This window comes from Punica granatum, chromosome 4, assembly GCF_007655135.1.
Source record: "Punica granatum isolate Tunisia-2019 chromosome 4, ASM765513v2, whole genome shotgun sequence".
Taxonomy (NCBI): domain Eukaryota; kingdom Viridiplantae; phylum Streptophyta; class Magnoliopsida; order Myrtales; family Lythraceae; genus Punica; species Punica granatum.
Genome location: NC_045130.1, coordinates 34,412 through 93,741, shown reverse-complemented (window position 1 = coordinate 93,741; position 59,330 = coordinate 34,412). Strand labels below are relative to the sequence as shown.

General features: G+C 38.6%; 3 protein-coding genes across 7 annotated transcripts; 2 read left to right on the top strand and 1 right to left on the bottom strand.

The window, feature by feature from the left end:
* Window positions 1-5,384: 5,384 nt before the first annotated feature.
* On the top strand, window positions 5,385-7,406 carry LOC116204514 (cytochrome b5-like). Its single transcript, XM_031536642.1, has 3 exons — window positions 5,385-5,768; window positions 6,729-6,795; window positions 6,917-7,406. Exons 1-3 carry the CDS (start codon window positions 5,679-5,681, stop codon window positions 7,168-7,170), a joined length of 411 nt encoding a protein of 136 aa, XP_031392502.1. The 5' UTR covers window positions 5,385-5,678; the 3' UTR covers window positions 7,171-7,406.
* Window positions 7,407-7,949: 543 nt separating this feature from the next.
* On the bottom strand, window positions 7,950-14,844 carry LOC116204513 (CDPK-related kinase 3). Of its 4 annotated transcripts, XM_031536640.1 has the most exons (12): window positions 13,800-13,936; window positions 13,075-13,306; window positions 12,132-12,262; window positions 11,552-11,593; window positions 11,354-11,462; window positions 11,118-11,196; window positions 10,572-10,868; window positions 10,236-10,345; window positions 9,430-9,537; window positions 9,229-9,291; window positions 8,699-8,866; window positions 7,950-8,588 (listed from the first exon to the last, which is right to left on the bottom strand). In XM_031536640.1, exons 2-12 carry the CDS (start codon window positions 13,087-13,089, stop codon window positions 8,451-8,453), a joined length of 1,260 nt encoding a protein of 419 aa, XP_031392500.1. In that variant the 5' UTR covers window positions 13,090-13,306; window positions 13,800-13,936; the 3' UTR covers window positions 7,950-8,450. The 4 variants fall into 4 exon arrangements, with proteins under 4 accessions (XP_031392500.1, XP_031392498.1, XP_031392501.1 ...); XM_031536638.1 differs by lacking the exon at window positions 13,075-13,306 and having other exon boundaries at window positions 13,800-14,844; XM_031536641.1 differs by lacking the exons at window positions 13,075-13,306; window positions 13,800-13,936 and adding an exon at window positions 12,778-13,055.
* Window positions 14,845-30,667: 15,823 nt separating this feature from the next.
* LOC116204897 (probable protein S-acyltransferase 12) lies at window positions 30,668-34,699 on the top strand. 2 transcript variants are annotated; one of them, XM_031537258.1, is made up of 7 exons: window positions 30,668-31,059; window positions 31,393-31,636; window positions 31,976-32,034; window positions 32,874-33,000; window positions 33,135-33,220; window positions 33,517-33,582; window positions 34,264-34,699. In XM_031537258.1, exons 1-7 carry the CDS (start codon window positions 30,739-30,741, stop codon window positions 34,378-34,380), a joined length of 1,020 nt encoding a protein of 339 aa, XP_031393118.1. In that variant the 5' UTR covers window positions 30,668-30,738; the 3' UTR covers window positions 34,381-34,699. The 2 variants fall into 2 exon arrangements, with proteins under 2 accessions (XP_031393118.1, XP_031393117.1); XM_031537257.1 differs by having other exon boundaries at window positions 30,669-31,059; window positions 31,976-32,067.
* Window positions 34,700-59,330: the final 24,631 nt, after the last annotated feature.

Below are 59,330 nucleotides of genomic sequence, written 5' to 3'. Positions count from 1 at the left end.
AAAAAATAAAAAATATTTTAAAATTTTGAATATTTTGAATATTTTAAAATTATTTTTAAAAATTTAAAATTTTTTAATTTTTTAAAAAAGAAAAAAGACAAAAAAGAGAAAAATTTAGAAAAAAAAAAAAGGATTTTTTTTGAAAAGGAGGGGGAGGAAAGGGGGAAAGATTTTTTTTTTTTTTTTTCTTTCCTCTTTTTTTCTTTAAAATTTAATTTACCCTTTTTAAAAAAAAAAAATTATTTAAAAATTTTAAAAAATTAAATTTTTTAAAATAATTTTTTATTATTTTTTTCTAAAATTTTACTCTTTTTTGTATTATTTATATTTTTTAAAAAAATTTAAAAAATTTAAATTTTAAAAAATAATTTTAAAATTTTCAATATTTTAAAATATTTTTTATTTTTTCTAAAATAAACCGTCAAACGGACTCAGCCGGGCCATTATGGGGCTAGTGGATTGAGTGGGGCTGGAGTCGCTAGCAGGGCGACAGCACGAGTAGTGTTGATAGCAGTAGGCAGAGACTGGAGCGGCTGGGATAAAGATGAATTTTATGGAAAATTACCACGAATTAGAACACACTTGCACGTACCCGTGAATGTAAAATCAACTGTAAATCCGCCCTTTGCTCCAACGAATCAGCGGTTTCTCGGGCATGCATTGATCTTGCTTTAGTAAGCAAAGTTGGACATAATAGCCATTTGTGCCAGGCATTTCCTCGAGCACCTTGGAGATGTAGAGCACATCAACGGCGGGAAAGGAGAGGAAGGGGAAAGAGGATATTCCATGTGTGCAGGTCCGTAAAAAAGGGATGTTTCGGAATCAGAAGGAAAGAGGCGCGATGGGGTTTGGCGAAAAGGCATGAACAGTTGAACAAGATCGTGGCCATTTGGAAGGCAGGGTCAGGCAACTCGACAATGTGGCGCTCTGGTTGAGCGCGGCTGGAGCAACAAGAGCCCGCAGGGAGAGGCCGGTGGTAGGGGCGTCTGCGAGGAGGCAGTTCTAGCGGTCGTACCAGGTGAAATCCGTCAGCGGAAGGGGTGTGGGGAAGGCAAGGCATGGGCAAAACGGGATTCCGAAAACATCGGACTGATCCGTTCCTTTTCAGTAGTAGAGTGAAAGGCACAACTGGTGTCTCCTAAGCGTGAAAACACACAAAATGAGCTTCATATTTTTTATATAGAGAAATAGATTTGTAAGTATTGGTACTCGCATTAATTAATCAACATTTACAAGAGTTTACAACACTCACTCAAAAGTGAAAACACAGAAAATGAGCTTCACATTTTTTATATAGAGAAATAGATTTGTAAGTATTGGGACTCGCATTGATTAATCAACATTTACAAGAGTTTACAACACTCACTCAAGAGAATAAAGCTTCTTTTAGGAGCGTAGTGAAGGTTGAATAACAGCTTTTTTATTGATGATTCTTAAGCAGAAGCAGCATTTGATGAATTAATTTAAAATCATGATTTAGTTGATTTCAGCGGTTGGAAACGTGATCTTCTCCAACAAGTTGATATGTGGATATAAAAACGACTTTTGTTTATTCTCTAATTTAATCATTAATTTTAATTTCAGTAGTGTCAAATTGTTATCTTCCAAACACTTTTACTTATTTTGGAATCAACGTTAATTTTTCAGCAATTTTGTTTGAGCACTTCCAAACCAAGCTTAATCCTCAAAACACTGCAAAACCTCTCTCAGTCAGCATACGAGCTAAATCTTAAGAGTAAAAACAGACGTTATTACTTCACATTTAGATTTTGGCAATATAAGTCATTTCTTCTTTTAACCCTATCCATAATCTGTTTGCCTAAGCAAGAAACAGGAACAACAACCTTCCCGAATATCTTCTCATTACTGTCATGCCCAGAGTAATTTCAGAAAGATAGTGTCCAACCTTTTTTCCCTTTAGAGATGCAATCCACTTAGATTCTACTAAGTGCCATCAACCACGGGCTTATTCAGGGACGAAGCTCCATATAACTCAGGGGGCACTCGTCCCCTCATTAATTAATTTCCAATTATCAAGGTTAAATTTGATCTAATCTACAAGAATGAGTTCTTCTTACTTATTATTATTTTATATTTTAATATTAGTTTATTCAAGAGTTGTCTAATGAATCCTGCAATTCCAAATCACACACGGAAGAATAGTGGTGGACGAAGCGGAAGCTAGAATGTCGGCTTGAGTATCACCAAGGGCCTTCAACTCTTAGATAAAGTTCTTGCTTTGGCAATTCAAAAGTGGGAGAAGGTTTTCTACTAATGAATCGAAACAAAATTGGTATCTATTTTACAATAAAGATAAAGTTTTACCCTCAAAGTAAATTTACAAAAAAAACCTCTAAAAAAATTTCAAAGGAACCAAAATACAATAAATTATTAAAGTTTATGCTTAAAAAAGAAGAAGAAGAAGAAGTGAACTCCAGCTCCACAAGAGTCAACAGCAGACCCCAGAGGCCCAACTCACCGAAGTTGTAGCCCGCGGTTTGGGCCGAATATTCAACAACAACTAGTCACGGAGTGGAAGGGAGAAGAATGCCAAACGAGAGGGATGGGCAACCAATTTCATCCAGACCGCTTTTGCCAGAGAGCAATGACGTAAGACATGAAGGTCTGATTCGCAGGCTACATGACAAAGAGAAGTTGCAAGATTGCATTTTATCGTGCACAAGTTCTGTTATAATGGTTTTTTTGACATGAGTATTATCATTACAGTGTAATATGTCTAAGTTCTTATATTACTTTATATGATAGCAGATATGAATATTTTTTTTATTTGCAAATGACAAACTCGTAACTGTTCTAATACTTTTTTCTGTTAAATATTTTTTTAATATTAACATACATATATAAGTCTATAATTCAAACTTATAATCGTTCAAAGAAGTCATATTTTGGTAGATATGATTTTTGAAAGAAGCCATTTTTTGATAGATGATGGAACATAAACGAACTATATGATTTTTTTAATTATTGATATTTTGATAGATGAGGGAAAAAAAGAAAATTATGTGATTTTTTAAGTTAAAAAGTTCATGACATGCCATCCACATAGGCAACCATCTGCCACATTAACGCCGTTAATGGCCACATTAGCATTTTTGACGGCCCAATTAACGGATTAATAGATCAAGAAAACAGAGATAAACATTGTGATTTCATGTCAAAATTTTTAAAAAAATGGTGGATCGGGGAATTCATTTTCAGCCTATTAACTGTAAAAGTAACTAAGAAATCAAATAATTTTCAGATGACTCTATATTTATATGAAATTAGATTTACATAAGTTATTGAGAAACTATTTTAAAGAAAGAGCAAAATAATTATTCAACCATGAAAGAGGTAAATGTTGATGCCTTTATAAATTTTCAATAGTATGGAGCAAAGGAGTAAAAGGAAGGGAAAAAAAACTCTGAAATTAGAAATAAACGTTGGAATAAGGGGGAAAAGAGAGTTGAGAGAAAATGGGGATGTGAAAGAGAAGGGGAAGAGAGAGATAGCGTTAGGTGGTTGTTATTATATGAAAATTTACCCTTATATGTTCAATTTAGTGGTCCTATTTAATTAAATTATAACCGAAAAGATCATATATTAAATGAGCAATCTATATCTATATCAGTATATATATTATGTAATTTAGACTCATCCCACAAGAACTCACAAAAACTCTACATTCGATTGATGAGGAGTTTCTATTTGTAAGTCTCAGCTCTTACAGTTCTTCACATCTCTTGTAAATTAATATATATTTCTAAGTTTTTTCACATTTCATAATTAGTTTTTTTCAAATTTTCACAATGTATTTATATATTAGATATTTTCAAAAAAAAATTATTTCAAATTTTTTGTTATTATAAAATTCATAAATACAACAATATCAATATAAAATAAAAACTGCAAAAAAGTCTGCCCAACGCGCTTGTTTGATGACTATTTTGTTAAGAATTGTGAGATGAAATAAATTCTTTGGCCTTTATAGTAGTGAGAGATATAAGTGAAACCCATTTTAAGGATTTTGGGAATTTATGAAAAGACGGGACTAATTAGTCGAAATAAAATTCTAGCTGAGGAAGGAAGGGGGCATTAATGATATACTGGCGAAGCGCGTACACAATTGCTTTCATACTTTTATCTAATCTCGATTTTGTTTTTTATGATAAAATTGTTAGATTTATGGCAGTTATGATTTATTTTTGTGGATATTTGATAATAGTAACTAATTAAGTAAATGTGGATAGCATTTTTTTAAGTGGAAAGAAAGTAGCTGAATTTTTAGAATTATTTTTTGTTCCATAAAAATAGGAAAATAAGTAGGAGTGGGGTTTCACAATAAGATCAAACCATAGAAAAGATAGGAGTGATTTTAGTATGAAGCTCTTGCTTAATTAATAGTATATGATGATGATAAAATTATATATACGTTTTTCTCTGCTTGTCCTTTAAAAAAAAGGCCAATTCATCACTAAACAAAATTACTGACCGACCAAATGGGCCGTTACAAAGGGAGTATAAGTCTAGGGGTAGGAATCCTCATAAATCATAATGTCGGACATAAAAATAAATAAATAAATAAATTAGCCACCTCTGACGGAGGATGGTCAAAGAGCATAGAGCGAAAGAGTACTAATAAGCTTCTTCTTCTTTTCCCTGTAGGCAGTAGTAGTGGCGATCTTGTCGCATTATTTTAAGCAATATTCGGACTCTTATATTTAACAGCGAACATATCATACTAATTGAATAATCAGTGTAAATATTGGCTTTGTCAGTGGAGCACCACAAAAAACCTAGTATAGTTTACATAAACTAATGTCTCCAAGTTCAAGTGAAGAACACACTTCTAGCAAATATTTTAACACAAAAGTGTGGAAAAAATTCGAGCCCAAAACTTTGGTATTATCAAATCACATGGAGTAAAATTAAGACTATTAGACCGTCGCTTTAGATGGTGGGTATTAGCAACCTTTGTGAGTTTCCCAAAGCCTATGCATTTACACGAAACTCTCGACTGATCGGCCTGCAATCAGAAACAAATTAATAAAGTGAAAAACACAATTCCTTTTGCAGAACCCCAAATCAAGTCCACTCCAACTTATAGGTGAAATCAAATGCGAGACGGAAGCCCAAAGTTCACTATGACTTTGGCGTCCAATACAAGGAACGAAATTTTGAAATGTTAAGATCTATTCTTGGGCCATAATCAAGCCATTCTGAACAGCCCTTTGTGCTTGTCCTTCTGTTAGAGTGAAGTGATGACTGAAGACCCAGTTGCGAAATGGAACTGAAACTGAAACTGAAACTACGGAAATGTAAACATATATAAACAGAAAATAGATATATGTCATTATCGAAAAAAATAGATATATGTATATATAGAGAGAGAGTGTGTGTGTGTGAGAAGAGAGACAAAGGAGAGAGATAAAGGAGTCAATGCAGACGCAGGCTCTCTGTTCCGCTCTCTCCCGGTCTCCATCCATCTCGATTGAAATGAAAGAGAAAAGGAGAAGAGATTGAATCTTCTCTAAAATTTATTAACTAACTTGACGCTGTTGTTGCTATTGTTGGATGTGCTGAACCTGGGACCTGATCGTGATTTTGTGAAAGAAATTGATTATTAAAGGTTATTAAAATTTCGTGTTGTCTGGGTGGGTGAGATATCATCAATTCAAATGGCCTCTCCACATCTTAATGTTCATACCTTTGAAGAGGTTGCCAAGCACGATAACAAGAGCGATTGCTGGCTTATCATCTCCGGCAAGGTCTTTCAGTTTTCCAGCTTTATTTTTACTGAGTTAATTAATTAATTATTGCTCATTTCTGCTTCTTGTTATTGCTTGCTTGCTTATAGAATTGTGTATTGTGCCGACTGGTTGACTCTGAATGAAGGCAGGGTACAGTGCTCAAATCATTTGATGCTTCTACGCGTAAATTTTATCAATTTATTAATTGCTCTGCGATTTTATCTTTTCTTGTTTTGGGGGTTAGGTGGTGTTGATACTTGTTGTAGCTTAAATTTTTCACCCTGTTATTTGGGGTCATCCAGTGACCACTAGAACGTTGAAGATTGGGCAGGGAGCGGGGAGGGAGGGGTTTGGGTGAGATCATGTTATGGGGATCCATCGTATATTCTTTGAAATCTCTCTGGAAGTAAAAAGGACTTTGCTTGCGTCCCGAACAGCAGGAAAAGAAAAAATCCCCATGTTTCTTGCTGAATGTCTTGTGTGAAGTAGTCTTGCATAAATATATGCACCAGATGGATACTCGCACGATGGACAGATTTCACTTCCCTGTGGTTGTTGCTCATTGCTTTTGTTTTGCTTATAGATATTTTAAGAAATAATGATCTTGATGTTAAGGAACCATGCGAGTAAATAAGATAGTTCTCTCTCGCTTCAAAGAGAGAGAGTAATTGCACCCTTCAATCATGAAATAATGTCTTGACATTATAAAAGAGAATGAAAAAATATGTAGAAAAATAAAATAAAATAAAATAAAATAAAAAGAGGATGCAGTGGTTCACAAATGAGGGGAAAACACAAGTGGAATAGTAAAAAAATTTTACAAATGCAATTTACAAATGTACCCCGTGAAATGATTACTATCGATTGAGAGACAGAGAACCATTGAGAGGCCTTCCATATCTGGCATGGCATGAGAGTTCACCAAGTCATGTGCTTGCCGAGAGTTTTCAGTGACAATGCGACCAACCCTGGTTTCAGGTGTACGATGTTACTCCTTTTCTGGATGATCACCCTGGAGGAGATGAGGTCTTGATAACTTCTACTGGTATGCTCTTCATAGTCATCATCATCATCATCCAAGGAAAAGGAAAAAAAAAAAAACGCTGGTAAGTTGATGGAAAGGAACAAGTGCTATTAAAATTTAAATGTAAGTGGGTTTTCTGCAGGAAAAGATGCAACTGTTGATTTTGAAGATGTGGGCCACAGTGACTCTGCAAGAGAAATGATGGAGAAGTATTACATTGGTGAAGTCGATCCCTCCACTCTACCAGCGAAAACTAAGTCCAGTCCACCGGTGCAGGCCCCTCCTACAGCGACAGACCAATCTTCTGGGATTAGTATCAAAATCTTGCAATTTCTAGTTCCGCTATTGATTTTGGGTCTTGCATTTGCTCTGAGATACCATGGTAAAAATGATTAGGATTAAAGATGGATGACTATGCTGCGAAGGTATAGCATTGAGACCGAGCTTTACTCTGACATGATGGCTGATTCTCTATTGTACTGGGTGGTTTTAAAACATTCCCGACCGTGTAAGGGGTCTGGGGTTGCGCCCATTTTCATGTATTTGTTGAAACTTTACTTTCGTTACCTTATTTGTATCGCTTTTGTAGATTGTCCTAATAAATGATTGTTGGTATTGCCAAGTCTAATATATGTGCCGTCCGTCTAAGTTTCCCTTTTTCTGTGATTCCTCCTGCGATGAGAAAGGAAAGTTCCCAAGTCAAGTGTGGACACACATAACCAAAGCTTCCCCCGTTTTTCAGGGAAGCATCAGTTCCGGACTTGCCGTCTGCTTTGCATCCTCATTATGAATAACATTATTCGATTTCACATGGAATTATCTAATCTGGCTCATGAGGATAGAATGAGGGATGGAAGAGATTCTTATGTAGTAGTAACAAGAACAATTTCAATTTGGTGCCTCTCCAATTTCACTTGTGAAAGGGAAAATTGGAGCCATCTTATTCTTCTTCTTGTTTATGCTTGTTGTTTGGTGCGTGCGTGCGTGCGTGTGGGGGGGGGGGGGGGGGGCGGGGGATTTTTGATATTGTGCCTGGGTCGGGAAATGCATTACCGCCAGCCAAGAATCCAAGATTTCATTAACTGAATTGAAAACGCTTCCTTCGCCATTTCAAATCTCTCCTCTACCAACCGGTCGATCACGAGCAAATGTTCATGGTCCTGCCGGCAAAGCAATGACTGAAACTGTCTTATATGAGATATTATATCATATCATATATGCTGTAATTTATTTATCTTTTAATATGAAAACGACTCGATCAGGTTGAGGAGCTGTAAAACCCAATAACTCCATTGCGTCCACAGTGCTTCCCCTCCATAAAATTCATTCAGCAATTTAAAGTTGCTGAGCAGAGCCTCATTCTACTAACTGACGCCCCAGCCCCAAACATAGCTCATTAGGGAATGAAAAAGCAGCAGCACATCTTCATCCTTCATTCAGCCAGCCAAAGCTCAATCATCTCATAGGCTCGGCTGTCCCACCATACATAATCTGTCTCTTCACCAGCCAAGATCCCCTCCCCCCCCCCCCCCCCCCCCCCAACCAAAAAAAAAAAAGGGTAAAGAGAGAAAGGGGGAAAAAGAAAATCTCTACAGCAACCGCCCTTTGAAAATAAAAAATAAAAAATAAAATATTAATGGGAGTAGGGAGCTCGTATGTCAACAAGGCAGAAGATATTAACGATGCCTTGTATGTGAACTGCGGAGGGTCACACCGTGTAAGAATTTTGTATATCCCAGTAAGCTAAGCTTTCCATCAGTATTCCTAATCCAATCTCTGAGGTTCAGCTGAGCTGATGGATGGATGTTCAGCTCCTGCAATTATTATATCAAGAAAACATATATATGAATATGTAAGTGAAGATCATTCAGGAGCCAATAATTTTTCCTCTGAGTCAACACCCAGAATTGCACACTCCCCTTACCCGTGACAGTTCTTCCACTGAGATGACTCTGTTACTCTCTCGTTCAAAATGCTCAAAAGCATTGCTCGCAACTTGCTCCCATCCTTCAAGAGCCTCCAACTGATAGGTGCTGATTGCTGCCGCGCAGAACTCTTCAAAATCCATACTTCTGTAGGAAAGTGTCTCCATCTGGAAATAGATAGTGCATGGAGATCGTGTTGATTAGTGATTGAGTTAACAGACTGAAGACCACAGAACACGACAATGACAAAAGAGTGCAACTCTCAACAACAATCGTGACACTATTGACCCCATCACAGCGGATACATTACAAGATTTCTTCACCTCGGGCAATAAGTTTCCACTCACCAAGGAGCTTAAAAGCTTTAAAGGAAAATCGTTGAGTCACTTTGCGCATCAAGGAAAAAAGCTTGGGCTAACATAAGCATGATATTCAGAAGCAGCATATTCTTGAACAACGTGAGGCCATTCCATATGTCAGCTGTGTCACATGAATTGCTTCAAAACTCTCACAGCAAACTAGACCTTACCGCCTTTAAAATCTCGGGGACCCTTGACTCCTTCATAGCATCAGTGCCATTACTTTCAAGAGCCTGCAAAATTTCTCATCAATAAAATTTTGTGTTTTCAGTTTTTGAAATAGAGACTATCCCAGAGTCGCAACATTACTAGCAGATCCCCTAGTGAATCAGAAACACCTGCAAATCAGAAAACAAGAGAGACACACTTACCCTTTTGAAATTATCAAGACAAATACGTCCATCTTTATTGGGCTCCAACAATCTGAACTGAGCTCTAAGATATACCAGCTCATCCTCAGTCAAGGCCTTTGAAAGAGCCTGCACTCGTCCACAATGAGTAATAGTCTCAAGTGAAAAAGTAATATCCAGGCAGTAAATTTACTATGCGGTATGCTCACCATTTCTATTATTTGTCTAGTTATGCTATAGATAGATGAGATTATCCTCCAATAGTAAACCTTTTGTTTGACAAAAATTGAAAACCACAGTCATCATAAATGAAATAAACAGTGAAGCTGTTAATTGTGATAAAAGAGAGGTATTCAATTCCTAGATTTACAGATTTTTTTCCAGTTACAAGGGAGGGCCATGAGCCTAGTATTGTGAAATAGAAATCTTAATAATTAATAAAAGGGCACAAGTAGTCCCAATGATCGAACCTAGAACCTCTTGGTTACCAGGCGAGAGCATGCACCACTGTGTTACACCCTCTTTGATCCAGATTTAAAGATTTTCCTAAGGGCTTACGTATTACAAGGGTTACTTGACAAGAGACGAGTTTTACATGTCTTATATGACACTGTCAGGTACATACTTGACATTTCCAAACTCGCCCCTGTACTAGCTGAAGAGTGTCTCTTTGTTAGACATTAAGTTGCAGCTATGAATAAAACCATAACACAGTTGAACTCAATTCTCCAATGTATTTAGATGGATATTAAAATATAACCTAGACTATATGAGAAATTTAAAATAGAAAACAACGTATACATAGTAACCCAAAAATGGGTAACTACCTTTAAAGCTGCACGCTTGAAAGGAGTTGCATGGAGGTAAGACTTGACTAACTTGAAGACCAATATATCTAATGGCAAAGGTTGATTTTCATTCCGCAACCATGGATGAGCTGCACATAGGAGGATATGCTTGACATTAGAAATTACATGGAATGCAAGTATAAATCTCTCATTAATTGAGCAGAAAAGCAGTGGGAGCACTGGAAGTTGGACTTCTCATATCAGAGGCTCTCAACCATGACATAACTCCCCAATTGAGACAACCATGTGATGGCTCTGAGTCTCAGATAGCAGCAGTAAAGGATGTGCAAATTATTACGATAATAAGGGACTTACTAAGAGCTTGAACTGCAGTCATTCTTTTTCTGTAATCCTTATTTAAGAGCCTCCTTGCAAAGTCTTTGGCCTCTTGTGAAACAGAAGGCCATGGTAAGTCCTCAAAATTAGGATCAGCTCTAAGCACAGCACGAAAAATTCCCGATTCAGTCCTTGCCCAAAATGGCCGACTTCCACATAGCAAGATATAGGTAATCACCCCAATGCTCCACATATCAGCTTCAAGGCTGTAAGATCTATGAAGCACTTCCGGAGCCACATAATATGCACTTCCTACAATATCATTTAGCCTTTCATCTGCAGATATATCAACAGTAAAATGGTAATTTGATTAGTAGAAACAAAAAGTGCATATAAGAAAATTGTGCAACTTGTATTTTTATGGTTCAGAAAATTCCTTTCAATATCCCATGGATTTGAAGAAGTGTGCTAGTCATGCACTAGATGCATTATCTAAAAATCCGATGTCATCTGTGGTGCCACTTTATTATTACACAAAGAGATTTGCTCATAGCACAAACTAATAAAATAACGCAGCATATATACCTGGTCTAATAAAGTCAGAAAGACCAAAATCAATAAGCTTCATATCAGCATCCTCACTTCTAGTTGTGAATAAGAAATTCTGTTAAGCAAGATCACATTTGTAAGTGGCAAATCACAAAACAACAAGAACATGCGATCAAACCCATAGGACAGTATAGTAAATTCACAAAATCTGTGATACTATTAGGCACAGTTTTATAACCTAAAGCAAAGCACAAAGTTTATCAAGCAAAAACCTCTGGCTTCAAGTCGCGGTGTACAACGCCTTGAAGATGACAAAATGCAGCGACACTTAAAATTTGCACAACAATAACTTTTGCATCTTCCTCTTCATACCTTCCTCCCCTGCATCAATGAAGACAGGGTAGCCAAATTAGTGGGCTACCATAATCAGTAACAAGCCAAATGCTGACAACAGAGATTAAATCCTTAACCTTGATAATATCCTGTCAAGAAGTTCACCACCTTCACACAATCTGATAAAGAGGAAAGGTCGAAACACTCAGACCCGATCATTGTTCAGCAATTAAGAAGAAAACAAAGTAAATAAAGATTTCCCCGATAGATAAACCAGATGTGGAGCAAGTTAAATTGATATCCGACAAGCAACACTGTTGAAATTTTCTCGCTTTCAGATGCCTAGGAAAATTTGCTATTCGAATTCTTTATTTTCTACATCAGCCAATGTACTAGGACCTTAGAAATGGTCCGATGAATACATTACATTTTATTGGTCCTAGAAAGTTTCACATAGTTGTTCGATTTTGTCAGATTTGTCCACTAAAACTGGAATTTCAATTGTACTTAAACAGAAAGAATTATCTTGTTGTGCATTTTGTCCATCTGCATTGCTAATTACTAATGCCAGAAGATTTGGAAGCTTGAAGTTCATTGTGAAAAAAAAAAAGTACATGGACAAGGAAAATAAAGCCAAATTGACATTGCTTTCATGAAAGATATGCAAAGATGCAGCTTTAGCACTTGATATTAAAACAGAAACAAGAAAAGACATACTCCATGACTATGTATACGTTATTGGCATCCTCACATGCATCATAAAATTTGACTAGATGCTTATGTCCGGATAGAGCCTTTAATATTTTCACCTCTCTACGAACATCTTCAATTGATATTGCAGTTGTCATCTGTCAAACAAATTTGAACAAGTTATAAATTGTTCAATATATGTTAATAAAAGTGTTATAGACATACATGAGGCATTATAGTGTTATAGGGACCGTTTTCAATATAAATGGCAAAACTAGTGCCTCTACAGTTGATGAGATAAAGTGGAGCCAATGCCCACTCCCTGCCTCCCTGCCTCCCCTTCTTTCTGTGACAACTTTAGCTGGAACTTCTACTATATGCACCAAGAGGAGCATGTCCATGTGAAAATAAATGGATTATTAGATCAGCCTGTTGAGCCATTGATCAAGCTCAGAAAAGGAAAGATCGTCTAAATTGATTCCAGCCCATATAGCAAACATTAGATAACAAATCTAGGAACGAAAAAACACTACCAAAGTGAACTGACTATTCCAAAAGTTCTGGATCCAATCTCACTTAGGAAGTGGTAAGATGAATCCCAGGAAATGTTATGCAAGCAAGATCTCTTGCCAATTCTGCAGCTTTTTTTCCGAGGTGATGATCAACTAATTACCTCCCATCAGCACATGGGCCAGTGACTGAAAGGTGCTTGGCCACAAGCACGGCCCTTCTAAATAAAGAGTGCAGCGACCCCTCCAATCCTCATGCATGTCCAAGAAAACTTAGGTATCTGTCAGGATTGCATGTTATGTTAGGGAAGCAACCATGCATCTCTTACTAAATCATCCAGCCGCATCTTTATGACCTGAATATTTCCAAAAATCTTTCCTTCATCATTCCTAGTGGATAAACTTCACTACTTCCTAAGTGTACTCCACCGGTCCCCAGGTACCAATTCGTCCCCCTTTACCTTAAAGAACTGCATATTCTGCTCATGCACAGAAGAACAACCGGCAAGCCCGGTGAATTCAAACTGGATGGCCAGGTGAGCCGCTTTTAGGCATGATTGAGGCTCCAACCTCTTCCATTCATTCTGTCTCCTCAATTAACCGGAATATGTCCTCACACTACCCATCTCCTCTATCAGGGGGGCTAGTTATCGATATGCAAGCTCCTCATAAAACGTTAAGAACATACTCCTCCTGCCCATAAAAAGATAGGTAGCAATCACAATGTGCTTCACAAGCCAAGCCTCCATTTCCTTTTTCTAAACAATCTAAAGACGTGAGACACATTCTACCACATATATTTATGCCAAATGAAAGTGTCTTCCGCTTCTGTTGCATCTCTCGATAAAATGCCTCAAACAACCAGGTAAAGTGTTTTCCAAGCACGGTCTCCATCCGCCTTGAAGAATACATCTTTCCCTCACAAGTGTTCCCAGGGCAGCTTTTGGGAGAAGTTACCAGTCCGCGCTCTCTTCCTAATGTGATCGCATAATAGCACTAACTATAACGGAATCCCATCACAGTACAATAGGTCGACGAAGTAAGTCAAAGCAGATCCCCAGCACATATGAACTCTACTCTGATGTTTATGGAGAGGGGATGAATGACTACTCGAACGAGATAAAGAAAAGGGTCACTGCACTGGATAATAAAGAAGAAGTAAAGAAAAGATGGGTAGTGTATGCACCTTAGCTTTGGAGATAATCTTGACAGCAAGGACCTGATCCTTGAGCTCCCCCTTCTTACCCTTAGCGAAGCAAGTATGGCCAAAATGGCCTCGTCCAACCTCTTTCCCCAACTCATACTTGGCTCCGAAGTTCTTGTTGTAACCGAAGCTCTTGTCCAGCTGCTGCCTGGCCTCAGGCTCCTCCGCTGCAGCTCCTCCACCTCCGGCAGCTCCACCTTCTCCACAGCAGCCTTCCTCGGGGATCGTTCCCCGTTTAGGGGACAGGTAGCCGAAGCGCTTGACGAGAGAGGCCTTGATGTGCTTGGCGGGGGAAGGAGGAGGGAAGGGGCGGCGGAAGAACTTCCTCCGCGGAGTAGCCCTGGCAGGCGAAGGGGAGACCCCTGGGGGGTAGGGGGAGGTGCCGACAGCGGGGTAAGGGCTGGCCCAAGGGCTAGTGCTGGAGGGCCTGGCAGGGGTGGCGGGGACGGGGTTGGGGATGGAGGTGGGAGGAAGGGTCTGATCCTGATCGCCGGAAACGGTAATAGAGGTGACGGCGATGGCGGCGTTGTCGTTATCGGCAGTGGGGATGGTCTTGCCGTAGCATTGGCCCATATCGGAGGGGAGAATAGATTATTGTATGTATTTTAAGTATGTATGTACGTACGTATTCAAAGATTTGAAGGGAGGGAGGGAGCAGAGAGCGTCAGGACAAGGAGAGGAGCTCCATGATCAGACGGGTGTGGAAAATTCTCTTACAGTGCAGTGCGGGTTGGCTTTGATCAAGATCAGATCTGACAGTAACGATCAGAATCAGTGAGTAGATCCAAATGGAAATAGGGCAGGAAAAAAAAAACCTTAAAAATAGAAGAAAAGGGGCATATTATATATATATATATATATATGGAGTGAAGGGATCAAAGGCTAATGAGACAAATCAATCTCCCGTCTGGCTCTCTCTCTGTCACTCGTTTGACCTCTCCATCCACCAAGCTACTCTTCTCAGAGACACCACGCTACAAACCATAGACGAGAAGAGGCCGGGGAGAGAGAGAGAGAGAGAGAGAGAGAGAGAGAGAGAGCTATTACGTACGGATGGATTTTGATGGAGAGACAAAATGGCGTAAGCCAATCTGCGCTGCCATCTATTTAGATTTTTCTATTTTTGGGATTGGGAATTGGAATGCTGATTGAATATAGACGGCCGCGCGCGCTCACATATATATGTGAAATGGAAGTTTAGATCGTCCTGTGTATGTGCGTCTGAAGTCTCAAAAGTCACTGGCGAAGGCATGGCAGTTCTCAGCCGGTGAAGAACAGGATGGGAAGAAATTCCATTAGTTAGGAGACAAGTTTTGATTTGACAGACTGATCCCCTGCCCTCCCCTCTCACCTCACCCCAGCAGCACCACAGGGACGCCCCACCCCAGCCACACTCGCGGTAACGTAATCAATGGCAGGTTACAAACACAGACGCCGATGCCAGCAGAAATAGAATTATAGGGGTGTGATTGGAATTGGATTGGATCAATCCACTGAAATTTAAAGTGGGCCGCGGTCTTCCCCTCCCTTGGGCTCTATATTAAAGAATGGAAATATTTTGAAAAGGGTTTATCATAAAAAAGCTGGAATGCATCTGCCATGCCCGTCGTCTGTCAAAATTGGAAATGTACACACAAATCATCCTTAAGCCCCCCGTTCCATTTCCACTTCAGTGCTCTGCATCTGCTTGCTGATGGAATAGAATGGACTGGATTGGATTCTATTGCTTGCTGTGTCTGCACGCGGAAGGTGGAACGGAACTGAAACTAGTGGAAGGGGAAAATCCACTTGTCTCTTTTCCCGCCATCGCCTATTTTGCGGGGATTGTCATATGTAAATGTCGTCTTTTGAGTTGTCACTTTGTTTTTTTTTTTTTCCTTTTTTTCCTTTTACGTTTTGCAGCCGTTCTGCAGCCGTTCTATGACGTCTCTTGAATTTCTTTTTATATAGTTTTTATTTGTAATAGTTGCTATTATTATTATTATAATAAATGCCATAAGCCTATATAAGACTTTTGAGTTCGACTGAGATAATTATTACAAAATTGCAATTTACCATCTCCATCTCCTCCTCCTAATCTTATATCTATATCTATATATATATATAAATAAAGTTGTATCCCAATAATAAATATGGTTAGAAAATTAATTTTGTATGTAATACAAGGTCATAAAGATAATATATATATATATATATATAAATGTTGTTACTAGACCCGTGCATTGCACGAATTTTGTACAAAAAGTTTATAACAATATGCTAAAATTTGAAAACAATATATAATTGACATGAATTCAATAGTTTATATTAATATAAAATTTTGTTTTATATGTTAATATATTATATTTATAATTTAATGAACTTCAAACCATAATGAATAATTATATGATAGCTCATAAGTTTATTCATGTAATATGTTAAGACATAGACACTTTCAATTATCAATGGAATTTCTAATAAATAACTTTTAAAGTTTTGAAAAGTCAAAATATTTAGCTTTACTTAGGGAAATAATAGTAATCATAAAATCTTTGAATTTTTAAACTTTCAGCCTTTATTTATACGTTAATCTCAGTCATCTTTTTTTTATACTAATAATATATTCTTGCTAGTGCCAACAAAATTCACCACGTAGGAACAAGAAAAACTAGCCAAACTCCAGAAAGAAGTTGATGTTGAGGTAATCGAAGCGTGAATGGGCAATCGGAGTAGGCAGTGGACTACAACGGTCACTGCCTTCCTCTTCTCATTCCTACTTTCTTCTTTTCCTTTCTCCTTTCTCCTTTCTTCTCATCCTTTCCTCGAGTTTTCCTTTTCCTTTTTTGTTATTTTGTTTATTTTTCATCCAAGAAAGAGGCCATGTACTCATATTTAATGGAGCAATTAACGATTTGATAGGTTTGATAACCTAATAAAACTTTTTGAATCCAAAAAAATGATAGATTTGAAACAAATATGAAACTTTATGAATTTTTAGGCTATTTTTTGTCCAGGGAGATCAACCACATAAGACTCCATCCGCCATGTGTACACCGTTATCTGCCACATCAGCATATTTAACAGAGTTATTGATGATTTGGTAGATTACATAATGAAATGTTGTGCATTTTCAGATCAAAATTTAAAAAATTGGTAAATTTGAAAAAAAATCTTGAAACTTTGTGCATTTTAGGTTATTTTCCATTTTTTAAGTAAGAAAAAAATTAAATTTTATAAAGTTTATGAGTTTTATAAATTTTTGGAATCTTTGTTTTTATATATCATACTGTTAATTATATATGTCCAATTTCGTATCTCATATGATACGATATTATCTTGTATTTTCGTTAAGGTATATTAAAATGTAAGAGTGCCTACAAATATGACTCATGTGCTCTTTTTCATTACAGCTGAAGACTAGCACATCGTTTATATAGACTGCTCAAAACTTTTTGAGATGATTGAAAGCATCATCCATATGGCGCTAGAAAATAATTAGAGCATTTTTCAATTAGAATGGCATAACCACCCATTCGTACATTCCTTGCAATACGTAAAACGTTGCTAGGGGGATAAACTCTTGTTCCATCTTAACCTACCTGTATCCACTTTTCAAATCAAATTTAGAAAAAAATGGAAGGTTGTTAAGATTTATCTTGTCAATGAGATATCCTACAGTATGAATCTTATAGCCATCGTCCCTAGTTCTTTATTGAGCTAACGATAGTCTATAACCACCTGAGCCTTTCCTCACCTGCTCTACATGGTTTATCACCGTAAAGGCTGGACTTGAATGAAGACTAAAATTGTCCCTGATCAAGCCTTTTGAGAGCAATTCGGGAATTTGTTTTTCAAATTCCTTGGCCATCTCCTCATGTAGATGATATTTCTTGATATGATGATGGTATTTGGATCTTTTAACTCGACTCTGGCCTCGAGGTTGTTCATACTCTATAACTTTAGTGGATCATTACTAAAGTTATCAGCCAATTTCACAAGAAACTTATTTCACATTGTTCTTTGTAAGTTGGCACCTTTTATGATAGAAACTGATATTTCTATCACTTCTCACATGATCAATTCTTCATACCATAAGATATCATTTAGATATTTTTCAGGCAAATTTTTATCTCTAAATAACAGGTCCAATATGAAGTTGCAGAACAAAATGAATAAATCCAATTAAAGACCTCGTCTAAAAATTCTCTACTTGCTAATGCCAACAAAATTCACCAGGTAAGAATAAGAAAAACTAGCCAAACTTTAGGAAGAAGTTGATATTGAGGTAATCGAAGCATGGATGGGCGATCACAGTAGACAACAAACCACAGTTGTCACTGCCTTTCTCTACTCCTTCCTCCTTTTCTCCTTTCTCCTTCTTCCTTTCCCAGGATTTCCTTTTCTTTTTTCCTTTTGTTTATTTTTCATCCAGGAGAGAGGCCGCGTACGCATATTTAATGGAGCAATTAACGATTTGGTAAATGTGGTAACAGAATGAAATTTTGTGAATTTTCATGTCAAAATTCAAAAGAATGGTAAATTTGAAACAAATATGAAACTTTATGAATTTCTAGGCTATTTTTTTTTGTCCAGGAGATTAGCCACATATGACTCCGTCCACCATATGTACACCGTTATCTGCCACATCAACAAATTTAACGGAGTTATTGACGATTTGGCATATGCAATAACACAATGAAACGTTGTGCATTTTCAGCTCAAAATTTAAAAAGTTGGTAGAATTTAAAAAAACTTTGAAAATTTGTGCACTTTATAAAGGTAATCTAAATATATTTGAGCACAACTCGTGCAACACACCGGATTGAGCCCTAAATGCGCATGCAATAAATGCATGTATTAAATATTATCAATATCTAAAAAAATAATTATACATTTATCATTTAAATATTATAATAAAAATTAAATATTAAAGTTAATAAGATACAATATATATAAATGAAGAATATACATTGGAATAATATTATAAAAATAAGAAAATAATATAAGGCATGTGATAATCAGCGAATTTGGCTTATAAACCGGCATTAATTATTTATGCCACAAATGCAAAGTATTTTTCGTAATTTCAATATTATAGTAAATAGAATTAATAATGGAATGTTTACCAATTTTTAAGAATGTCTTTGCAAGTTTATTGCTCTTTGATACATTCTACATTCACTTCATCTATAGTTGGAAATAATTGCTCTAAATAGTAATATCTTTTCTTTATTGAATTCTAAATAGTAAATTTATTGTATAATAGCCTGTACAGCACACAGGTAATATGACTAGTGTATATTTAGTTGAATACAGTATAATAATAGTGGCATAATTGTAAATATATAGAATTAAGCTTAAATAGGACTGAATTTATAATAAAAGCATAAAAATTAAGAGTTTATAAATAAAAATATTTAATAATTTTGATATATATGAAATATATATAATTAGGATTAAATATGACTAAATTAATAATAAATAAATAAATAAAAATTAAGAGTTTATATATAAAATACTTAATAATTTTAATATATATTAAGTATGTTTGGATGTGAAATAATTTAATGTTAATATATCCTCAAAATTTGGCATTCTAATTTCAAAAGAAAGATAATTTTGGAAAAGTTGCCCAAAAAATAAACTACTTTCCTGCAAATCATTTTTCTCCTAAATGATTTTCTCTATGATTTCCCAGTACAATCGGGTAATATATCTACCAATTGTATTATCATTTCAATTTGTCCCAAGGGATGGCCCTCAACCCCAAGAGAAGGTACATTAAAGCACGTACACTAATGAAACTGAATTTAGAACCTCTCTTTTTTATATATTAACAAAAAATATGTTGTAAAATAAGTATATGTAAAGATAGAAGTTAAACTATACACGATGATTTAATCAACTCGTGTAAATTAATGTTGCATGGGCAAGTCTGGACTGAAAGGGATGGGGTAAGAAATTTGCTGAATATGAAGGGGAAGGAGGTGAAGAAGGAAGGGTTCATCATGGGCACATACTTCGACCAGTTTGAAGATTTCGTACAGGACATGGAACGTTGTGTGAAGGAAGGCAAGATCAGTCATGGGATTGAGAGCTTCGTCGATAGCTTAGGATCCAACTTCTAGAGCTCTAACCTCGGAAAGGTCATCATTAATAAAGAAAATCCATAGATAAATATTGCATAAATATATATATAATTAATATATATCATGGAGACAAATGCATCTCGTGAATAGGAATAGCATAGAAACAGCAGGGCACTTCTGATTTTGCATCTCCAACCCTAAAAATTCTCTCCCTTTACGTTGGCATTCGCATCCGCCGAAAAACCCAACAAACAATGGTGGTATGAATTTGATAAAACTGTGTTGCTCTTTCCTTCGAATTATCTATCTTTCCTCTTCCTTTTTGTTTCCTAATAATGGATTTTCTTTTACGATTATGAATTTAGGATGATGAGTTATTATATGGTGGAGATGATCAATGATTGCATGCGGGAACTCTAGGTAATAGAAACAATTCATATCAATTTCTCAATTCCAGTATCGTACGATTTCATCATGCTTTGATCTATTAGCTTGATTCCTTTGTTCTCTCCCTATGGTGATATTTGATATATCCTTATATATGACTATCTTGGGTTTTGGCATTGTGCTATCAATCTGACTTCCTCTGCAACGTTGTTACCAATATGATCGACGGCAAGCTTTTGGAGTTCCTGATTTATTCATCATCCTTATCAGCTCTTTTTGCTCTATTTCATGAGGTAATTGGAAATAAATTTTTTTTTCCAATTTACAGATAAATATTAAAAGCGATATATTCAAAAAGAAATTATCTCGATTAATTTTTTAAAATAAATATCGAACCTCCATATACCTGAACAAACATGTGGGCCTTGACCTAGTTTTCTATTAAAAGTACAAGTTGAGCATTTTTTGGGTGGAGATGAGAGGCACGAGCTGAGAACATTAATATGCATGTATATATTGATATTAGTCATATAATCCGCACATTGCGTGAGTCTTTGCATACTTTTACTTTTTGTTGGTACTTTGTAAGTTAAATTTACGAATTGCATTAGTAATAATAGTGGATAATAATAGAGGAGATGAAATATCAAGAAATTTCATAATATTTCAAAGTGAATACATATATATATTTCAGGGGCAGTTGTTGGATAGCTCGGCCTCAATCTTGGATGGATAGTCATGAATAGAGTAGGAAAATCTGAACTTTAAAGAGCAAGAAGAAAATGGAAGAAGAAGAGACAGACAGACAGATTGAAATTAAGAAATGTAATAACACTCGGTTGAGATAAATATGGGTTGTTCATCGGAAAAAATAAATATAACTATTCATTGATGTAGGGAATTCAAAAGGACACTCATTGAGGAGCTAGGGAAATGTTTGAAAATCCTAGATGGAAGACTCTTGTTTAACTTACAGAGGCCTCTCGTCGCATGCAATTTAGGATTGTCTTCTTTAATAGACCGGACCCCTATCCTCTTTATCATTAGGCCAAAGCCAATTGACTAGGAACAAATCACGATTTTTCCTCTAATTAATAGATAACCTCTTTCTCCATCCCAGGGGCTAAGGCCCGGCCTCTCTCTTTCTCTTCCCTATCTCCCAATCAAAAGAAAAGATCCAGAACCTCTCTATCGAGACGAACGGTCCTCTTCGGCTTCGTGGCTCCAATGCACCAAGCTATCCACCTCCATCACGTCCCTCTTTGGAGCCACGGGCCCTATCATATACTAAGGGTGTGCGTGGATACCGAATATACTCGGAACCGGTCGAAACTTGCCCTAACGGGTAGGGTCCAGGTAGCTCGTAATGAAAATAAGGTAGGGTCCGGTTATTAAAATAAGGAACCGATGAAATTCAGTTCCGGTTTCGGTTCCAACCTACAAGGTACCCAAAACCGGAATCGAATATAATTTATTAAAAAAAAAACAAGAAAGAAGAGTAAAGTTGAACTCTGGGCTCCGACTATCAACTCTGTTATCCAGTTCGTAAACCTAATTCTCTTCTGCTTTCTCTCTCGCTCTCTGACAGTCTCCATCAGCTCTCGGCTCTGACTCTCCAAAGGCTCCACAGTCACCTACGTCTCCAACTCTCCTTCAAGCTCTCTTTCCCGGTGAGCTTCTGCTTCTCCCTTATCCTCTGCTCGCCCAGTTCGTCTTCCTTTTCCTTCCCTATGCAACTTAGGTTCATCACATTCTCAATTCTTTCGAGTCTATGCTCCTTCGATTATCGGAGAACGAAATGAATCTTATTAAACCTCACAACCGACGAGCTCCCCCGATCCCTCACGAACCTCTCGAGCCTTATGCATCTCGACTTGAGGAACAACCGGATCTTTGGGCTGTAACTATCGGTGACCAGCTTCGACTGCTGCTCCAGCCAGGCCTCCGTCTCCAGACTCTACCTCGGGTCCTCGGCAAGCACGAGCTGTTGCTTCTCTGTCTCCACCTCGGCAGCTCAAGTCCTCGACGAGCACAATAGACCATAGACCAGCTTCGGTATATTCTCACTTCTCAATCACTTGCTTTCCTTGTGTTGCTCCTTTGATAGTGGCATTTAACTCTAATGTTCATGTTCATGTATTATGATAAGTACTCTAATGTTCATGTCTTGGACTCTTGAATTGGGAAATGTTAGCACAAACAGAGCCGATTCTAGGTAATCTCGGTACTAGAAAAAAAAATTACAGGTTCCACTGGGTATGTTTCGATTTCATGATTCAACATGGTAGGGTCCGGTTCTAAAATTTTAGAATATGTCCCTTACAGGATAGGGTCCGGGTATCGTGAAAAAAAAAAGAGTACCCGGAACCGATCACCCCTATCATATACAATAGCTACGACGGAAAGATCCAAAGAGCTCTTGTACCGGTAGTGGGACTAGAAGCCCACCCCCAATCCCCATCCATCGTGTTCGTAAGTTTGGGCTTATGAAATTATCATGTTGACTCTCGTAGGCTTGTATTACTTTCGTTTTATGTGCCAATTTCCAGTTTAATTAGTTTGTTTGCAGAATGGGCTAGGTTGGAGGGTGGACTCTTTGTAGGTTTCTGCCCATTTATATTGTTTGCAGGATGAACCGACAATCCTTCTTTTTTTTTTTTAATCCTATGGTTGAACCGACATCCTTTTTATTGGTACAACGAGTGAATCCACAAACGTCTCAAACTCCATCTTTGGAAAATAGCCAGTGAATGCCTCCCCTGGTTTAACGAAGAAAACACTATGTGTCCTCTTTGTTAAACCAATTTCGATAAAAATAGATCACATTTACAGCGATTGTCACCCTGGAATATACTATAAAACGTTATCCCGCCTACCACTGCAAAGGATTTGATATATTTCGCTGCTTTCCCACCGTATACATTGATTGCAAACACTTATGATAAAGCCAAATTTTCTTTATATGCAGTAATCACACTTTATCAGTTGTGGAACTCACGAAATGATATCTTGCATGCAGGAAAACCAGCGGACCTCCATCAAATCATCAACATAATCAAAAAATGCTACATGGAGAGTAGCAGAAGAGGACAAGACACAGGGAAGCACAAAGGAAGCCCAACCATACCATCTCTGCAGCTGGACCAAGCACAAGAACCCACAGAGCCCGATTCGAATGTCATCAGCACGGATGCATTCTGGAACAGTATCATGGTTCCAGACCTCACATGCAGACAACCCACTCCAAGCTGAGGCACGAGCAGCACTCATTGCCCTAACAATTGCAGAGGAAAGAGGATTGACCAAGATCTGGCTTCGTTGTAACGCCTTACTACTTGTAAATGCCATTTTGCACCAACATAACACATCGTGGGAGATTATGAGCATAGTTTCGAATATTATTTGTACTCTTAATCGTTTTTTGGAATCGATTTGTTCTTGGATTGCTAGGTCGAATAGTACCTTTGCTCATGACTGAAGCCAATTCGGTTCTGAGTCAAATTTTACCTCACTTTGTACTTTCCAGGGGTACCCAAACCTACGTATTGATGTAAACACTACTAAGTATTAATTAATAATATGCATTATTCATTAAAAAAAAGAGAGTGAAAAGTAGGGGTGAGTACTTTCAGCCCGTTCTGTCACGGACTTGCGGGTGGAGAAGTGAAAGCGATGGCTGCCTTGCGTTGGTACTTATTACTGGCTGCTCATCGTCTAGTTGTAGGTGGAATTATTCGAGTTGTCCCTGTCAGCACCCCATTTTGGCCCACCGGCCTCCCACGGGAGGACTTCCGACCAAGGCCCGGGTTACTATTCATCACCCGGCAATCGGAGGCAAATAGGCGAGCACGGAGTCATAAACCACAGAAGAAGAGCTGGGTCCATTAGAAAAGCTGAAGAGAGCAGTCGGAAGAATTTACAGACAAAGAACCCCGAAAACAACGGAGCTGACACTGTGGCACTATTCATCATCGAGTCACCGAAGCACCGAAAGGTGCCCAATATGGGGCTTCAAAAATCCCCCTCAGTGCCAAAGTGACCAATGACGCGTCCGGGCGCATTTTCGGGACATCCTGCTTAAGCCGGGACACCCCGATCCCCCACGGACGCCTTTTCTGACATAGCTCCCGGGGTTCACTCCACCGACAAGTAAACGGCCCTTCAAAACGGGCCTACAGGCACCCAGGGACCATCAGGGCCGGGGAACAAGCTTCAGATGACCTTCCGGAACTCGACTCGGTTTCCCGATGGACGTTTCAGTGGTCATGAACGTCTCCCGGCGAGCCTTCGGGGCACGTCCACGTAGAGCACAGATCACAACGAGCCCCGAGCACCTCAAGACATTCAGAGCACACTGAGAAAACCCCGGTCGAAGTCCCTAGGTCTTCCCGGGCCAATGGTCCCCGATCGAGGATGACGAGCCAACAATCCCTCACGGGGCAAAAGGATCGTCAAAACAAATACAAGAATGCACAGAGATCAATCGGAGGTCGAAGGGCATTAAATTCCACTCCGAACGTCCGAACGAGGCAAAATCGATTCTCGAGGCGTCGAGTCGCCCGGACGTTCGTCCACGCGACGTATGGCGATATCGGGCTCGTTCAAATCCTCGTAGTTCAAGCACTCCAAATCTTCAAATTAATTGGACATCGGAAGTCGGATGCGCGTTCAATCAAGTTTCAAGCGTTTCCCGGCTTTTCCCTCAACCGAATGGGACCCACAGCCTAGCCAAGCCAAGCCATCAAGCCGCGGCTCAACCCCAAGCCACGGCTCAACCCTCGGCTCGAATTGACAGCCCCGAGCCGCGGCTCAAGCCCCCATGGCCGGCGGCTCCAAGCCCTCCCCTCCACAAATTCAAATTTTGGCTCTTACACCCATCACTTCCTCTCACATCTATCAACTCCCATCACCCATCCATCACACCCATCACCCCTCTTGCTTCCCCTACACTCTACAAGACACAAACCCCTCCCTAATCTTCCCTCCATTTTCGGCAGCCCATACTTAGGCCTCCTAAGCACACTTCACTTTCCCTAATTGCTTCATTAAGCCTCCCTTTATAAGCCTTTGCATCATTATCTTTAATCACTTCTTCAACTTCACTCTCTCTCAAGCCAATCTCTCTCAAGAACTCTCTCAAACCTCAGCCCATCCCCTCATTTCCGTCCCCCCTTGCCAAGGCCGAAACCGGCCAAAACCGCCGGAAAACCATCCGGTATTCCGGTAACCACCCGACCCGACTTAACCCAAAAATTCTCAAACTTCATAGCCTACATATTTTCCACCCCCTAAGTCCATTTCCGGGCTTAGATTTTCCATTTGAAGCCCCCAACATTGAGTTCTGGTCGCATGAAGAATCGGGTCTCCTAGGCGTTACCCGCGTGCACCGAACACCTCCACGCGTGCCATTTCTTCCCACGACTTCGGAGAGTCGTGCCATCAAGTTTAAAGGGTTCCTCACAACCCTCACCCTCTCTCGTGAAGAGGTGGTCACGATCCGAGGGCCGACCAACCGTGCACGACCTCCGTTTGGCCCATTTTCGCTAACCAGTTTTTCTGTGTTTTCACTGGAACTTCTCTCACCATTTCCGACTTATTCAGGGTTCGGCACGCTCGGAGCTCTCCGTGCCTACGTAGATCTGCCTCTTAGGAGTCCAACGAGCCCGACCTCGCATCGTTCCGTGATCGGAGCAAGCGTGCCGACCCGTTTTTCTCCAACCTGTCGCAGCCGCTGCTTCACGGTCACCTACTGCCCGTAGCTTCCAGCCGAGTCTACCGACTCCCAAGGCCACTTCTCCGACTCTTTTCCTCGTGCACGAGGCTAGGTAACATCCCTCTACAACTTAGAAGAGCTAGGATCCCCGATCTTTATGTATGTGAAGTGTTTATGCGTTTAGAGATTCGGAACGCATGAAAGGTTGCATTTTTCTTTCGGATCCGGACTTCCCATGCATTTCCATGCAACGTATGATGTTAAACTCGTCCACATGACCGTGCCGTGTCCATATAATGTTTAACCTTGCGTGCCATGATGGGAAACGACTCGGATCCGGACGGGAGAGGTTTCCTTGGCCACGGATTGGGCCATGGGACTCACGGCCAAGTCTCTAGGGAGACCCGTGAGTCCCCTTGATCCACCCGAAGCTAGGACGGTCTCCCCCTTCCCGAAAAGGGTCGGTTCCTATGTCCTTTTTTTTTCTCATGTTTAATCGCACGTAACACGATGGCATGACGGGAAAGGACTCGGATCGGGGTCGGAGAAATCCTCCCGACTCGTGTGGGTCACGGAAGCTCACGGCCACCCTCGGAAGAAAGTGGCCGAGAGCTTCCATGGACCATACGAGTCCGGGAGGCTTTCCCCTACCTCGAGACGGGTCGGTTCCCGTGTTTTTTACTTATTTCGTTATTATTCGAGTCAAGACCGTCCCGTTATTTCCGTTTGAATACCTTGCTTATGCACATTTATGTGATCTCATGTAACCATAGTCGTGTCGGGATAAAGATGACTAGAAAATGTGTTATTATCATGATTAATGTGTTGTGTATGCAAGGAATGATCCGAAATGGCGCGGGAGATCGCTCAAAACTCGAGACAAGTCAAGGGTCACTCGGCTTCTTCCTTTGGGAAGTGGCCGAGAGTCCCCCCGACTCCTTCCGAGTTTAAGCCGACCTCCCTAGTCATTTCGAACCACTCCTTGGAATTGGATGTCTTAATGCTCGGACCTTATTGTTAGATACGTGGTAGATACGTGATTGACGTGTTGGTTTTGGATAATCACTCACCGAACCCAATGTCCATGATGTCGGGCCATCATCATCGAATAATTTCACGAACGGGGAAATGGGACGAATCATTTGGTTAATTAAACCGCTTGGATTAAATAATTGGGTTAATCGATCCTCAATTTGTAAAAACGCATCGATGGTTCACGGAATGGCAAGAATGCCCTTTTTTATCAAAATTCACAATCTCAAAATACCGAGACACGCAACACGAATAGAATTGACGTCTAGTGAGTACTCACGTGCCTTGACTCGAGTCCGGGCCCAATTTGAGGCGGCCCGAGTCGGGGTACGAGAGTCCTCCTTGGACTCCTTCGTGTGACGTGATCTCCAATTTATACATGAACGTTATACTTTTATTATCCAAGGGCACAATCGTCATTCCGTGATCCACCGATACCCTAGGCTTTAGGGAGTCGGAAACATCTAGAGCTATGAACGAGAAAGGACAACCCGTTCGGGTGCGAGTTTCATTCGCGTGGTCCATTTCGTTCGTTTTCGGTGTTTCTTTCTTTCTATCATAGATTCGGTGGGGAGTACTTTATTTCTGTTACAAAACACGAACAATCGGATTAATCGTACATTCGACTTAATCAAACACTAGATAATGGATAGGCGGAATGATAGATTCCATTTTGGAGTCAAAACACGAGTTTGGTTAATTCGGTGAAACCACAGTGACACTTAACTGAATAAGAGTCATAAAACAAACACACACATGTAATCGGCTTAGAACCTTATCCTAGCCCGCCCTCTATGTTTGCCTAGGTTAGATGCATTGTTTGCCAATCAACCCCGGCTAATAACTGATTAAATCACGTACATTCGGCCTAATACACAATTCGTTGATATTCACCGACAATTGTCAGTTGTTGTCTGTATTGTGTCAGTTTTATCAGTTTTCTTCTGTTTTGTCCTTGCATATGATGATTTATCGCGATTCGAGCCCGAGCCCATAGGTTACGTGTTACACGGGGTCCAATGCCCCAAACTACCGAACACGAGGTCCAACGCCTCCTAATTCACCGAGCGCGTGCAACCCGAGTGCGGAATGGGATCTAGCCTCGATTCACCGTCACACTCCGAATGCGGCCTATGTGGAAGGCGGATTTGGATTGAGCGTGTGAAACGGGTTTAGATATCACCCGGGAGCTCGATCGGCCCATCGGACACAGTGGGAACCGACCGGTTCTCCCAAAGACCGTTGGATCGATCGGACCCGACCCCCGGCTCCTTGAGCCCGCGTTGCCCTAATTTACTTATCGGTCATTTCAAAACACACGGTAAGCCGGAGCGAAATATTGGCCCAATGCGAACCGATCGGGATCCATTTATTCATTTATTATACTTTGTAATTGTTCGAGAGAACATTGTGAGGATTCTATCTGTATATTCATTCATCTCCTTGTAAGGATCCCCGATCGGTGAGCGAGAGGTCCGAGTGCTGGATCGGTTAAGTTGGTCTATCGCCACCAAAGGGTGAGTAAGCTTGGATACTCGTGATTTCGTTCACGCAGGGAATCAACCATCACGGTTCGATGAACTGTAACGTTAAGATAGTGAACCGACTCCTCCATGCATAAGCCTACTCATCTTTCGGACTCTTGGCCCAACTTGATCAATTCATCGAATTTACGATGTCAAAACGAGCGAGTCGAGTGCAACCCTAAATCACGCGGTAAATAAACAAAACGGCAAGCCTAGCAAGCTAGAGTACCGAAAGGGCGTGCGGGATATAGGCCCGCACGTAATAGAACCCCCGAATCTGGAATTCCGGTTCCGTACGACCATTGCCTTAGCATTTAGGTGTACCCCGTACCCCTAGACCCGGGTAACTTGCCGGCCCTCGACCTTCGGGTCGTAAAATGGCAAGTGGCGACTCTTTCTCACGTGCGTCCGTCGCGCGTCCCCGGGAAGGTGGACACTCCCAAGCCGCGTTTGCTTAGGCGCGCGCATGCGTGCCCCGACGAGATGAAATTCGGGTGCGCACAGTCCCGCTTTGGAAGAGGCCGTAGGCCCGGTAGTGATAGGAGTACTTAAACTAGAGTGCTCTTCAAACAGATGGAACGAAAGGAAAGGGTGGGTAATTTTTTTTCCTTTTTTCCTCATATTCATTAATGATGATAATAACAACAACAACAACAATAACACGTAGGATGAGCCTAAGCTCTAATTGAGTGACCTCTCGAGTCTCAACTCATGAAATTTCAACAAATGACACCCCATTGTGGTGCCACATCATTGATGAAATTCCAAAAGTAACTCAACTTATGAAAGTCGAAGGGTTGCTAACGACAAAATTTTAAAAGTATCTAACTTATATAAAAGTCCAAAAGTTTATAACCCTCAAAAGTTCAAAAGTCTCATATCCAAGGATATTTGAAAATCCTAACGTGTATCTATCTTACTATTGATGAATGTAGTGGGAGATATCGAATTTGAGTAATTTAGATAGAGAAGAGAGCGGAAATAACACCGAAATATACGTGGTAAAACCATCGGAGTGAAGGAAACATCCACCGACAAAATAGGAGATTCTATGAGATCGATAACCGAATATTACAATTTCGAGATCACACTAGTATTTTTCAGCCCCCATTACAAAACCCAACTGGAGAATAGCCTCACAATCCTCTCAATTCTCACCACTCTCTCGTTCTATGAACCCTAGAGACTCCAAGAGAGTAAATCCGAAAATTCCCAAAAAGATTACTCGTGATTCTCACACAACATATTATCTTGATACAATACTCTCTTCCCTTTAAATAGATACTATAATCTTAGGATATTTTTCCTTTGAAATATTTTAAAGACATTCTAGAATTATCTCTAACATTTCCTAAAGATAATTTCCCTAATTAAAGATCTAAAGATACAATGAAATCCCTACAAAATAGAAAATATAATCGACGGATAATAAGAGATCTTGCCCCTTCCTTTTTTGTTCCTCTCGTTACCGCTTTCGGTCTTTCAGTTTTCGGGTTTTCTACTGAATACAAGACATACTAGACAATAAAGAAATATTTTCTCTTTGAGTTTTCATAAATGAAGACCCATATTAATGTTAGATTGCCTCGACTTTTCTATCTAAGACAAAGAGGATGTGGTAATAGTAAGGGTCTGCATAATTTTAAAATGATGAGGTCATGATTTCTTATCATAATTTTATTAGTTGAAGGTAATAGACTTTTTTATTATTTTTTTGTTGATAATTTTTTTTATTTTCCGAGCTTGTTATATTTTGATAAATGTAAAGTGATTATTGGAGTTTTTGTTGATCCCAAGTAATTTTCTAATGTGCATATAGAGTAGTTATATGATCGAGGGAATATTGTGGAATACATATAAATTTGTTGATATTATTGATTTACTATTGTATTATTATATATAAGTAATGCTACAATTTAAAATTAATATATAACGTTCAATTAGTTACTAAATAAACATATAAATTTTATATATTAAACTGTATATTAGACAGAATTTTCATATCGATTATTCTATATTATACAGCTCATATATATATATATATATTTTGGTAAGATATATATCTCATATTTTTCATAGTGGTAATCGGCCTTTCCTCTAGTAATATAATAATATAGGATAATAAAGGGGAAAGAAAAGGAAGAAAAGCAGGCTCAGAGACACAAACACGCAACATACGATACGAGCACGCACACATGTTGACTCCGGACATCTGGAAACGCTTGTTCCCGTCGCGATCCAAAAGTAGAGCCTCCTCGAAGTCCAGAGGGTACGATTTGGGGCACCGCCATCCCTTGCGATTTCAATCAGAAAGCTCGGGAGGCATCATGTCCATCAAGTGTTTCAATCTCTGCTCGGGCCTCAGATTCCTGGGCTACTTGATGATCCTTCTTGTTGCTGCAATTATCGCTGTCTCCTACTGCGCCGTCGTTGTGCTCAGTTTGGGCCCTCCCTTGCTTCGTGGTGGCCTCCCTTCCTTCCTCTCCTTTCTCCTCCTCTTTCTCTTCCATCTCCTGGTTGGTAACGTATTATCTCTCTTATGTCCTTTATTTATTTGATTTACTTACTTATTTTGTTCCTCTCTCCACCGGCTCCGGTCCGACTTGTTTAGCTTTATTTGCCAAGAAATGACTTCTATATTGACTATCCTAGTCCTACGCTTTACTTTGATACAATGTGGTCTGTGTGCGAGTGTGAATTATGCCTGTGTGTGACTGTTACATGGTCATTATACCCTTCTGATACAATGTGGTCTGGATACTTACACATGATTTTCGGCATCATTATCATTTCATTTCAGGGGGAAAAGAAAAGAAAAAGAAAGAAATATAATGTATGTTGTTTTGCAGCTCATGCTATTAATTTGGAGCTATTTAATGGTAGTTTTCAGGGACCCTGGGTCGGTCCCTGAAAATTGGAGACCAGTACCAGAGGAGGAGAGTCTGGAGGCAGGCGGATCTGTCGCCTTTGGTCCTGAGCCCTCATCCTCTGCTGCCTGGCCCTCTTCAGATGGGTCCCGAAGTGGACCCGCCATAGGTTTCTGCAATCAATGCCGCAACGGAAAGCCACCACGGTGTCACCATTGCTCCGTCTGTAAGCTTAATCCCACTCTTTGACATCGATATTTGGTTGCCTATTCACTTCATCTTCTCTTGACAGTCCTTACTCTAGTCTAGGCTGCTGCTGCAAAAGAACTCTCCTGTATGTTAAATTCCATATGTTGGGGTTGAACTGGCAATTAATTCTGCATCCTGCTGCTGTACCTAGACCTGTTCAATTAACTGCCTTCTTTTACTCCCTTGACTGACGCTCCTGTGTATCTCTACATGCTTCAGCGAACTGATTTTCTTCAATCAAGATACTTCATATACTTGTTTCGGCACCCTGAATATATATGTATTATTATTATTGTTTTTTTTTTCTCTTTATCAGGCCAGAGATGTGTTCTTAAGATGGATCACCACTGTGTTTGGGTGGTAAATTGTGTCGGGGTACGCAACTACAAGTTTTTCCTTCTTTTCTTGGTAATGGCCTGCTCCTTTTACAGTCTTGTTTGATACAAGTGAAGTGAATCCTCTCCCTAATAATGCTCGTGTAGTGTAACTTTGTATTCTGGGAATTTTTTCTTTAGTTAAACCATTATGAAAGATGGACAAGAAGTTCCTGCCATTTGTGAACAGTGTATTTGTCAATTAGGCTTCGTTATTTCCATTTTTCCTGATATTGCAAGTCTATCCGCTTGGTATCCCTGACCTAATCTGATAATTCACTAGTTACATTTACAACGATTATGCAAACCATGCTGGACATCATATGGACATCATATGGAGTCTCTATTCTTTGGGGAGAATTCTTTTCTTTCAAGCCAATACTAAAATACTTGAATTTTCCCTGAAATTGTCAATGTGTATTTTCACTTCTGGCCAAAAAAACAAAAAAAAAACACAACAACAACAAATGTGCATTTTCACTTTAATAACTCATCTGATCATTCTCCTAGCAAGAGGAGAGTTTCCCTGGATGGAGGATACTCTGAAATGATGAGTCAGACAGGATGATCACATAGTTAAATCATTAAAAAATGGGGTTGGCCAGATGCAGACCAAACTATATCTGCCCGCTCTGGGTTTTTTAGGCAATTTTTGCTTGATTTGACCCTTTCTTTGTTATAGACTATATCCTTGAATTCTAACTCGCATTGCGCATTTTTGTTTCCTTTGGTAAAATGTATGAAACTTGGCTGCCCATTCTTCTTTTCTTTTTAGGTGATAAGTTATTGCTCTCTTCTCCTTTCTCTAATCTATTTGTCGATGATCTTTGATCTATGAAGCTATATACATTCCTGGAGACAACAATGGATGTTTTGATATTGCTTCCCAGTTTTATCAAATTCTTCAGTGAAGCAAAGAATCATTCTACATCTCCTGGCAAACTAGCTGTCATTTTTGTGGCCTTTGGTAATGTTATACTACTTACATGGAGAAGTGAATCTCTGCTCTTATAGATTCTTGCATTTGGTTATTTCACCCATGTTTACCGCAGACTTTGTACGGAGGAGTGTTTCTTACAGTTTTTTCTACCGACATTGCAGTACTAAATTTAGCTTTCGCAATGAGTCTTCTTTGTTTCCTGGTTATGCATGCGTATCTTGTGTCAAGCAACACGACATCAATTGAGGTGAGATCTTGCTCATTGTTTCCTGGTGACTGCATCATGATACGAGGATTTCCGTATCATTATTTGTTACTCTTGGATTTTTGTGGGATGCACCCTCCAATGACTTGTCTGGTTTTGACTGATCTAGTCCATATGTTTGACTGCTGTATGTGGCATTCCTATGCACGTCCTATTAAGTCATTGACTTGCTGTAGGATAGAGGTGACTGAAGTTTAGAGATTATAGCTGTTACACGTTAGTCATGAAGGCTCTAACCCATCGATGACCATACCTAACATATTAACTTGAACTTGCAGGTTTATGAGAAGACAAAGGAGATCAGGTGGAAGTACGACTTGGGCAGGAAGAAGAATTTTGAGCAGGTGGATAGCACTTCTCCCTGAATTTATTTTATCTAGATCTAGATATGAACAAAAAGACAGACAATTGGATAGTTTAGATAATGGGATGGCAGAGATATCCTAAGAGTCTGAGCAAAATACTCACCCACTTGAATGTGTAACACGAAAATGCCTGAAAGTGGAAAATGGCCCCACAATGGACCCCAAATTCCCACTGACAAGCATTTCGTAGACCACCTAAAAAGGAATATTTATTATTTGATCCATATCCTGACATAAGAAGTCCGATGGGAGCGATACCTGATTGGTTCTTACTGATTTTGGATGAGTAATAATCATTGAATATTTTCTCTAAGAGCCTTCACTCCAATGCTACCAAACTCATTGTTAGGCTGGGAGTGTAACTGCATACTTGTGCCGGCAGGCCCACATGGAACTTCTCTTCCCATTTCAGTGATCAAACAATGCTGGTCAATACTAGAATCTGTTAGCTTTCTAGATCTGTCCCTGTTGAGCTGAGCCAATGGAAAAAGGTGGTCCAATAGATGTTATTAAGCCGAAAAAAGTGTGTGTGTGTGTTTTTTTTTTCTTTTTTTCCTCGTCTTTACAGCTGAATGTCCTTTCTGCCAGTTCCCGGTAGTATGCCTGCTTTTGGAAACGTTGCTGGATGCTAATAGTCTCATAATTTGTGGTTCTTGGAAGGTTTTTGGCACAAAAAAGGCGCTATGGCTCTTTCCATTGTTTTCAGGAGAGGATTTGGAACAAATACCAGCACTTCAGGGCTTGGAGTTCCCAACACGGTCAGACATAGAGATTTGAAGCCTTTGTTCACCCCCCTAGGGGTTGTTCAGCTGCTTTGTATTTACCCGTGATTAATCACGGTGCCTTTTATCTGGCAATGTAGACATCAGATTTCCATGGTGGCAATTAATTGCTTTTTCTGTACAACCCGTGTATTATTTTTAATCCTTTGGTTAGATCTACGGATTGAATATCTATCCTAGCACTTGCATCCCTGTAATAGAAATTTAGATTAGCTGTTGATATCAAACTTTTCTACTTACTTGCAGACGAGCATCTTTCCAAATTCTTTGTAGTCCATCTTTGGATGTTTGATATTTTTTCTGAATTCTTTGTAGTCCATGTTTGGTATGTTTGATCTTTTTCTGAATTCTTTGTGGTCCCTCTTTGGTACATTACCAAACGTTGGTCACTTTGCTCCAATACTAAAAGCAGATACGTCAGCTAAGTAAAAGAGGAATCTTGATGTCAATGATTGATAATAGGAGGACGACCATAGATGCTGTTGCTGTTATTACCTCTATTGAGATAAACCGGTGAAACTCAGCCAAAAAAAAAAAACCGAGAGATAAACCGATGAGATTTTTAAAAAGTCATTTGAGAAATCACTGGCTCTGCTGTATTTTACCGGAGAAGGCCATAATCAATGGCTTCTCAAGAGCGAAGCCTTAATTCCTAAAGCCCTGTTTGTTTTCATAATATTATTTTAGAATCACAATTCTAACTTGACTCTACCCACTATAAAACAAAATAACTCATACAAAGTCAAAGAGTATGCTCCATTTATACCACTTTTTTTCCACAACAAAACAACATAACTCATACATAGTCAAAGGGTGGGCCCCATTTATACCACCTTTTTTTCAAAATCAAAATCTGATTTTAAAATCCTACTATGAAACCAAACGCAACATAAACTACTATGTTGGAGAACCAAAGAACCCTCACGAAGGCTCCAGTGAGTTTTCTTTGGCATATTCCTGATGTCCACAAAGAGTAATTTTCAGTTATTCAGACGGCCGACTATCATTATAATATATAAAAGATGAAAAACACGAAAGTGAATGCTCTACTTAGATTCGGTTTTGAAACCCTTAACTCTACAACGAGTGTCCTTATAGTCCTATTCCACGGATTTTGTCATATTTTTTAACATGAATCAAGTTCAACGAATGGTTTCTAATTAGTCCATATTATTTGGTACATATTAATTAATTATTAGAATTCTTTCTTAAATAATGAAAAAATTAACTCGAGATCTGAAAAGGGTACTTTGAGATACGAAAAGTTTTTTAGGATAATTATGTTATATATATCTACATAATTTAAGTACCATGCATATTTTAAATAGATATATTTCTTTTAAGTTAAATTTATCTTTTTTAGCTATAAAGTAAAATACGATATTAGCTTTGTATTTTTAATCTTATTAATATTTTATAACTTTTCAAAATATATTCAACTTTATATTCACCAAATTTTTGGTGCAGCGCACGGATTGTCACCTATAGTAGTCGATAGATGCTCTTGATGAAAAATTGTGTTACATATATAATTTTTTCTTATAAAGCGAAGGTGTTAAGTCCGCTGCCTCGGTCAGTCTGCTCCATTGCATGTTGCTTCCTTTTCCTTAAACCAAATTACCCTCCACGGCAATTGTCTATGCAGACGAAGGCCCCAGAATTGCTCAATCAAGTGTAGACTGCACAGAAATTAGAGACTGCTTCGTCGATCAAGTAGGAATGTCGTAGTAGACATCCTCTTATATATATATAAGATGCAGTACATTAGCTTGGGTAAGAATATATGATATGCATGCAAAGCATCAATGTCCACGTCACGCGACCGAATTGTATTTAAATGTTGCGTGAAATTTGCATGGTGACAGGACAAGGTTGAAGACGAGAACGAGGATGTTGGTCTTCATCCCCAAAATTGGAGAAAATTATCAGATCGGACTCGGAGGATGAAGAAGCGAGGAGTAGGGAGATGGAAGCAACCAAAGGGGTGAGGAAGAGGATGAGGCCGAGGGGAAGCAATCCAGAGCTGGCTGCTGGTCGGATGGAATTTGTACTCCCAACATCCCAGTAGAAAGCGGCCTCCCACGCCGCCTCCCCCTAGCGCCGCCCCAAAACACCAACTCCAACTCCAACTGAGACCACATGGCCACCACCACATCGTCCGCCGCTTCGGCTTCATGATGGTCTTCAGATTTGACTTCAGCACTTGCTGGTTCTTGGTCTCATGTGCTGTCCCTGCAGCCGCCGGTGCCGGTGCCACCTGATCCTCCCTGTCATGGATATCTTCGTCATCATGAACATATAATACTGTTGATCCCATGCACTCCGCCCGACTGGCCTGCCTGTGCACGCGGCAATATGATTCTAAGTGGAGGAAGCTGACCAGCTGCCTGACCAAGTGTTCTCCTTTCAAACTAGCTAGGAGTAGGGATTTTGGATCAGGTTTCTCGGGCTATATAAATATATATTAGTAGGGTTGTCCGTGCAATGCAAGAGAAAACTAATAAATAAAATCACGCACAATATATATATGATGAAAAACATATATTACTTGCTTCATAGTTAAATTATACTTCAAATTAATATAATAATTATAAAACATCTAAAAATTTTAACAATTCAATATCTTTATTAAAAATACATAATTATTCTTCAACCCATATTTATTATGTCATTATATAAATGCATCTTATCCATAATATTATTGACTTATTCAAGTTCCATAAGTAACATCCCTATTTAAATACTATGAGCCTATAAGATTAAATTAAAATAATTATTATATTATATGTATTTATTATTCTTACGTCATGGTTATGTTACCAATTAATTATTATATTATATGAACGTACTATCCGCAAGAACTTCAGAAATACTTATGGTTTATATTTATATTGGGGTGATGGCTTGTGCTACGAACAACCATTAAGATGTTATTATGAAATTTTTTTATTGTGGCATTTAAGCTAATATAAGATAGTTAATGGAGAAAATTATGTGAGATCAGTCATTTTTAAATTAACAGTATAATTAATGTTATGTAGTCAGTGAAAATTAAATAAAAGCAATTAATGAAGCTACTAATCCTTTTTCTTGAGTAATGTCAGAGTTAACATGCTTGGTAAGCAGCAAAAAGTAACACATTTTGTAATTTATGAAAAATAATTTGAATTTTATACATTATCTAACTTTCAACTAAGTAAATGTGATAAAATCAATTAAACTTTATTATTTTTTTCTATAAGATATGTAGAAAAAATGTAAGTATGCATAGTATAGAATCTGTATGTACCCATACTACCGTAAATCCTAAAAGACTATATCATAATATATCCTAATATTTGCCCCGGAAGGGTAGAATGAGATACATAGTACGCGAGAAAATTACCCGCTTGATTATGCTACCAATTAATTTTACCACGAAATTCATGAAAATTATTTTTTTATAAAACTTAATAGAAAAATAAACATGCATATTAATATTATTTACTTCATCATTAAGTAAATGTATATATTAATATATTATTTTATAATATTATTTACTTCAACGTTAAGAAACATATTTATTATTGTATTATTTTATTATTTACTTCATCGTTAATTTATTTACCTAATAGGACGAAATAACAATGTGAATGTACTTATTGATTTCGTTTGTTTATTCATCGAAAGTCGAATACGGAACGAATAAACAATAATGAATCACAATCGCGAGAATACGGAATCTCCCTACGACTGATACCATTTACACCCAAGATCTATTGTAGGGGATAACCATGGAATACTGAACTGATAAGAACCTGATATGCAAGGACGATCAAGATAAATATAAGATCAACATGGAAGATTTATTCAGAAACTTAGCCCCATGATGGGCTGAAGGGAGTACATGATGTTCAAGAAAACAAAATAAAACATGAAAGAGGGAAGAGTCTGAAAGAACTCGACCCAAGCTTACACTGGAACTTACACACAGAATGGGGGTTGGAGGATCCGGGTTATGAGAGCCGGATGTTTACATATGAGAAGAAGAGGAAGAGAGAAAGAGAGTGTTGTGGTGGATGAGTGGTGTCCCTCTATGCTGGAAGGAGACCCCTCTTATAGGCAGTGGTGGATGCCTTGTCGCTGTGCAGTTTTGGACTGTGCACTCACATGTGGGGTACTGTCGAGCCCAGTGGAAGAACTGCAGCTACAGTGCCTTTTTTGTCGCAAATAGTGACAGATTACTGCTTTATGTCGGGCACGCTCGTCGAAAGATTTTTTGTCCGTTATGGTACCACTGTGAGTAGTGGTGGGACGCTTCCGGAGATTGCGCTTATGGTGGGGCATAGCCTTTTGAGCCGAAAGGTTTTTTGTCCGGTAATGATCCACGCGTTGAGGCAGTGGGCGGACGCTCTCGATTGGTGAGGCTAACAATTAATCTGAAGACAATTCACTACCATCGTCTTCCCTGAGGGATTCTAAAGCTGACGAGGCGGTGGTGTTCAGATCTTTGAGTTCCAGGAGGACTTGGCTTAGCCTTTCTATGTAGTCCTCATCAGTTTTTGCTGCTGAGAGGAAGGATGAAGCACGGGCTTTGACCTAGAGGAAACTTTGGTGGTCCACTTGTGCTTTGTCAGAGACAAGAGCATTTTTTCGGAACCAATCGAGAACAAATTGGGAGTCAAGATGATCTACCTTCGACTTAACCCACCATGTGCATTTGAAGATTCTGGCCAGTGTTTGCAAGCCTGTCTGTTGATCGGGCTTGTATCCGAAAGACCAATTATGAACCCATGATAATCCAAAAATCTAGTAGAATTGGAGAAGCACGGGAAATATGGTTTGATTCCCCTGAGGTTTAAATCGAGAAGCGAACATGGTGTAAGCTTCATGAATTATGGGAGGTAGTATGTCTGGAATTGGACCCCAGATAGACCACCAATGGGCAAACCAGTAAGGGAATATGGCTGGTGATTTGGAATGGAAAAGGATCAGCCAGGTGTGTCTGAACTCATGGTTTTGGTACAACAATGCATTGTACCAGGCTTGCTGGTAATCCCAGTAGGAATACATGGCATTATGGGGGAGATCGGACGAGAATCTGGCTTGGAATTTATGGATTTGATATGGTTTTCCCTCATTCCATTCTCTCGGGTGGATCGCTCTCATGATTTTGGCTGTAGAGTGGGATATGGTGTTTGAGGAACTAGGGACAAGGTAGTGTTTGAACTCAACTGAACCTGTATCACTCAAAATTTTCTCATAGTATTCTCGGGTTTTTGAAATGTCCATTGGCTGGAAATACCAATTTTCTGGAAACAATTTTGATGCTGCGAAGAAGGGGTTTTCATGGTAAAAACCTTCTTCCATAATCAAAACAGTTTGAAATAATGATTTGGAAACCATGGTGCTGTTTTTGAAGAGCTGGTTTCATTATCGAAAAAAGTTATGAGACTTTTTTCTGCTCTTTTGGCGATTTGCCTAGAGCTCTCTCCCTGGCTAGTCTCCAGCATGGGAGGAGATATCCCAGATAGCACTTGTGCTAATTCTGGTTTATCTTTTAATACCGTAATCCATTGCTGGACTACTGCATCATTATCGATATTTTGAGGAGATGAACTCTATTTTTCAAGGGTTTGTTTCTCCTTTTTGGGTTTAGGAATTTTACCTAGCAGGGTTTGCATGCAGCCCTGCTTATCGATCTCCTGTTGGAGAGTCTGTCGATAAGTTTTAATCTGGCTATCAACAGTGATCTGTCCAATGGAGGGTTGGCCAGAGGCCTTATGGGTTGAGGATTTCTCCTCTTTTTTGATCGACTGGCTGGGAGCCAGCTGCTTTGAGGCCGAAGCCTCTTTTTTGGAGGAACGAGTCCTCATGTTCATGTTGGTACCTGCAGGAATTCTCTTGTCAGGAAATCAGGGAGACTATTAGCCTCTCCTTTTATGAATTCGATATCAAAATCAAATACACTCAAGATTGCTTGCCATCTGGCAAAAATCTGTTTTGATGCAATGTTTTGAACATCCTTTTGAAGAACCTCTTTTGCAGATTTGCAATCAATCCGAAGTAAAACCTTTGGTTTAAAAGGTCAGATTGAAATTTTGAAATGCAAAGGACCACAGAGAGAATTTCTTTTTTAATGGTTGAGTAATTCTTCTGGGTTGGGTTCCAATGTTTTGATGTGAACTGGACAATTTGTTCAACATCATTTTTGGATTGTTTCAAGATTCCTCCGTATCCTTCTTTAGAGGCGTCTGTTTCAACAATCTTTTTTGCAGATGGGTCTACCAGGTGTAGACAAGGCAGAGTTTTGATTTGAAGCTTGATTTGCTTCACAATGTTGGTTTGTTCATCCGTCCATGGTGGAGGAGAATTCTTTAACCTGTTATGGAGGGGTTTGCAGAGTCTACTAAGGCCAGGGAAGAAATCTACAACATAGTTGAGGCTTCCTAAGAACCTTTGTAACTGCTTTTTATCATGGATTTGGTCAGGGAATTTATCAGCAAATTGGATGGACCTGTTGATGGGGATTATAGTGCCCCTGCTGATGTTATGCCCTAAAATCGAATTTTTGTCTGGAAGAGGCAGACTTTAGTCGGAGACACAGTCAAACCATTTATCGATGTGATTCTCATAAAATATTTCACATGTTTAAAATGAGAATCAATGTTTTTGGAAAATATGAGGACGTCATCGATGTACACAATTATGAAATCGGAGTATGCACCAAAGATGTCATTCATGATTTTCTGAAATTCTGATGGGGCATTTTTGAGCCCAAAGGGCATCACATTCCATTCGTACTGGCCAAACGAAACTGTGAATGCAGTTTTGTATTTGTCCTTTTCGGTGATTTGGATTTGCCAGAAACCTGACTTCATGTCGAATTTTGAAAATATTTTTGAATCATGAAGTCTTTGGAGCAAATCTTTTTTGTTAGGTATTGGATACCTAATCCATCGTAAGGCTTGGTTCAATGGTTTGTAATTGATCACTAACCTGGGTACTCCTCTCTCGAGCTCAGCGTTCTTATTCACATAGAAAGCTGAACAACTCCATGGAGACTTGCTAGGTCTAATCAATTTTTTGTTCAAGAGTTCTTGGATTTCGACTTTGCAGTGTTTTTCCAACTCTTGATTCATCTGAATGGGTCTGGCTTTTGTTGGGATATTTTTCTCATCAAAATCCTTTTCATAAGGTAAATTGATGACATGCTGCTTCCTATCCCAGAAAGCATTTGGGGTTTCTCCACAAACTGACTCCTGAATCAGTCTGTTGAGATTATCGATTTTTTGTTTCAAATCTGGTTTTTGGAGCAGATTTTCAACATTATGGTGTGAGATCTCATCTTTTACCCAGCCAATTTGCCTCTCAGTTGCCTGTATTATGTCCAGATTTCTGGTTACAGGTTTTGCGATGAAAGGAAAAAGGGTTTTGCTTCCTAAATACACCGTTTTTATGCCAGAGTTGGTGAAAAGGAAGGGTTTGATGAGCTAAATGAATGGGGTTCCTAGTATGACTTCATTTTTTAAGTCTTGAACTACTAGGAAACCGGTTTTGTATGTTGAATCTTCATTTTTGACTTCTGCTTCTGCAATTTTGTATGAAATTTTCAATTTGTTATTGCTTGCAGAACGTAAAGATTCATGGGTTTTTTTACAGTATTTTAATGGGATTAATCCCTCCCTCACACAATTGGCGTCTGCACCTGTGTCCAACAGAGCAATTGCTTCCATCTGGAAGTCGTGCACCTTAATTGTAGGTTTTAGGAGGTATTTCTGATGGGTGAATTCCTGGTTTTTACACTCAGGTTTGGGTTCAGCTTCGTCCAAAGACTGAACCATCTTTTCATCGTTTTTTAGAGTTTTTACTTCTTTATGCAACTCTGTGAGTTTTTGGCGAAGTTCTGACTCTATTTTTCTTCTTTCTTTTTCCCGGTTTTCATGCTCTAAGGCGCGGGTGTTTCTGATCATCATGTTGAGTAACCTAAGGTTTTTGGTTTGCTCAGGTTCTTTTGGCTCAACATATTTTGGGGGAGGTTTCGAGGAAACTATGGTCCTATTGAAGGGTAGTTTCCAAGTTATGGTTGTCTCAGTGAATTTGCTGGCCTTTTCTTCCATGTAGACTTGGTAAAACCAGTCCCAGAAAAGGATGTTTTTCTTATTTTTCTCCATGAAATAGATCCATTGTTTTTGCATTATGGTCTTTACGTATGGTTTTGTAAAGACTCCATGCAGCCAATTTCTCCTATTCTCATTTTCTTTGGAGCAGAAATCATTCCTAAGGATGTCGGATGCTAATGTGAAAGGCTTTTCAATCACATAGATCTCTGGATTAGGATTGATCCTAGTCGCATCAGTTATGGATGAAAATGTGGGTGAATGAGGTGAAGACTCAGTTTCTTCTGTATTTGGGACAGAGTATACTGGCCTAGGGTTATCGGTGGCGACACTACTGATTCCTCTAAGGTTGGCAGACCTAACAGGGGTTTCAGCAGCTGTTTGGAAAGTGTTAGCCGATGGGGCAACACTGAATGATCTCCTTCTTAGCTCAGGGCTTCTAAAGGAAGAACTTATCGAAGGGGTTGAGGTTGACTGTATGTCGACTGATCTCCTATGGCGAAAGCTTATGGAAACTCTCCCATCTTAGAACTGATTCACCCGACTAAGTTCCTCATTTTGAATTTTTTCAGGGGCAACTGCGTCTTCTAAGACCCATTCTTCAGGAAGAGTTACCTCATTCCACCTAATTGGTCTAGGGACAACAGTGTTTGACCTGGCAATGTCTGTTTGGAAAAGGAGGGTTTCTCCTTTCGGACTATGGTTGAAGGCTTTGGTTGCAAACGCTGAGACCATTGTTTTATAATGGACTCTGTACACAAGGGCTAAAGGGATGGAGCCTAAAGCAATCTTGTAATTGTGCGTCTTAATTTGCAAGGTCAAGCCATGAGTTATGTTTTGGTCTATGAGGGACATGGTGAAATTTGGGAAACAATTGAAATGGATTGGTCCGTCGCACAGACTAGTCTCGACTGTCCCAAGGATGGATTCATGGTAGTTCAAAAGTCTAGCATCCCTAAGCACTAGGAGCACTAAGGTATCTAAGCCTTCTCTGGTTAGGGGTTTTATGCCCACTTGGACAAGCCCTATGTGGATGAAATTGTATTTATCATTATGTTTTTTCAATGACTCTTGGTTTAAGAGTTTTATGGTTTGTGAAGAGTTTTTTAGGGGAATGTCCCGCTCTTCAGTGGTTATGGTATAATCGGTTTTTGAAAATATTTGTTGGAATTTTGAGTTTTTATAAATATGTTCTAAAGCGATTCTTGGGATCTCCCAATCATCGATAGATTTATCAAAACATTCCAAATTGACCTCTTCTCTGTTGAGAACAGAATCATTATCGAAATTATTTTCAGAAGAACATGTACTCGAAGAGCTTGCTTTAAACCAATCCATATTCAAAAACAATAAACCTTCCAGTCTCTCAAATATTTATCAAGATATTCAAACAGCATATCAGTTCCTTACCTTTCCAATATTCCAATCTAATCCTAGACGAAAGCTCTATAGATCTATAGAATCAACTAGCCTAGTGGTTTGAAGATGCAAAGCCGTATCTAATACTCCTACCCAGCTTCTCTCAAGATCAGGATCTAGGTATGTCAAGTATGTCTTAGATCCTGATCTTGAGAGAAGCTGGGTAGGAGTATTAGATACGGCTTTGCATCTTCAAACCACTAGGCTAGTTGATTCTATAGATCTATAGAGCTTTCGTCTAGGATTAGATTGGAATATTGGAAAGGTAAGGAACTGATATGCTGTTTGAATATCTTGATAAATATTTGAGAGACTGGAAGGTTTATTGTTTTTGAATAAATCATGGGCTAAGTTTCTGAATAAATCTTCCATGTTGATCTTATATTTATCTTGATCGTCCTTGCATATCAGGTTCTTATCAGTTCAGTATTCCATGGTTATCCATTACGATAGATCTTGGGTGTAAATGGTATCTTAGGTTTGATAGCAAATCTAGGTTTTTGTCTTTGAGGTGAGAAGGATCTCTTACGAAATGTTGGGAGATGGCAAAGACTAGAGTTGCTACGGCATCAGGGATATCATCATTGTTTGAATCCCATATGATCTCACTTGCTTCATCAGTCTTGACGCTGGTCAGGATTTCATTTTGTTGAAAAGGCGATATGTAGTTATCCCACCATCCTTTCAATTGACCACTGAACCCTGCTATTAGCATGTGTGCTATGGCTGGGTCAGACAGTCGCGTCTGGGTTTTGTAAGCATTTGACACCATTGTCATTTGCGTCTTGTACTCAGACTGTCCGTCAATGTTCCACTCATATATGGCATTTGCACTATACCTATTCTTGACAATATTGGGTTTTTCTTCCAAAACTAGGTCTGGTGCACTTATGGAAGTGTAGTAGGGTTTCTAGGGTTCCTTCCACACTATTTTGTTCAGATCTCCAGATTTATCGATGGCATTGACATTCGAGCCTTCAGACTCTTGTGTCTTATGTTTGGCTGCTTTTAAAGGTGTTCTAGGCTCTAATCCCGACAGGGGAGTTTCTAGGACAATCATTTTAGGCAGATTCATGGATGTGGAACCTTCCCGGAGATTTATGTTTTTGATTTTTCTCTCAAGCTCCTGATTAAACTCTTGTCTCCTAGAGATTTGAATCTCATGGGGTCTAAAAGGAGGTTTTCTGAGAGGTGTTATGGGGGTAGGTCTTGATTGGTTTGGACGACTAGAGGTACTTACCTGGTCGGCTACAAGTTTGGTGACTTCTTGTTCTATCCTATCCAATTGGGAACCTATTGTGGAGAGGCACTGGTTTGTGAAATTGCTCTGCTCAAAGATATTTTTAATGTCTTTGGGGGCCAGTGAATCGTCCACTTTCTTTTTGAAAGGAGAAGCTTTAATCTCCTCTTTTTGATGGGTTATTATGATAGTACCTAAGGGTAGATGTGTTGACTCAACCGGGTCTGCGTTTGCAAGATCCCACTTTATGGTTTTTTGAGTTACACATACCATTCTTTCAGGTACGAAATGGTTTTCAAACCAATCCCAAAACAAGATATTTGTGGAGTTTTTTAACATGAATGCTGTCCAACTATCATGGATTTGAGACTTGATTAAATCTTCAGAGAAAGACTCAAAGAGCCATTTTCTCTTGTCTTCATTATGGGTTCCTAGGAAATCCTTCCTAAGATTATCGAAATCTATCTTAAATCCCCTGAGGATCCTAATCAGGGTGGATGTCCCTGATTCCAAGGATGTTCTTTGGGCATTTAAATCAGATTCAAGTTTATCGAGTTTTTTATGGAAAGAGGCAAATGGTATCAAAGCCATGTATAGTGGGGATAGGATGTATATTCAGTTTTGATTCTCATTACCCAGTAGAACTCGTAGGTCATGTCATCTAGGACCGTCTTCATGGCTGGTAGAAACTCATATAGTGATCCCTTCAGGTGTGGCGAGGTATATCCTTATACAATGAACTGAAGCTGGTAAACATACTAACTAGAGGACATAGCGTAGGTCTCTCTATATGTCTAGATCCAATACCACAATGAACTTATGCTAGCATAAGAAGTAATGTTATGAGGCTCTAATGTCCATCCAGTCGCTCTAATGGACCCTACACATTCACCGTTCATAGGAACCCGGGGGGAGTCCTAAGGTATTCCCGTTTGTAAGTCCCGACGGTTAGGGCAGTCTCAGGGAAAAAATTGGATGATGGCCCGGTAGTGTTATGAACACCGTCTAAGTAGATGGAGGTTATCGGCTGGAGCAGAGTTATCCTTGTGCATTATCGTTCGTCTAGGTACAGCAGTTGATGAAGGATTTAGATCCTTGGCGAGTCATACTGAGTTTGTCTTTCTACTAGTATTGTTAAATCCAGGTACAGAAGTTGGGCAAAGGTATGTACTAGATCTTGCAGGGAAACACTGTGTGAGGTTTGTGTGAGAAGCATCTTCCGGTCATCCAGGTATGTCTTAGATCCTGATCTTGAGAGAAGCTGGGTAGGAGTATTAGATACGGTTTTGCATCTTCAAACTACTAGGCTAGTTGATTCTATAGATCTATAGAGCTTTCGTCTAGGATTAGATTGGAATATTGGAAAGGTAAGGAACTGATATGTTGTTTGAATATCTTGATAAATATTTGAGAGAATGGAAGGTTTATTGTTTTTGAAATATGGGTTTGTTCAAGATGATTCCTCCTCATGCATGTGGCTCTTATAGCCAAAAAACCAATAAGTTTGCCTCTTTCCATAAAAAACTCGATAAACTTGAATCTGATTTAAATGCCCAAAGAACATCCTTGGAATCAGGGACATCCACCCTGATTAGAATCCTCAGGGGATTTAAGATAGATTTTGATAATCTTAGGAAGGATTTCCTAGGAACCCATAATGAAGAAAAAAGAAAATGGCTCTTTGAGTCTTTCTCTGAAGATTTAATCAAGTCTCAAATCCAGGATAGTTGGACAGCATTCATACTAAAAAACTCCACAAATACCTTGTTTTGAGATTGGTTTGAAAACCATTTCGTACCTGAAAGAATGGTATGTGTAACTCAAAAAACCATAAAGTGGGATCTTGCAAACGCAGACTCGGTTGAGTCAACACATCCACCATTAGGTACCATCATAATAACCCATCAAAAAGAGGAGATTAAAGCTTCTCCTTTCAAAAAGAAAGTGGACGATTCATTGGCCCCCAAAGACATTAAATATATCTTTGAGCAGAGCAATTTCACAAACCGGTGCCTCTCCACAATAGGTTCCCAGTTGGATAGGATAGAACAAGAAGTCACCAAACCTGTAGCCGACCAGGTAGGTACCTCTAGTTGTCCAAACAAATCAAGACCTACCCCCATAACACCTCTCAGAAAACCTCCTTTTAGACCCCATGAGATTCCAATCTCTGGGAGACAAGAGTTTAATCAGGAGCTTGAGAGAAAAATCAAAAACATAAATCTCCGGGAAGATTCCACATCCATGAGTCTGCCTAAAATGATTGTCCCAGAAACTCCCTTATCGGGAATAGAGCCTGGAACACCTTTAAAAGCAGCCAAACATAAGACACAAGAGTCTGAAGGCTCGAATGTCAATGCCATCGATAAATCTGGAGATCTGAACAAAATAGTGTAGAAGGAACCCTAGAAACCCTACTACACTACCATAAGTGCACCGAACCTAGTTTTGAAAGAAAAACCCAATATTGTCCAGAATAGGTATAGTGCAAATGCCATATATGAGTGGAACATTGACGGACAGTCTGAGTACAAGACGCAAATGACAATGGTGTCAAATGCTTACAAAACCCAGACGCGACTGTCTGACCCAGCCATAGCACACATGCTAATAGCAGGGTTCACTGGTCAATTGAAAGGATGGTAGGATAACTACCTATCGCCTTTTCAACAAAATGAAATCCTGACCAGCGTCAAGACTGATGAAGTAGGTGAGATCATATGGGATTCAAACAATGATGATATCCCTGATGCCGTAGCAACTCTAGTCTTTGCCATCTCCCAACATTTCGTAGGAGATCCTTCTCACCTCAAAGACAAAAACCTAGATTTGCTATCAAACCTAAAATGCAAAAGACTGTCTTATTTCAGACAGTATAAAGATACCTTCCTCACTAGGGTCATGTCTAGGGAGGATTGTAACTGGCCGTTTTGGAAAGAAAAATTCGTAGCAGGTCTTCCAACCTTGTTAGGAGAACAAGTTCGAAAAGAAATCAAATCCATAAATCATGGCCAGATACCTTACAAAGAACTGAGTTATGGAGAGCTCATTAGCTTTATCCATAAAGATGGTATCCGAATGTGTACTCAGCACAAACTTCAAAAACAGTTGAAAAAGAAAAGGCCCAGACCAGGAAAGAGCTTGGCAATTTCTGCCAGCAATTCGATCCCTCTTTTCAGGTCGACAAAAAGGTCGAAAAACCCAAAACCTGCAGTGGGGACTGCAGCAGAAAACATAAGCCCAAATCATTCCATAAGAAACCTAAGTTTCCCCCAGCAGCTAAGCCCAGTGAAAAGAGTGAAAAGAGAAATAGCTCCTCTTACAAATGCTTCAAATGTGGGAAAATTGGTCATATCCAGAGGTATTCTTACCTCAACAAAAAGATTCATCAACTGGAAATTGATGAAGAAACCAAAAATCAGGTCTGCAACCTGTTGATAGAGTCTTCCGACTCTGACACAGGATCCTCAACAGAGGATGAAGAGGGCCTGCAAATGGATGAACTTGATTGGTCATCCGATGATAAATCGATAAATGTCTTGACAAAAGACTAGGAATTTCTGCTAGAAATAGCGGATCAAATCCAGAACCCTTTGTTAAGAAAACAATATCTTGAGAAGTTGAAACAGGGCACTCTCGAAGGCGAGACCAAAACCCCTAATTACAACCTCTTTGAAATCCTTAAAAGGCACGACAAAAAACGAGCTCATAAAACCTCGTTTGATGCCCAAAAGGAATTCGAAACCATCAGGAATGAGATTGATTGTCTCAAATTTGAGCAACAACAACATTCCACAATAATTGGTCGTTTGGAAGAGCTAGTAACTGGGGCAGCAAAACCCTCAGCCAGCTCTGATCAAATCCTCATGAAACAGGATAAAAACCCAGAGGAAACTCTGGCCCTGGACCAAAAAGAAAATGACCAGCATGAAACCCTAACCATGATAGGAGACCTCTCTCCTAACAGATGGTTGATCAAAATCAAGCTAGTCATAAACCATAGTCTGTTTATTGATGCAACTGCTCTGTTTGATACTGGAGCAGATGAAAATTGCATTAATGAACAAATCATTCCTGCCAGATTCTATGAAAAAACAACTGAATCACTTTCTTCGGTTAGTGGTACCAAACTTGACATCAATTACAAGTTGAGTAAGGTAGAAGTTGAACAAAATAGAGTCCGGTACAAAATCTCATTTTTGCTAGTACAAAACCTTAACCATAAGGTCATACTAGGCACCCCATTCATCTAGCTTTTAAAACCGTTTCTAGTCACCTCATCTGGCATAGAGACGCATCTGCTTGGAATCAAAATAAAATTCCATTTCATCTCTGATAAATGTATTTACAAAACAGACTGATACATTTTGTGCAAGAAATGGCCGTGGAATCTGTTCAAGAGTGGTTACACCAGTGGCTGTTTGAACTGTTGCAAGACGACAGTCTTGAGAAAATACAAAATGATATATAGGACGGGGAAACGGACTCTATGGATCGTATTTATACGTCATATATCCATAATATATGTGCCCTCATCGATCATCCTGTATCTCGTATTTTGTGTGCTTACTTTGACAGGCATTGCAAGGGTCTTCCTCCTTGTGATAAAAAACCCTGTTTTATGCATATTAACTCCACTTTAAAAACCCGGGAAGACTATGAGTTAGTCATTGGCCATTATCTTTACCAGGAACCAGTGGTAGTTGATTTAAACATAAACCTGCCATAACCCTTGTTCATGTCTGCATACAGGAACATGGAATCCCCCTGGCTTGACCAGGTCGTTGAAGGCTTCTCTTCTAGGGGCAAAACCCATAAACATCAGAATCTGCCTCTACCTCCAAAGAAGCGATTCTGCATAAAGTCCAGCCTCACGGCTTGGCAGCCTGACCCTAGGCAACAACTCATCTTGGATAATTTATGGACCACCATAAAGAATCCTCAAAAGGGTGAGGAATCCATAAATGCATTGGTCCTTCACATGGAGGAACAAAGCAACAGCAAAGCTTCTGTGCAGCAGGAGCTCTGCCTGAAAATCGATTCGCTGCAACAAGAGCTATCCCTCCAAAAAGCTCAGACTCATGCTTTCCTCCAAAATAGGTTAGTTGAGTTCGATAATTTCACAGAGCACTTTGCAAAAATGCAAAGAGAAAATCATGCTCTGAAGAAAAAATTAAAAAGGAGTGAAAAAAGGAGAGGTATTCTAGAAAAAGAAAATGAAGGCTTCAAAAAAGAAATCGAAAGCCTCTGTGCGGAAAGAATAGAAGTCTTAGAGTCTTCTGAGTCCTGCCTCAGAGAAAAAGACGCTCTTGAAAAAGAAAATTTAAAACTCAAGCAGGTTTTGGAGTCATCATCAGCTCCATCGATAATTCGGTCACACGTTCCCCCCATCGGAAGTATGACTGAAAAAATGTTTTCTAAAAAATCCATTGAGGTAACTCTCAGTGGCATTTTCCCCCAAGCAGGAGAAATCCTGTTTCTTTCAAAATTTCCTGACGACATTGTCTTGAAAATTTCTGAGATAAGTCTTCAGGATTTTACTACAACCATGATTTCCTTTTTCAAAAGACTCCTTCAGTTCTGTGCTTGCTCACAAAAAGGAATTGATGGATGGTTTTGGAATTGGGAAAGAAAAAACCATTTTCAAAATGATTTTCCACAACCCTGCAATCAACACGAGGAAGATGATGCTTTTGAAAGGGCTGATATCTTACTTATGGATGGTTGCAGACATATCATGGAATTCTCGATTCCCAGGATAAGTTTTTATGTTTTTCCTTTAAAAGATAAATTTTATAATCACCATTTTGAATTTTGTGATCTTCTGAAATATGGAGTTATCAAATCCATAATTTTAAAACCAGAGGATGAACATCGACCAGAGTATCAATCCCTTTTCGGGGATAATGCTTGGAGCTTTATCAAAAGGTCCTTGCGTCGATCGGCCAGCCTCTTCATCAGCATTGAATCCACTCCCCCAGAATGGATTTCACCCATAAAAGTTCAACCGACTATCCATTACTTTTTCATCTCTCCGGTAAGTTCAAGAAGCATTCTCACTCCGGAAGCGAAGTTTTGGCCAGCAGATGGACAGATTATCACTCAGATTAGCAAATGGCAAGCTTGGGTTCAGGTCAATGAATGGCACTGGCGTAAATACCCAGAGCATATTCTCCAGTTCTCAGGTAAATGCCAAAGGGTTTTCCTGCATATCTCTCTCATCGACTTGCCAGTCCAACCAGGATTCAGCACCCGTCATGATTTCCTGATTGACAAGTTCGAAGAAGAGTTTTTATTGGATTCCCAAATTGCTCATCTGCGATATTAAAAGCAAGCCTCATCAACCGAGAGCGTCCGCCCACTGCCTCAACACGTGGATAATAAACGGACAAAAAACCTTTCGGCTCAAAAGGTTATGCCCCACCATAAGCGCAATCTCCGGAAGCGTCCCACCACTACTCACAGTGGTACCATAACGGACAAAAAATCTTTCGGCAAGCGTGCCCGACATAAAGCAGCAATCTGTCACTATTTGTGACAAAAAAGGCACTGTAGCTACAGTTCTTCCACTGGGCTCGACAGTACCCCACATGTGAGTGCACAGTCCAAAGCTGCACAGCGACAAGGCATCCACCACTGCCTATAAGAGGGGTCTCCTTCCAGCATAGAGGGACACCACTCATCCACCACAACACTCTCTTTCTCTCTTCCTCTTCTTCTCATATGTAAACATCCGGCTCTCATAACCCGAATCCTCCAACCCCCATTCTGTGTGTAAGTTCCAGTGTAAGCTTGGGTCGAGTTCTTTCAGACTCTTCCCTCTTTCATGTTTTATTTTGTTTTCTTGAACATCATGTACTCCCTTCAGCCCATCATGGGCTAAGTTTCTGAATAAATCTTCCATGTTGATCTTATATTTATCTTGATCGTCCTTGCATATCAGGTTCTTATCAGTTCAGTATTCCATGGTTATCCCCTACGATAGATCTTGGGTGTAAATGGTATCAGAGCCAGGTTAATATATATATATGATTTATAGTTATATTATAATATATATATATATATATATATATAGTTTGTTTGGGGTTGCCGCGTTGGTGGGTTATGCGTTAATGGATATATAATATTGATGGATGGAGATATCATGTGGCAGGGAATTGAAAATTTTGAAACTCCTACGATCACCATGAGTAATCGCAGATTTTTTCATTCTTCTATTAACAATGCGCAGGTGCCTCTAATATTTGTCATGATTTCCATTATAAATATTTCTTAATTTCGGTGTGATAATTCACTAGAGTGTTGGCCCTTTCCCGATAATCACATTACTGGTAATGTACATTACTTGAAAATTGATTCTTACCAATTAAATTACAGTAATCTACTTTTTCATGTTTGAAATCTCTCTCAACATTATTGGTAATATTTTTTTTAAAGTAATAAAGGTAGGAGTCCCTTTTTCCACCCTCTAGTGGTGTAATGTACAGTATCACTTGAGTGGTAATGTGGGGTTAAAATGTAGATTATTACCGATATGGATTGATTGAAGTGATTCAGTGCATTTTCTTCTTAAGTAAGGCCTCTAATCGAGTTTTATGAATGAAAAAAAATCTACGCTAGATAGTTTTACCACTTAGTGGGTCGACCCAACTCGATTGGATTAGTCAGGAGTCTATTAAACTTCTAAATACTAAGATCACACTGAAAAAATGTAAATTACCATGATTCAACTAAACATTTTAATTTTGTGGGCCCTGAAAATTTTCTCACAGTCTTAGAAATATGGATAGATTGTCCCATTCTAAACACTCCCAAGAAACATAGAAGAAACAAAAACAAGTTGATAGAAATACATGAGGGATCATTTTAACTAGCAATTGAAAAAGTGGAAATCTTTACACTTGGATCTAAATTTTTTTTTTGGAATCCTATCTCGCCAAGTCCTATATATAAGGAAGTATCAATTAATCAAACTATAATAATCAATGTGGGTTGATTCAAGTAATTCGACACTTATTCCGCTTAAGCAATGTCTCAAGTTCTAGTCTTTGTGGATGCAGAAAATCAACGCTGTCAGAATTTTATCCCTTAGTGAGCCAATCCGACTGGAATAGATTAGTCGGGGTTCAATTGGACTTTCATATACCAAGTTTACCCAAAAAAAATTATAATAAATAGAAGTTAGAAATTGCCCTTTAATATAGTAGTAGTAGTTAACTAAGCAATCAATTAATGATCAAGATTGCTGCAAGCAATTAAGGCCAGACGAAGCTGCCCATCAGGCATCAAGCGTGCCTCCTCCGTTTGAAAAGCTGAAATAATTATATGATATTATATTATCAGTAATTATATTATATTATATCATATCATATCATCATATTATAATATTTTATAAGTATATTATACATATAAGTATAAGTACAATCAAAGAAGGAAAATAATAAATTAAAACCTGACCGTGACCGATTACGTTACGTCCCCCCTTTTAACATTGCTCCTGCTGCTAGTAAATCGTCTGGAGCTACCTGCGGCAGGAGAAATTATTGGCTGGCCTTACTGAGACCTCCTAGAAAAAGAAATAAAAGTAATAATAATAAAATATAAATTGGTAGTTATCCAAAAATAAAAAGAAGGTTAGTTCCGTCCACGTTTCAAATTTCCACATGTCCTGCGCATGCAAGCTCCCTTTTTTCATTTATTTTTATTTTAAAGAGAGTGTTCGAATTTTGTCAAATTAATCTCACGATCAGCGGCGGATCTATGTATTACATAGTGGGGTCAACTCACCCCATTAAAATTTTAGATTCTTTTGAGTGTTTATTAATAGTTGTGTACATTTTTCAATTTAGTCCTATTGTTGTTGAAAAATGACAAATAATTGTTATGCAAAATATAAAATGAATCCATTTACATCTCACTCTCTTTCACATATAGAAAGAAACATAATTATTGGGTCAATTGTAAAACATATCCCACAAATCCCTTCATATAATTTTTTTTTTAATTTTCTTCTCCGAGTCAAATTCTTTCCACATTCAATTGTAAGAGAATATGCCACAAATCCTTCCCCCTCCAACTTATGCATCATCCTATCACGGGTAAATATGATTTTTCCTCCCTAACATATATTATTTTCAATTGATGATCTCTATAGTTGCGTTGTCCTTCTAAATGAACTCAATTATTGTCTCAAAGATGGTAATTATAGGATTTTTCACTATATCATGATTTATAGTAATTTTAAAGTTTACAATTATATAATTTTATATTATATTTTTGTATGCTATAATTTTAATATTACACCTTCTTTTGATGGTTTAGTTATTTGATGTGTATATTATTAATTATTCGGCATGAATATTATGTTCTTTACATGAAATGGGTTAATGTGCTTGAAATTTCGTATTAGACATAGTTTTTTAGATTTATTTGTTTTGTAATTGTCGTGCTTATAGATGTAACATAATAAATTTTTTTATTGGAAAATGAATATTTCAATCATGACTTTAGGCCTTGATAAACTAGTCTGGGAAAATCTAAACCATTAATGGTCGAACTTTTTCCTAACCTGTAATTGTTCTTGGTGATTTTCTAAGTCTTGAAAAGATTGCCCCGGAAAAGTCAGGGCCCATAAAGATTTTTCCAAAAAAAAAAAAAGATTCTGCTTGACCATTAATATTCCTAGTTGCACTCATTAACTTCGGGGTGCTGAATCCGTCTCTGCTCATTGTCCACGTGAACACTATGTAAGTTCACAAAACAGATCAATCTAGCACAGTGCGTACAAGTCGCCCATGCTACATGTTTGTTTATTTACTATAATTTATTGGGTGATAGTTTATACACTATATTTTGTACATCGTCTCTTTAAAGTGAACTATAATAAGAACTAAACAATGAGTATTTATATCAAAAGTTATATGAAAGAAATTATAATGCAATTAAAATTTATATAAAGAATTTCCCCTATGCCATTCTATCATGTATTTGAATTTCATGGAGATTCTCTCATATTCTGCATCCATTTTTCTCTCCGGTTCAATCCCAATTCAGGAGCTTACAGGAGTACTGATCCAGACGCTTCTGAAGTCCATTCTTGGCCCTAAGTCTTTGATTTATATGAAGGTTCTAGAGTTCGTATCCACTTCTCGAATTTTTTACTCTTGGAATTTCTTTCAATGGTGGCATTATTTTTTTCGTCTATCTCATTAATCTGTCGAAAGGTGGTGTGGGGAAATTTTAGAATTTTCATGATAAAATACACTCGTTTTAGTCTTTGTAAGATTGTTCTCAAATTCAAAATTAAGACAAATGATTATGAAGAAGATGTTTTAGGAATAAATCAAGAAGAGACCTGTAGCATGGACGAACAGCTGTCACCACAATGTTCGGTAAAGCTATAAATGCCTTCCTTCGTAACCTCCACGTCTCTAAATGAACAGTCGTCACCATAATGCTCGGAGGAACCTGTTTGTAGATGAGTTATCAGCGGGCCAAGCTCAGCATGAGGAACTACATTGGAAGTGCCATCCAAGAGCTTGGGTTGAGTTTTTATTTTTTATTTTTTCAATTGTCTTGGAGCTCGAAGAAGAAGCACAGATCGCCTCCGGTTATTTCCTCAAAGTCAATTACGAATGATATATACAAGGGAAGAAAGAAAAAGAAAAAGAAGGATCCCTATTCATAGCTTAGTTGTCATCCACAATCTCAAGGAGAAATGACAAAATATTGTACGTATACATTACATAAAAAGGAAGAAAAAAAGAATTTACTCCACTTCACTCAATCATTATTTTATATATATATTTTCACTATAATAATTAATTCTCTAACATACATTTTTTTAACTATTATTATAATTAATTTTTTAATATTAAATTCTATCAATTATTCATTTTTTTAATTCAACAATACAATCGTTATTTTTTTTATTTTCTTTATCATTTTAATAATAAATTTTTCACGTATACTTTTTCTAACCATTATTAAAGTCTTACTCTTTATATATATATAACTTCACTCTATTATCAAAAGCTAGCTTCCTTTGGCTTCTGGATAATAGTTAAACTTTATCTAACTCAACTCTCTTCTTTCCCGAATCCAACAATATAATTACTACTGTTTTGTCTTCTTTTTCTATTTAATAATCATGTCTCACTCATATATTTTTTCCTAACTATTTTTATAATCAATTTTTAATAAGAAATTTCTCATATACTTTCACACACACACATATATATACATATTGTTACAAGAATAAAATAGTGTTTTGAATCTTGTCACGTAGCCCCATCGGGTCATTAGACTTGTTGAGGGTACTTCTGTAAATTACAAAGTCTAAGGGTATCAGCATAATATTAGCGGAAGCCTAGAAGAACAGCTTCGCTTTGATACAACAAACAAATTCAAATTTTGAGCCTGTGAATAGATAGAATCTGTATGTAACTGTGCATGACTCATGTTCTATGATTGACAAACTTCTAGAATCTAAACGATGATTATATCATATCCGGGATGGACTGGGTCAAAGCTTTAGATAATTATCAAGTGGGGATAAAATGATAATTAAAAGCAGTTAGAGAACAAAGAGCCCATGTTCTCAAAGAATAAGAGAAGAGATTTTGTAACCGCCAAGGTGGGAGAAAAATCTATGAATAGCAGAAGATCCCACATGATTTCAAAAAACAAACAACTCATTTAAGAAACAAAATCTCTATAGATTTCACAGCTCAAACGAGCTTTTATCTTTAGGAGTAACAATAATTTAGCTATCCCAATCTTATAGCGATAAGGTGATCCCCTCAACGGCTCAAGTTCACAAATCTGTGGCGGTATGATCATATCCTTAATGACATAGTCACGATTCCCTCAGCTTATTGATAAGAGGCTTGTCCTCATTCCACAGATTGTTAACAGGAGGCTTATCGCAAACCCAAGATATTCCTCAAGGAGGTCAAGTATTGAATCGTTTGAATTAACCCACGTTGGTACAATAGAATTTTATTTTATTGACTCATTTACCTGGTAAAAATTTAAAGTTTTCCTAACTCTAATGATTCTTTGTTGCTTATCTACAATTAAAAAAAATGTAATTTTCAATCGGTAGATCAATATCTTAAATTCATATTAATATTACTTTTCAGTTGCATTAATTGAATTACGTTTATTACTTTGCAAGTCAATTTTACTAAATAATATATATAGAAAATAGATTAGAAGGACAACAGTCTTTTTTATTTTTATGAATGGATAACAGTCTAGTAAATAGTACATCTAACACATTAAAAGTGTAATAGTATTTTGATGATTGATGTGGTGTAATAAGTAGGGTAGTATCGAGAGGGCCAGACAAAGGTGTAAATGGGTGGGCATAGATGGTTTTTAGGAAAAAAATTTTACCCCAGTTTAGTTCGAATCAACTTTTTAAAAATAAAAAAATCACCCTAAAAGCATTTGACCATATAAAAAACCGACTTCCCAAACACTTTGATTTTTCAGGGACCAGAGAAATAAAGAGAGTATGCCCCATCCTTACAAAGGATAAAAATTTCAAAATAACTACAAAGCAATAACAAGTCCAAACATCACATAAATTAGAACATAATCCACCACAAGTCAATACATGTAGCTCCTTTGAATTTCTTGGTCGAGAGCTCAGTGATTGCAGCTCTGAGCTTCGGGTGGAGCGCCATGTCGCCGATGACGAAGAAGAAGAACTGAGAAGAGAAAGCTGGAAAGGACTGAGGCGAAACTCGGAAGTTAGAAGGATTTGGGTTTGAAGCCGAGAGCTCAGTGATCGCAGCTCTAAGCTTTGAGTGGAGTACCGATGTAGCTGACGACAAAGAAGAAGAACTGAGGAGAGAAAGCCAAAAAAGGAATGAGGCGAAACTGGGAAGGATTTGGGTTTGAAGCCGAGAGGGTTGTGGTCGAGTCAAGGCACCACGCTGTGATTCTGTCCGCTTGTAGTGTCGAGAGTGAGAGAAGAGGAGACGATTAGGATTTTTGGGATTAAAAACGAAAAAAAATGAAGGAAATATATGTTTCGGTGCACCCAAATATTGCTCGGTTGTATCTGTCGATCCCTGATTTTTTTAGGTGGGGCATTTTGCCTTAAAGCCCAACCAAAAACTCTCTTCAGTTTTTCAGTTAGGTTCGGTTTATTCGGTTTTTCGGGTTTCCAGATTATTGATTACACCCCAAATTAGGGTTTTGGGGAATAAAAAAAAAGGAAATATACATTTCAGGTGCACTCGGGTACTGCCCGGTTATATCGGCCAATCTCCGATGTTTTTCGGATGAGGTACTTTGCCCCTAAAGCCCAACCAAAAACTCTCTTCGTTTTTTGATTTCGGGTTTTTCAGTTAGGTTCAGTTTGATTTATTCAGTTTTTCGGACTATTGCTTACACCCTAGGGCGAGGAAGTATTCTATGAAATTTTAATTGTACAAAAAAATTTGCATATTATTCTTCAATTTCGAAAAAATTGCATATCCTCAGTCCCATGAATTGGAATCTCTATCTATTTGTTGCCCCAAGCACCTCGTGACGTCAAAATCTCGCTCCTTATAATAAGTTTTTTCTTTAATTTTATAAGATGATATAAATTACACAAAAAATGAAATTTGCACTTTTTTTTTAATTTTTTGCATAAACTTTTTTCGTTTGTTAGGAAATACATCAATTATCAATTCAGTATCTCATTAGCACTTTGTTATTTTTCCCCTCAATTTTAATTGGGTATAGTACGGTGGAACTTGATGGTGACACTCGCAGCGTTGAGATTGATTGAGTGGATGTCGTTTAATTTTTTTAATTAAAAATTATTTTGAAAATTTAAAATATGAAAAATGAAAAAAATAAAAAAAAATTGTTTAGGAGGAAGGGCGGAAAGGGTGACTTGTGGGACCTCGATGGCGACTACCATCCCTAATTGAGGACACCGGAGACCTTAACAAGGGTTAATAACTTTATAACAACTGTGGTGACCTCCGATGTGGCCACCACTACCCAAATTTGAAAAAAGAAAGGGACATTTGTGAAAAGGAAAGGAGCAAGGGGAGCCAACTGTGGTGAAGGCTGCACTATCGGTCACTGCACGCCTCCTCCTAGGTGGGTCTAACTAGTGACTGTTATGAGGACTGACAATCTCGACTTGAAAGGTGGTGGCAGTTGGCAAGACTCATAGAT

Coding starts and splice junctions, on each gene's coding strand:
- LOC116204514 (XM_031536642.1), top strand. CDS start 5,679: ATGGCCTCTCCACATCTTAATGTTCATACCTTTGAAGAGGTTGCCAAG. Junction 5,769..6,728: donor GGCTTATCATCTCCGGCAAG/GTCTTTCAGTTT, acceptor CCCTGGTTTCAG/GTGTACGATGTTACTCCTTT. Junction 6,796..6,916: donor GGTCTTGATAACTTCTACTG/GTATGCTCTTCA, acceptor GGTTTTCTGCAG/GAAAAGATGCAACTGTTGAT.
- LOC116204513 (XM_031536638.1), bottom strand. CDS start 14,390: ATGGGCCAATGCTACGGCAAGACCATCCCCACTGCCGATAACGACAAC. Junction 11,463..11,551: donor CTTGACAGGATATTATCAAG/GTTAAGGATTTA, acceptor TCATTGATGCAG/GGGAGGAAGGTATGAAGAGG. Junction 11,197..11,353: donor ACCGCGACTTGAAGCCAGAG/GTTTTTGCTTGA, acceptor CTTGCTTAACAG/AATTTCTTATTCACAACTAG.
- LOC116204897 (XM_031537257.1), top strand. CDS start 30,739: ATGTTGACTCCGGACATCTGGAAACGCTTGTTCCCGTCGCGATCCAAA. Junction 31,060..31,392: donor TCTTTCTCTTCCATCTCCTG/GTTGGTAACGTA, acceptor GTTGTTTTGCAG/CTCATGCTATTAATTTGGAG. Junction 33,221..33,516: donor GCAACACGACATCAATTGAG/GTGAGATCTTGC, acceptor TTGAACTTGCAG/GTTTATGAGAAGACAAAGGA.